We start from the raw sequence: 71,773 nt of genomic DNA, 5'->3' as shown, positions 1-71,773 counted from the left end.
GGTTTGGAAGGGCTTCCAGAAGCTGCCATCCTCCCTGGATGTTTCTCCTGACTGTGGGGGACTGTGGGTAGCAGTAGTGGGTGCAGCCCATGCCCTTCCCACAGAGACGAGTGAAGTAATTTTGATCACTGATCCTCACAACAACTCTTGGAGGGACAGTTTGACCTCTTTTGTAGATGAAAAAGCTGGTTTGCAAGTGATGGAGGGAGAGAACAGATTCTGGTGCCCCTGACTCCAGACCTGGCCCTTGTTGCCAAACCAAAAACGACACAAGACTTGCTTGTATTTCTCCTCAAACAGAGATTCTCAAACTTTACATTCAAAAAACACTGGAAGTCAGCCAGATTTTTCAATCTTTTCTTTTGTAGACAGGAAATTGAAAGAACCACAGGGTGAGCAGAGATTCTTGTATCATTCATTGCAGCTCCATAAGTGAGGGTAAGTGAGGTATTAATCCCTTGTTTTCGAATGGCGAAACCCAGACTGGGCAGAGCAGGTGATTTACCCACAGCTGTGGGTGCCAAGGCAGGCAAAGTGGGGCCCGCATTCTGCCATAGGAGAGGTTCCCGTGGGGGTCCCCCTGGGAGGTGAGGTAGATGGGGATTTGCAGGCAGGGCCCTAAGGACCTTTGATGCTGCCAAACCCTGAACATGATATTATGCCCCTTTCCTATAAGAAAATTCAAAATATAAATCATACTAAACTGAAGTGTGAGGAGTCCCCACAAATTGCTGATTTGCCTCCTGTTCACCTCTTGGATTTGCTTTTTTTTTTTTTTTTAAATTGAAGTACACAATGTGAAGTCATTAAATTAGTTACTGTTTTGTGTGTGGGCTTTGCTGCTGCTCTACTCACAGCCTCAGACACTGAATAACCCCTTGTGTTAATAACCCCCCTCCATCAGGAGCTCCTTACTAATGGAGAAACTGGTGGTCCAAGACCACAAAAGGTGCCTCTTCATCTCTTCGGGAGAACTTCTTCCCAGGGGGGACTCTTTGCAGTCCCTGGTTACCATCCTCCACCTTTGTCATGGGAATTCCTAGAGGAGAGAGTGCCTGCCCAAGAGGCAGCCCATCCTAGGCTCAGGGAATGTAAGGCCAATGGAGAGGGAGTGCCTGTTCTCTTTGGAGGACTTTGACCATGTTTGGGACCCGTCTCACCCTCCAGCTGGCTTCATGCTGTTCATCTTCCTGAAGGTGTCCACCCCAGTGGGGCCACCAGAGACCCTTACACCCTCACAGGCAACATGGAGAGGAACGAGCTGATGTGTCTGGTGGGGTGGATGGGAATGAAGAGGGAAAGCCTGTGGTCAGGGTAACTGGGGAAGCCAGAGGGCAGCTGAGCACAGGGAAAGGTAGTGAGGAATGAGGCCTCAAGTGAGGGGGCCTGTCACTTCTCCTTCACTGGCCCAGCCTTCCGTGGCCTGATCATTCTTGTCCCCATGCCCACATGAAGGTGAGAGCAAGGGCCCACCAGCTTTCCACCCACACTAATGCTCCTACCCTTCGCTTCTGAGGCGCAGAAGACAAGTTCCACTTTTCATGGCCTCAAGGCTGAACGGAGGGAAGGCCCTTAGGTTGACCAGGGAGTCCTACAGGGAGAGGAGCTCTGGAGAGCAACTGCTCCAGGAGATGTGGTGTGCTCAGCAGTGGGCCTGGATGTGGCACAGGTGGGTGCTCCCTGTGAGTAAGCAAGACTTCCCCCCTCCTCTTCCAGGAGTGTATGCTGAGCTCATGACTGGACTGCTGTCTCCTGGTGGAGGTCCACAGAATCCTGGGATCTAGCTCAGAGTCCAACAGAGAAAGCCTCCTCATGGCAAGCTGTTATTTGATGGTACCCACACAGTAGGAGTGAGAGGACCTCCACTCCTGGGGCCGGAGGGAAGCAGCCACGTTGACACTGACTGCAGCCAGACCTTACTCCTGAAACATGTCTTGTCTTAGGTGAGCCCCCTCCATCTCTCCACAGCCTGAAGCCCAGTTTATCTGGCTCCAGTATCCAGATGGGGATAGGCCAGGGAGGGACATGGCAAGGCAGAAACTCTATAGAAGTGTAGGGCAGTAGGTATATCAGTGACAGCCTCTTTTCACTCTTCCTGTGATACCCAAAACAAGCATTCACTCACAAGTTGTTTTTATTTTGAAATAACTTGATACTTTTACAAACTTTATGAGAAGAGCAGTGAACTCTCATGTGCCCTTGATCAAGACGTGCCAGTGGGTACATTTTTATTGCTTTTGCTTTGCCACTTGCTCAGGGGCTCTGCCTCTTATCTCTTTCTCTCAATTACTTTTTCTTCCTTTCCCTCTCCTCTTCTTTTGTTATTTCTCCATCTTCTTCTCTTTATACACACACACACACACACATAATTCCCCTGAACATTAGAGAGCAAGTTGCAGGCAGCATGTCTCTTTGCCCCTAAATATTTCTATGTATTTTTCCTAAGAACAAGGGCAATGTGTTAGAGGATCACAGTACAGTCACCACCAGAAAATTTCACATTGACACAATACTATTATGTGAGACATGGTCCATACTCAGATTTTTCCAGCTATCTCAGCTGTCCTCTGTAGTTGTCCAGCCAGTCTGTCCAGGATCACACTGTGCTTGGTCATCCATCTTTGCAGTGGCCTGTAACTGGGACAGAGCCCTCATGCCATTCACAATTTGGAACGTGCAGAATCCTTCTCAGTTAGGAGTTGTCTGGTGCTTCCTTGAGTTTAGGATTAGGCTGAGCATGTTTAGGATGTGTTGTGGGGCCTCCTCATGGCAGTGTGTGACACAAGTCCATTCCATGGTTAGTGATGCTGACCCTGACCCCTGGGTAAGGTAGGATCCTTTGTTATCAGCTCTCTTGCCCTCTTTGAGATTAGTAAGTGATTTGTGGGGAAATCCTTTTGGGATTATGTGAATATCTTGTTCTTTAATCCAACCTTTGCCCTCTGATTTAACTTTCATTGATGATTTTTGCCTGAATCCATTAATGACAGTGGTGGCTGCCGAAGGATTTTATGACTCCATCACTCCATCTCCATTTATTATTGCCATTTACTGGAAGGAAAAGCTGTCCCTTATTTATTTATTTACGTCAGAATGGGCTCATGAAATTCTATTTTATTTGGTAGATTATAATCCATTAATATCATCTTGAATTTTGATGCTCATATGTTCCCAGTCTTGTTAGGGCTCTCTGAGCTGGCTCTTGTGACCTTCTGAGATGTTCCTTTGGTTTGAGACCAGTTCCTCACCTCCTGGTGGTGGTTTAGGCTCCCTGGGTAATTTCCCTGCTCTCCCTGGAACCAGCCATTTCTCTGAGAAGTCTTGTCCTTTCCTCCCTCCCTCCCTCCTCCCCTTTGAACTCTTTATTCTGAAATGCCTTCAAGCTTGGCTTCTGTTTCAGTAGGGAATGGAATTTAGAAGTCTAACTCTGTGTGTCTTCATTGCTATGTGTGCTCATAACTTACTTATTATTTTATATTTATCCTATGAACATATGAATCTGGATTTATAATGACATTAAAAAGTGCCCATTTAAAATAAAATCTTGATTACCAAAAAAGCAATTTATAAAAATGAGATGTAGTCAGTAGTAAACTCTGGGCATACTAAGCACCTATGTAGATGGATGGAATGAATGAAAACAAAGAATGTGAATAAACCAAATCAGGGAAGCCCTGGGCCATATTGTGCTGGACATAGGTTTCAATACTGATGAGCACTTTGGCAACTTCCCAAAATACTGAATGCCCATATCTTGAGAAAACTGACTTGGTTAAGAGATTAAGCTCATCCACACCATATGAGTTTCATGCTCTCAGTAAGCCTATAAGGTTTATTCTGATATTAATGTTATTGTGTAAGTAGGGAAACTGAGGCATAGAAGGTCACACAGTGGGGCAGAGCTGGTGCTGCAGGAACTCAAGTCCATATCAAAAACAATGACCTCTGGGATTCTGCTTTGGAGTGTGGGATGTTGGACTGCATAAAGGTGAAGGTATTTTGTATTGTTAATATTCATATATAAGATATTTGTTGGGAATTGTTTTTCCACAACAAACATACACTGGCTTGAGAAAGGAAGCAATGTATTGCTCTTTCAGTTTGTCTTAAAGAGAATTGGTAGGTACCAAAGACTTTTGGCTTATCTTTATACATCTTTTTTATATATTTAAATACGTTTAATTGAGACATAAAAATTGTGTTGAAACACAATTTAACACAAAAATTGTGTTAAAATTGTGTTTTGTTTTTAATTGACACAAAAATATATTTATAAGATAGAGTGTGATAATTTGATACATGTATACAATGTACAAGGATCAAATTAGGGTAATTAGCACCTCCATCTCCTTTAACATGTATCATTTATTTGTGTTGAGAAGCTTCAAATTCTTCTAGTTTTTAATAAAAATAAAATAAATAATTGTGAATTATTTATTTTAATTACAAGAATTACAGCCTTTGGTACTGTAGAGCATTAAAACTCATTTCTCCTGTTTAACTGTATTTTGATATCTTTTATCCAGCCTCTCTGGCACCCTTTCCCTCTTCCCTTCCTTGTCTCTCATGACCACTCTTCTACTCTCTATTTTCAAGAAATCAACTTTTTTTAGCTTTCATATATAAATGAGGATATTCAGTATTTATCTTTCTGTGCCTGGCTTATTTCACTTAACATAATGTCCTCTGGTTCCATCCATGTTACTGCAAATAACAGGATTTTATTATTTTCTTGGCTGAATCATATTCCATTGTCTAAGCATCTTATTTCTAAGGGTTCAATACAGAACCTACTTTATGAGGCTATTATGAAAATTGGTTTGAGAAAATGTACTGGAAATATTAAATGCCTGGCACATAGAAAATTCTCAATAAATGTTAACCGTTTTTTAGAGTGTCCCTCAACTAGTCAGAACATGAGTTTGAATCCAGGTGGTGTGGCTGCATGGCCACTCTGTTCAACTCCTACCCATTTGTATTCAGGCCTTTGGCTGTTGTGCCCAGCTGACTGCCTAGATCCAGAGGAAGGTCTCAGCTAGGAGCTTTCTGGTCCTGACCACCAAGAATTTGGGCAACCCAAGTTGCACAGCTATAGCAAGACTGATTGGAAGTAGGATGGGAGGGCATTCAGAAATTCCTTGCTGGTCATCTTCACCACCAACCAGCATCCTCTAAAGTCACGACTCTGCCTAACCCATGGGTGAGCTGACCCCAGGCTTAACCTAAATGAGGGTGACCCTTGGGATGGCGAGAGCTCTGTGACCATGTGGCAGGTGTCACAGGCCTCCCTGTAGGCAGAGGAGGCATTGGATAGAAGGTTGTCTCAGTGGGCTAGGAAGGGAGCCTGGCCAGAGTGGGATTCCTGGGCTCCTGACACAGTGCCAGGCCACAGTCGACAAGCAGGATTCTTCATACATAAGGCTTCTTCTCTGATCATAGGAGCATGAAACCTTGTCAAGCAGATGTGCCATCGGCATTTTACAAGTGAGAAAAAACTAATTGTGTTAGTCAGCTTTGCATCGCTGTAATAAAAATACCCGACCAAAACAACTTAGAGGAGGAAAAGTTTATTTTGAGCCCATGGTTTTAGAGTTTCAGTTCATGATTGCCCAGTTTACTCTGGGCCTGAGGTGAGGGGGAGCAGCGTGGTAGAAGGGTATGGAGGAGGAAACCCACTCATTTCTCAATAGCCAGGAAACAGAGAGAGGGAGGATCCAGAGGCACAGAATATAATCCCCAGGGGTCCACCCCAGTGACCTACCTCCTCCATGTCCTTCCTACCTGTAGTTACCACCCAGTCCAGTCGTTCTTTCAAAGCATCAATCCATCCAATGAACCAATCTAAGAATTAGGCTACAGCTCTCATCATCTAATCATGTCACCTCTGAACATTGCTACATTGAATAACATGAGTTTTTCTGGAGGGACACCCCATATCCAAACCATAACACCAAGGCCTAGCGAGGACAGTTGAAGTCAGTCCCATGTAGTGGTTACCATGCACTTTAAAACCAGACTTCCTAGTTTCAAATCCTGGCCAGTCTGCCATTCAGTGCCGGCTAAATTGATTAATCTACCAACCTCTTCAAGCTTTTGTGTCCTTTTTTGTAAGCTGAGGTCAATTTGTTTTCTCTCTTATAGGGAAATACAAGATGTTCCCAAAGCTCATCTGTGAAACGATGCAAGAAAGTTTAGAGGTGAAATCACTGGGTTATGGAAGCCTTCACCGAATCAGTGCATTAATCCACTGGTTGGGATTAACTGGGTGGTAACCACAGGTGGGTAGGGCATGGCTAGAGGAGATGGGTCACTAGGGGAGTGTCTGTCATGAGGGGAGCTTCTTCCTGGTGTCATGTCCTCAGCTGCTTTCCTCTGCCACATATTTCTGCCATGGTGTTCTACCTCACCTGGGGCCCAGAGCAATGGACACAGTCATCTGTGGACTGAGATCTCTGAAACCAGGAGCGCCTGAAATAAACTTTTCCTTCTCTAAAGTTGTTTTTGAGAGGTCTTTTGGTCACAGCAATGAAAAAACTGACTAAAACAAGGGTTGATGATTTAAGCTCATCAAGTCATCTGAACTGAATATCCTCAGCAAGCCCATGAGGCTTAAACTATTTTCTTGCTGTTTTTATGATTAGGGAAACCAAGGCATAAGAGGCTACTCAGCTAGTAGAGCCCTAGCCAGAGTTCAAATCTAAGCAGTGTGACTGTAGGGCCATCCTGTGTAACTCCTACCAGTTTAGAGAAAGCAGAGACCACTGCCAGCAAATCCTTCAATGTCACGAGTGAGAAATCACTTATTTGAAAATGTTAGAATCCATGTGACCTGAATTTTCCATATAGAGAGAACTTATTGGTGAATGAAGGATCATCTATCCATCCATCCACCCACCTATCCATCCACCCACTCATCCATCCGTCCATTCATCTGTCTTCCATCCAAGTTATGGAGAAGACATGGAAGAAGATTTCATAGCCATATAGGCAACATTATTAGATGAAAAAAAAATGGTCACAGAAGTTTTATATTATGATTGGTTTTTTTTTTGTTGTTGTTGTTGTGGTGGGGATTGAACCCAGGGCCTTGTGCTTGCGAGGCAAGCACTCTACCAACTGAATTATATCCCCAGCCCTCCTGTATTTTTGTTTTTAACAATTAGCATAGAAAACTCCAGAAGGAAATATGTTAAAACCAACACTAATTTTTCTCTGCTTAGTGTGATCACATGTGGTTTTTATTTTCTTCTTACTCAGCTATGTTTCCTACATTTTCTGAAGTGAAGGTATATTAAAAAATACAATTAAAAGCTATTTTCAAAAGAAAATAGATGCATTCTTTGTACTCTTTGGTTTAGGCAGCACAGAACACTGAACAGGAGAGCCATGTGTCTGGGCAGTGGGGAAGCAGGGAGGGCCAGTCAGACATATCTTCAGGATGAAGTTCTAGCAACCTTCAAGGCCTCTTCCAACCTGGGGTTCCCAGACCAACCTCAGATGCCATTCAAACACTGTTCCTTGGGCCCTCCAGACCCAGAATGAAGGCAATCAGGTCCTAGACCTTGTCTAGGATAAAGTCTAGCTCTACCTCTTCCAGCTACCTGGATGACCTCTGGAAAACTTTCTCACCTCTGTGGGTGGCAGTCTCCTGATTTGTAAAGAGTGGGGAATACACTCTTTAGAGCTCTGTGTTGGTTGGGGGGGGGGCGGCGTAGAGCATGAGGATTATGGAAGAGTAAGAGACTAGTAAGTAAGTAGAAAAGAAAAGGACCCTTACCTCTAGTGAGGGAAATGAAGTCAACATTAATTGACAGGAAAGGTGTCCAAAAAGACATGGTGAAGCTGCGGTGAATTTTGCTAGACCTTCTGAAGTGCCCAGGCTTGGCAGAGAGCTGGTGTTTGGAGCGTAGCCACTCCTTGATGAAGTTGTGGGTGAGATAATGGGACCAAGAAGAGAGACCTGTGTGTGCCTGGTCTCTGTCGGGGAGGCAGGCAGCCGAGGAGACACGAGAACTGGTGCTCAGGTGCAGAATGAACAGGTGGCTGAGTGGACAAGCTGGCTCCAGGGCAGGGCTTCTGTCTCAGAACCATCAACATTTGGGACTGATAGGATGATTCCTTTTTGGGGGTGGGGTTGTCCTCTGCATTTGGGGGTGGGTTTGTCACCCCAGCTTCACAACATCTTTTTGGACACCTTTCTGCATAGGATGTCCAACAGTATCCTTGGCTTTGGTGTTTGAGATGCCAATAGCATTCTCCAGCCCCTTCTCCAGTTGTGGCCACAAAACCATCTCCAGAGATTGCCAAAGGCCTACTGAGGATGAAAATTGTGCCGTTTGGGATACTGGTCTAGAAGGGTGAGTTAGCCATCCTCCTAGGTGAGGGACAGGGCAGGGTGGCGCAGGGTGTGTGTGGGTGTGCACCTGTGGGAGCAGGATGGTGGTACGGTTGTGCTAGCCCTGGTCCTGAGTCTTTGTCACTCTTCCCTGGGCTTGGATCTCCCCTCCTTCCCAATCATTTTTACTATCAGGGTCCTGCTGAGCCCTTCTGACAGCACAACTCCTGAGCTGGCAGGATTGGGTTCCAGCTCTATCTCACTGTTCCCATTAGTCCATCGAGGGGTGCTGGGGGAAGGACTGATGTGCCTGACCCCTGACTTTGCCTTGGTTTTTTATGGCTTTGTGGTTTGACCTGCCTCACCTTCTGTGGGGGTCTCTGCAGAGCTGAATGGCAGTCAGAGCCCTGATCTGCAAGTCCCGCAGCTCCCAACCACCATTGTCTCTGAGTCCCACCCCAAAGAGAAGCTTGTTTATTTTGCTGTGAAAACCCAACTTCAAAGGAAGGAGCCCATGGCACTAGCTGTCGACAGCAGTAAAATGAGGAAAGATTCTTCAGTGGACTTGTGTTGCCTGATGCCACTGGCTGTGCGGGTATCCTCACGGCAGGACACCTGGGGCACATCTAGACCTCTCTGGCTTGGCTAGAGCTTGCTGATAGAACAGATGGAAGCACATGCAATAACCACTTTCTTCAAATAATCTGCTGGCCATAATTATGAGCCAGACAATTCCCTCTAAGTTTTCAAGAGCCCAGAGCCAGCTCCAGGCTGAGGTGGAAAATCCCAAAGAGAAAGGAAATTATTACCCTCTCTGGGGACTTGGGCTCTCCAGGGTCATTTGTGAGTGGCTCCGCGTGTCTCTGAGCCTCACAGATGTGTAAGAAGGTCCTTACGCCTTCTTTGAGGCTGATACAGCCTCCCCAAATCCCACCATAGAATACTTCTTGGAGGACAATGGATGTTGAAGGGAAGCCCCACCTATAGACCACCCTACTGACAAAAGGCCCCCCACAGCAGTGTTTAGAAGTCTCTGAGAATGCATGCAAAGGAAGGCAAGCCACCCTACTGGACGCTCTCCAGGATGGTCTGTGACCCCCTCCCCCACCTTCCAATACCGCTATCCCTCCGTTTCTGCCAGGGATTGGTTCCAGGATGCCCCCCCAATACTAAAATCCACAGATGTTGAAGTCCCTTATATAAAATGGTCTAGTATTTACATAGGATCTATATACCTCCTCCTGGATACTTTAACAACATCTCTGGATTCCTTATAATACATAATACAATGTGTTATGTAAATAATTGTTATATGGTATTGTCTTGACAGCTTAGTTGAATCATCTGTTCTTGAACTTGTGATCCTTCTGCCTCAGCCTCTCAAGTTACTAGAATTACAAGAATGTGTAACTGTGCTTGGCTTATAATGTATTTTTAAGAAATAATGAAAAGAAAAAAGTTAGTATGTGTTCATGAAGGATTCAATCCCTCCTCCCCAATGTTTTTCAGTCTGTGGTGGGTCGAATTTGTGGATAGAGAGGACTAATGCTTTCCTTTCCCTTTAGCCCCAGGGTGATTTTATCTTTCTCAAGCTCCTCTTAAGCAAAAGATTCAAGGGAGCCAGGAGCCTAAGTACAAGAGGAGAATGAAGTGAGTTTTTCCAGTTCTTAAGGCTGAAAAAAACAGGGATGCTGGGGGGGGTGGAGAAGGAGAAGGGACAGGGTGAGGCTGGAGAGATCAGGGTCCTCCTGGGGCTGGGCAAGAAGGGATTTTCCTTTTTGGGTAGTCAGAGAACCAGCCTGTGAGCACCACTTCCCACAACTCTTAGATTGTAGCCTAGAGCAGGATTCTTTGGCCAAGGGAACCTTGTGCAGCTCTGAGGGGAACTCATTCAGGGTCCAGGGCCATGGGTTCATAACTTTCCCTGTTACCAAAGAGAAACCATTAAAGATATTGAGATTGTCATATGAGTGGGCACACAGCCACTGCCACCCCATAAACCAGGAAAAACATCTGCATTGCTGACACAAACAGATTAAAATTTAATGGCATGGGAGCGCTGACAAATCATGACCCCTCCAAAAGGAACATAGGCAGAGATAACCCCTTTTCTGAAAAAAACCCTAATAATAACAAAAACCCCAAAGAAATACAAGATAGTCAATAAATACAATAAACTACCTAAATTTGTACAAATGAGAAGAAGATACAAGATAAAGCAAGAAGTCTTTTTGTGTGGCTTGTTGGGCTTTTCAAATTTACTTTCAAAGTTTTTTTGTGGTCTTATTGAGTATGGTAAGCAGGGCCAGGCACCTGGACTGTGGGGAACTTCCACTGTCCCACAGTCCTTGGGTTCCGGATGGCTCTACAGGAGGGAGGACATTCTGTGGGGGTGGCAGGCTCAGAGCCAAAAGCAAAGGCAGATGAATAAGTGATGGGCTTTCTGGGCATAGGGATTACAGTCAATGAAACCTGAGTCTCCAGCCTCCCCCTCACCAGCAACCCTGGCCTTGGCAGATTTTCTAAATGACCTCCTTTTGAGTCTTCTCACTATAGATTCATTGCAATAGCTGTATGACCTATTAAACAGCCATAAGTAAAACCAAAATATATTGGATCTATTTATCCTGAAATATGGTGGGAAGGTAGATGAAGGGGACAGGCTAGGCCAGGTTGGGGGCTGGGTACAGGAAGGAGCTTTCTGCCTCAGAGGATACAGATGCAGCATAAGACATTCCCAGTGACCTACCTCTGGCACAAAGCCTACCATAAATTTGTGCAATAAAGACCTGCTTCTAGCCTGTTCTTGGAGGTTCAGGGTAACGTATCTGACTTCATCTACAGTGTCCACTTAAAGAAGGGGTATTCAGGTCCCTCTGGGGGAAGAATCAAATTCATCCACCTGTCCCTTCATCTATTCATCCACCCCACCATCTATTTTTTCAGTCAACAGACGTTTGCCATATTTTCTGCGTCCCCAGATCCAGGTAGGACCCAGGAACACCCAGAGAAATCATCCATGGCTTTCTCTCTGCCTCTGACACCAATCTGTCTCCACCACGGAATAAGAGCAATTCCCTTTGCAGTTTGGTGCCACCTGGTGGCAGTTAGCTCTGGCTAAAATTGACGGTGATTCTAGATCTGATGCTTCCAGGAGACTTTAGGACATCAGCAGACATCTAAGAAGTTGCTCAGTCGGCTAGGACATCTTGTCAGCCCCATCAGAGGACATTTGGGAGATCACTGGGGCTCCCGAGATCCCCTTCCTGCCTCCACTTCCCTGCTTCCCAAGATGGGTTTGCCTAAGTTACTACTTCCTGTTTCCCCTGTTCTCCCATGAAGTTACTATTCGGAACTGACATTTATGGAGTCTAAAGCATTGTCTAGAGACCCAGAAAGTATTGACCCTCAGGAATCTCTCTGAAGGGTGGTAGGCAGAGCCTCCTTAGGCCCACGGGACGCACTCTGAGTGGGGTCGGGCATTTAACATGTAGATTCCCAAGGACTACCATATACTATATGCTAGATGACATGCTACATAGTCCTGCTTGAGGAAGAAGTCAGCCAGTGGCCTGGGAATCTGACTCTCTTGGTGTGTGACATTGACCTCATGCCTGATGGTTCTAGAATCTGTCTCTATAGCCTTCTTGTCCCTATCCCAGTGTCCTTTGGCATTGAGTTGCTTGTTTGTAATTCCTGCCCCAGTTGACCTCTTGATCCAGGTGTCCACCTGGAGGTTCAGGGTCTTCCATGCAGACCACTGTCCCCAACCTCTGGTCCTTAGCAGCAGTACCTGACACTCTGCTGTCCCTGATGCCCTGGGCTCCAGTTTTGCCAGCCCATGACCAAAGGAGACTGACTTGGAGGCAGTGGGAATCCTGAATGTGGTTTTCGGTGTGGGGGTTGCATTCACCGAGATCGACCTACCTCCCCATCTTAAAGGATGGAGAGCTGAAAGGTGCTCAAAGTGGAAGAGAAGCCAAAGAGAAAAAAATATTTATGTGAATATCATTCACCAATAGGCTTTCCCAGAAAAGGGAAGGGTGCAAGTGATTCTTCAATCAAACCATTTTTATACTGAAAGTCTATCTTAAGGAAACACCCAGGGATATATAAATGTCCCCAGTAGCTCTCAAAATAAAACACAATTGTGACAGATGCTGACAGTTGTCCTCAGTATCTATTCTGTTTTCTCCTGTAATAGCAGACTCTGCTATATTTATATGACACATGAACACCAAGATGAAAACTGTTTCTAAGCCTCCTAACAGCTGGGTGTGGCCATAGTTGTGGCTAGTGGGATACACAAGGAGGTCAATGCAACTTTGGAAGTGGTATGCCCTTTAAGAATGGGTGTGCCCTCCTCCTCCTCCTCCTTCTAACCTCCCTGGTGGGAGCAATGAAGGTTTGGTGAGGAGGCAGTGGGTAAAGACCATGTGGGTAAAGACCACATCTGAGGGATGGTGGAAAAGTCAGATTAAAGGGATCCCCACCATCCTCACAGGGTGGAGGGTGCTCCGGGACACCCACATTAAGGCAAAATAGATCCCATCTTGTTAAAGGCACTGGGATGGGTCTTTGTTACAGCCATGTGGCCTCACTCCTCACAGAGCCATTCAGAACACTGTCCGAGAATATTTAATGAGATAGTAGGATCTATTATTAAGTGAAAAAAAACCCAAACAAACCAATCCTGCAAAACCATGTTGCTATATCCCGTTTTTTTTTCTATAAAAGTTATGCATCTCATAAATTCATATAAAATATTGGAAAGCTATATGATAAAATGGTGGTGGTGGTTATCTTTAGGTTGTGAGGTTATAGATGGTTTTAATTTTTTATTGTATGTGTCTTTTCTAAAACAGCATTTTAACTTTTAATTCATTGATTGATTGGTTTTACCTTTAGAAAACTTTTTTTGAAGAACACAATAAAAGGGAAGTCAGCCATGAACTCACCACTTAAAAAAATCTATTCAAGGATTGTAAGTTCAGATGTCTTCAGACCTCAGACAGGAATCATCATTGTGTGAAGACACAAGACGTCACCATGGGGCTGGGCATGGAACACCGTTTTGTTCTGTGTGCAATTGTTGGAACATTTTAGACACAAAATAAATATAAAACAAGGCCAACACCTATTCTGGCCAAAACAACAACAGCAACAACAACAACAACAAACCCAAAACTTCTTCACTGGCTGGATAGTTAGGCATCAACCTCTGTGTAAAGTAAGAAATGGGGGTCTCCTCCCTGTTGCTCATTCTCAACTCCTATCTCCCTTCTCTCCAAACGATTTCCTGGTTAAAGGGGTGAACCTTCCTAGATTGGAGTCATTTTCTGTTTGCAGATGGGTAAGGAGATTTCTGAGCTAGAAAGTAGCAACTAGGATTTCAGACTTGAAACACCAAACCCGTTGTACTACTTCAATTTACAGAGTTGGGGGAGAGAAGTAACTAAAACGGTTTTGGGTGAAGTTGGGGGAACAGATCAGGGAGAAGGTGCTCCTGTATTTGGCCTTCCTTATAGGACTGGTTAGGGTATCTGCTGGCTCTGCAAATTCAGTGTCCTTTATGACTACTTCAGAGGTGCCTTTCTGTAACTGTCCTAAAGCCCTCAGCAGCGTTCAGCCACAGATATGGGAAAGAAGAGACGATTGATTATCCCTCTTTAATTCATGGGCTTATTTAAGCCCTGACTTATCCCAGAGAGCAGGGAAGGACACAGGCCAGCGCTGCAGGGAGGAACTTGCTTTGTTCTGTGTCTGAGGCACTTAGGCACTTATGGTCAAATGCTTTGTTCACGACTCTGTCCTCTGTGACACAAGGCAATAGATCTTATCTTATTCTTGTCTTATTAATTTATGTAATCCACATATCTTTATTGCATGCCTACTAGGTGCCAGCACTGACAAGCCTGAGCAGACCTGCTCTCTACCCCTACAGCATTTATAGTATAATTGGGACCTAACATTAGTAAACACACACACACACACACACACACACACACACACACACACAATATTAAAGGGTTTAAGCAACATGAAAGAGAATACAGCTCTTTTTTTTCCTCCTGGCCCTTAGCCTAAGGCTGGCACAGACATGGTTCTCAGCAAACATCTGCTGAAAGAAACAGGTCCCAGGACCTCCATCTCCCCAGCTCAGGAAGGCTGGAAAGTGAGGACGCTGGAGCTGTCCTCTTGCTGACACTCCCTGGGCACAAGCTCTGGGGAACATGGGGCAGGCTTAGGCAGCTGAGGTGCTCTATGGGGGTGTGTGCTGCCAACATACTGCCATATATATGTGACACATGAACGCCAAGCTAGAGCCTGTCTCTGACAATATCCCTTAATACGACCATGATGAGATGATCGGAGATGCACACCTGAAATCCCCAGAGTTTTGTTTACTGGAACATACTGGAGGTTACCTGCATAAAACTGATGTTCCCCAGCTCTTCATGGAATAAATGAAGAGATGAATCCATGGATAGGTAAATCAGGAATGCCCTGATGTGTCATGGTAAGTCATGCTGAACTTCCTCCTCACCAGCCTGCCCTGTTGGCATTGCTGACACTAAGAGGTGGAAATTGCTTGGACCTGCCTGGCCCAAACATTGGTCAGTCTCATTCAATAAATATTTATGTTGAGATCCAAATAGAAGAGATACTGCTGTTGGGTGAGGCTGGGGGCACTGGGAGAGGAGGGAGGCAGTGGTCCATGCCTGGGAATGCACTGAGAAGTTCTGCCCTGACCTGGTCATGCTAGGCTTGGCAACATGAACTACATCACCAAGAGAGGCGCACAGTGGGAGCAGAGAGCTGGAGCACTGGGAGAGGACAGCATCTGGGTGAGGTGGAGCCTGATTATTTGTGGGAATGGGCTGGTCAGATGGAAAGAGGGAGGGTCTAGCAGATCCAAGTTTGCAAGAGTTTTGCAGAAAAGTCAATAGCCATGAAGCACCTATTGGGTGTGTGGGGGTGGAGGGAGAGAGACAGACAGAAGGGGTGGAGGAGAATGGAGAATGAAAGAGGGAATGGAAGGAAAAAGGTGGGTGGAGATAATAGATGGGGGATGAAGGAGAGAGGAAAATAGAGAGAGGAGGGGAAAGGGAGAGAATAACCTGCCAATGGACCCATGGACTGTTTAGATACTAGAAGGTAGACATTGTCAATAAAGGAGGTTTAAGAAGCCAGATTCGATCCCAAGTCTGCCCAATTGAAAACCCTTTCTCTCCCTCTGCAGCTGTTCACATAATTTAAGTCTGTTAGAAATGGGAAGGCTTTATTGTGTTTACTAATCATTCATGTAGCAAACTTATTTCATTCATCCAATCGTCATTTCAATTAAATTCTGAACATTTATGGAGCCCTTGGCATGGGCAATCCACTGTGATTCCGTTTCAGGGGAAACATGTCTTATTCAAGAGGGTTCAGTGAGGAGGGGTGGGCTTGCATTTGGGAGGGAGGCTTGAACTTCACCCCTGTCTCTGTTGCTCACTAGTTCGAAAGCCATCATCACCCTGCTACCCCCTCACATTCTACCATGCCATTCTTTTAAGTCTTATGGAGAACTGCTTTGTACCCAGCAGCTGACCTTGAAAGTTAATTTTTTTTTTCTGGAGGTTTATTGGTTGGTTAGATAATTTAGACTTGGAGACTGAAATCTTTCTTCTATTTTTGGCTGCATTGGATTTGGTATTTCCTTGGATTGATTTAGTTTTCTTATTAGCAATTCATTATTGCATCTTAATAATAGCAAGAATTACTGACTAAATGCTTATAATTTTTTTTTTTTTTGCTCCAACTCAGTGACTCCAATAGATCAATCTGAGCAGTCTGGCATGTTGGGATGTTAGAAATCAAATCTTATAGGTGCATCTGTAAGATGCATCCAGATGGATGTGAAGTACAGTCCCTGAAATTCTCCCTGTGAATAAAACTGGGAAGAAAGAGGCTGAGAACAGATGCGGAGCCCAGTTGAGGCCCCTTAACTCTGATGCAAACCCTGGGCCAGGGGAGACTGTGACTGCAGGCTTTTCTCCATCTGAAGTTGCAGGAGGAAATGTGAGAATGGGGAATTCTTCTTCAACCAAGAGCCTCCCTTCTAGAAGTTCCTCCAGGGCGTGGGGTCTAGTGGATCCAGTGTCTTCTGGTGTGATTTCTAAATGGTACTGGTATCCTTTCTTGTTGATTCCTCTTCTTCTTTCCCAGCCAGAACATTCAGGGGCTGACTCCTGAGGCCATGACCTCAGGTCTGTGTCCTCTGCCCCTAGCACCAAGTAGGTGTAGATAAGTGGTGACTGACATGAACTCAGCTGGACCCTGCCCTCCGGGGCTTTCCCTGAACACACCCCTTTTCTATCCTTACACTTGACAAGCAGTGATTATCAGTCTGGGGATGATGATTGGTAAACTCATAAAAAAATTTGTCAGGGATCAGAGAATCAGATTCCTGCAGGGGCCAGGTGGGTTACACAAATGTGAGAGGTGGTCTGGAAGAAAGCAGTGTGGAATAGTGAGACCTGTGGCCAAGTGGAGTTGATGTGCCGAGGTTAATGGCAATTGATTGAAGTTTCTAAAAAATTTCTGTTGATCAAATACAATACCCTGAATCCAGGACCTTGGTTGAAATTTTCTAGTCAAATAGCTGTGCTGAGTGATACTCAACCAACTAGGCCATTGAGTGTGAAAAGTGGAAAAATGTCAGGGAGCAAAGATGTCAGACAGGCAGATGAAGATGAGGAGCCACCATGGATCTCTCCTAAGGGTGGGGTTGGATGAGCTCATGAGGAACACACTGTGGAGGCAACGAAGGAGCAAGTATCCAAAGCAGGTCCTGTAGCATCTCCCTAGGCACAGCTCCCTAATGGGGCCAGGAAAGCCCAGAGAATTATACACCATAGTAGAAGCAAGACAATAAAAATAAGAGCAAGATAGGGATAGTTGGTATTCACTGAGTAGTTGGGTCATGGACATTGTGTTCAGCACTGTCTTTCCAAAACTTTTTTTTTCTTTATTTTTAATAGACTTTATTTCCAAGAGGTATTTTCTACAAATAGCAACACCAAGCAGAAACTACAGAGAGTTTCATACAGTCCCATCTCTCATAGGTATGCATACTCTTCCACAATCAACAGCCAACACCAGAGAAATACATTTATAATAAGGAATGACCCTACTGTGATACATCATTGTCACACGGAGTCCATAGTTTACATTAGGGCTCACTCTTGGTGTTGGACATTCTCTGTGTTTGGATGAAAGTCAAATGGCATGTATTCATAATTACAGAATTATGCAGAATAGTTTGAATGTCCTAAAAATGTTCTTGAATGGTCTTTCAATCCTCTCCCCAGTACTCCATATAGGCATTATTGTCCCACTTCATGGAAAGAGTTACAGATGTCCTGTGAGAGTCAGTGACCTGCTCAAGTTCACCTAGATCCTCTGGACCAGAGCCTGCTTGGATGGATCTAGGGTTGCACACACTCTGTAGGCAGCAGACACTGCCTTTTCTTCTTGTGAAGGTTGGAGGACTGGAGCTCCCTTCTAAGTTTAGGAGCAAACAGAGAGTCAAAAGCTGGAGACCCTAGGGTACCACATGGGAGTCCACGTTGTTCTATGGTCAATAACAAGGTGAGGTTATTGGTTTGCATTTGAGCAGCTGCTATTACTTTTACATGACAATAAAACTAGTGAATTATATAGAATTTGCAAGATAATAAAATGCATATCTATCCCTTTTCCTGTATGTGTATATGTATATATATTTATTTATAAATATATATATATATATATTTCTGTTCATAAGTCTCCTGTTCATGTGGAACTTCAATTAGCTGCTATTTTAAAAAATATATTCTATCATGTTTAGCTAACCCAAGCTTTATTGGCAATCTCCAAAACTACAGAATGACAATAGATTTGCTGATAAGTAGAGAGCATGTTGTATTCACACTGAGCACATGTGTACTGTGCCTTCCATCTCAGGTGAGCTGTGTGGTCACTGGAAATTACATGCGGGAATTTTTAAAATAATTACTATCAAAATAAAGTAAAAATCATCTGGACCCCTCTTTGAAAGGATCTATGTTTTGATGCATAGCAAGTCAATGTGTTTTTTTTTCTCTTCCTGCTAAGTAAAGTATTTAAAAAATTTTTTTAGTTGTAGATGAACACAATACCTTTTTAACTAATTAATTAATTAATTAATTAATTAAAATTCGATGCTGAGGATCGAACCCAGTGCCTCAGGTGTGCTAGGCAAGTGCTCTACCATTGAGCTACCGTCCCAGTCCAAAATGAAGTATTTTTATCTGCTCTACCTTCATTACTATGGATTTAAGTCATGTTTACTGAAATTGTTTTTGCTAAGGAAGTTTTAAAAGGGAGATTGGAAAAAGCTCTTTCCCCCGACTCTTCATATCATTGAGATATGAAATCCAGCTTATATGTATTTGGGCTCAAATATATGTATAGACATGTCTTCAAATATTTCCTCAATTTTCCTAAAACAGAGCAAATGGAAAAAGTTAATACTGTGTGTGGTGTCGGAGATCTCAATCCAGAGTCTCAAATCCCTACATTTCTAAGGATTTAGAATTCTTTTCAGGAATCAATTTAAAATGACTCATAATTCAACTGAAAACAATTGAGGGTTTGCGTGTATAGATGATCCCATTTCCAACATTTTATTGCTGCTCTCAGTGTTTTTGTGATGACAGCTTTCCCTTCATAGAACCAACTTAAAATTAGAAAAATCAAACACACATTAGAGAACACAGATTTGCTCTGCTATTAATTGATATAGAGATGTAAAGATCCCATCACCTGGGCGGGAGTCCAGCACATCCCCTACAGACATTTTCAGGGGCCAGAGCCTGGGTCATCAGCAGCCTACTTGGCCTAAGCTGAGCTGTCTGCCTTTAGGAACTCAGCCTTGAATTTTCAGCGCCAGGGATGTAAGCATTGGGGGAGCTGCCTCTGCACACATCTTGGGGTGTGAGTGTGCTACTTTCTTCCCACTTTATTTTTTAAAAAGTGAAGAACCTTGAAAGTCAAACTCCTTACTCTGTTCTGGCTTTTATTTGCCCTGCTGGACAGGAGGTAAGGTAGCACACCCTATTTAGTAACCAGAAAATGATTCTTAGAGGGGATGCAGCTTCTGCCGCTGCTGTGCATTAAATACATAGAGAAGAAGGCTTGAGGAATACAGTATTATCTCCTTGCAGAGGAAGGAAGTGAAGGCGGGCAATAGGAAAATCTGTTGAAATGTGACCCCATGATTTTAACTTTGAATAAGCATTTCCTTCCTAATAGAAACCCCTTCTAATGTCTCCTACAGCTTTGATTTTGGAACACGTCACATTCCTCATTAAAGCAATCACTGTTAAAACATAAAGCAACACAGGATTTATTTCTTCATTAAACTGATGATCCGTATATGAAGCCAATTAACATTATGAGTCTGGTGAACATCAAGTGTAAAGAGGTTAGAGAAAATTAAAAGCAGTCACCTTGGTCTTTAGATAAAGAAAGTACACTTTTAGGTTGTAAATTATCAGAGTGTCCAAGCGGGACAGATCGGCGAATTTGGTTAATTGGAAAATACATTTTACCGCACAAGAATTAAGAAAAAAATATAACCGTTTCGTTACTAATGCTCTTTTTGGGAAGGAGAAGGGGACCATAGCGAATACCTATTAATCACCTTCTCCAGGGCCCAGAGTATGGAGACGATTTGGGAAATAGGGGGCTTGCGTCATCAAAGTTTACTGTAGCTTTTCGTTTCTGCATTTGTTTGTTTATTCGCTGTTTTGCCAGAAGAAACGAACCCAGACTACTGGCTCTGGGAGAGGGACGGCGGGCGAGGCGAGGCCGAGCTGACTTGAAGCCCTGGGCAAGGTAAGTCTTTTCCCGGAGCTCGGCTGGTGGTCCTTCCAGCGAGGCAACCAGGATCCTGTCGAAGGGCGCGGAGAGGGCGGGGGCCAGGAGGCGAGGGGCCGTGGGATGTTTCCGGGTTGGAACCTCAGAGTAGGATCCTCTCCTGCGACTGGGAATCGGGAGTTCGGACCTTGCTGCGACCGCGCGCGTCCCAAGTAATTTTCGTAGATTGTATTGGGAGAGGATTGAGGTCCGTTAATGCCCGGAATCCGGCTGGGCGGATCTCGCAGCCGCGTAGCGCAGGGCCCCAGACAGGCCCTCGGGACCCGCTTCTTTCCCTGCAGAAGTCCAGGGATGGGGTGGGGAAAAAACAACGTCGCTGTCCAGGGTTCTGATCGGCCGAAATGCGCCAGGAGTGCGCTGCCAAGACAAACTTCATCTAGTCCACCTCTGAGCTTTGATGGGAACCTCTGTCAGTTCATGTCGGGGATGGGGAGCTAAGTCTGTGGGTTGGACCTCATAGGTTTCTGGGGCCAATGCAGCTCCCAGAGCTGGGCTGCTTGTGCTAAGGTTTCCCCCGCACAGATCCGCAAGTGAACCTGGAACATATTGGCGGAGATGGTCGGGACCCCCGCCTCACCTCGCTTCACAGGAGCGCACAGGGCGCACCGGCGGGGAGTTGCTGCGTAGGTCAGAAGGGAATCCGAGGGGGCTTTTAGCAGACTCAGGAGCGCAAAAAGGGCATCCGATCAGGCTCTTTAAGGGGTTGCAGAGTTGGGTGCCTCTGAGGGAGAGAGGGAGAGAGACGGAGACAAGCACTCGTGAGCCAGCCTCTTGGCTTGGGGCTGAGAAAAGGTCTGCTCCCGGGGCTCCAGGCCTCTCCAAGTAGTGGGAAACCGCGCGCTCGGCTCCGGCTGGCCCCTGCCAGCTACCTCACCCGCCTCCCGGACCTGCGGCGTTCTCTCAGGCTGGCCTCCTGGACTCCCGGAATCAGCGCCCTGGCAAATCTGGCGCCGCTGGGTCTCCGTGAACAGAGCCAGAGTTTTCAGCGGTTCCTTGCTAGCGGCTGGGCGGGACTCTGGTGTCCGGATGGCTGAACCCAGGCCACGACTTGCCTCAGTTGAAGCGGTGCGGTGTCTTCCTGGGGGCTGTTTTCGGAGGGATGTCCATCGCGAGCCAGGGCCCTAGCACTCAGCCCTTCAGCTGGACGCTACTCGCCCCGGGCGCATGTCCGTGAGTGGGCCCGCCAGGCCTTTTGTTTCCAACGCGCTGCGTCTTTAAGATCGAGGCAGGATTCCGGCCCGGGCAGGGACTCGACCCACCGCCTCGCCAAAGCTCCCGAACGCAGCATTAGAATGTTTATAAAATATTCAATTTATGTAGTCTGTCCAAGAAGCCATCGTCCCTAAAATAAAATCAGCAGTCTAGACGGAACACAGACACCAGAACTTATCAACAGTTGTCTGACTTGCATCTTCTGATGCATCTTGAGTGGGTCATAATACCAACTTTATTTTCAGTGGTGCATAAATTAATTACACGCATTTAATAACCAAAATATCATTATATTCCCCCTTTAATATCATAAAGGCTTTCCGCCAGGGAAGCACTTAATAGTGCAGGGGGCCGTAACGGGCTATTATCCTGGTGTAATGCTATTACAGAACCAATTATGCGCCATTAGACTTGCTTTTTTTGCAGTTTATGTGATTTGATCCAATCCCGCGCCCCTGACTTGAAAATTTCAGCCCGGTACTTTAGAGTTTAATTTTCACCCAGGCAGAGAGAAGGGCGGTCTCTCTCCGCTGAGTGTCTGCCTCCGATGCATTTTAAAAGTAATTGCGAAGGGTCCCACCGCATATCATTTGCATGGAGAAGCGAACATAAATTCAGGGACCCCTTGCTGAGAACAAAATCAAACTTTCCTTTTGTACGATCGCTTGGAAAGGGAAGCCGTGTGCAGAGTCCCCCCAAAACCCATCCGGCGGCGACAATTAGCAGCGCTTTGTCAATTTGCAGCCCGGGAGTCGCCAGGCCTCTGACAAGGGCGAACCCAAATCCATTCTCTCCTGGAGAAAGAAGGTTTGAGTCTGAGGGGACACGGGGTGAGGTGGGCCGAGTGTTCAAAACACAACCTCTTTTTGGGGGGCTGTTGTTGGTGGCGGTTGTTTCTATCCTCTTTTAAAAGAGGAAAAACATTCCCGATGTTTGCTGAGAAATGACGGATTTTTTTTTTTTACACCACGTGGGCCATTTGTAAGGCCCAATAGACCTATCCAAGTTACTCGCTGTAGACAGCGCTGGAAATAATCAGATTAAGGCCAATTATGCGTGAGATTATAAAGGCGAGTGCTGAGCGGCGGCGCGCGCTGTAGACAGACAGCAAGACATCTGGCCACTTCCCGAGTCACTTCTCTGGTCCTGCGGGCGCCAGCAGCGCCGAGCCCCGCCCGCCGCCAGCCGAACCCCGCGTGCGGACCGGAGGCGGTCACGCTCTGGCCTTCTCGCCAGCCTCCTGCGGAGGTACTCGGGGTTCCCAACCCACTCCCCGGGCCCCTCATACCCGGCCTTGGGGCCGACTGTCTTCCTGGCGGTAGCTGCCCCCGGAGCAGCTGGCCTTGTGCGTTCGCAGGACCGGCTGCGGTGGCCTGGTGCAGGGCTTGCGGCCGGGACCCCTGGCAGCCCGAAACCAGACTGCGGGTTTGGTGTTGGGCCTGGGTGAGGGTTCAGCTCTCCAGGAGGTGGACCCTCCCCACCTTGCGGGTTACTGGCTTGCGACCGGAGGTGCGGCCACCTCCCCTTCGGTCCCCGAAGTGGGCTGAAGGCGCTGGGAGGGGGCTTTTCAAGAGTGGTGCTCTCTGTGCGCCCCTGGGCTGGGTCGGAGCGCAGGCAAGACACTTAGGCTCTGTTGCTGTTTGCTTTGCAGCCAGGCCGGAGCTACGCGCGCCCATCGGTCCCGCCGCCACCCACCCAAGTCCGGCCGCCTAGTCCATCAGACCGTCGGCGATGTTTTATTTCCACTGTCCGCCACAGCTAGAGGGTGAGTAAGCGCCGCACCCGCGGCTGCTTGGCGAGGCCAAAGCAGAAGCCGGCCAGAAAGGGCCAGAGCGACAGCAGTGCTGGCGGGTGGTGGGGTCCCCACCCTGAGAGGGGCAGCAGCCTGGCAGTGAGTAGGGGCGCCCTTAGCATCTTCCCACAGCGTGCTCCATCCCCGTCTCCGGTCCCCCGTAGCCACCAGCCTCCCACCTCCTTCCCCGCCCGGGACCGGCTGCCCCGGGCTATGCTTGCCGCGGGGAGGGCTGGTCCTCCCAGCACAGATGCTGGTGTCACGCCTCTAATCCGGGCTTCTCTGCCCAGGGGGCTGCATCAATCTTTCACAGTGTTTTGCAAACATCCCGGAAAGCCAAGGCGAGTTGGCCCCCCGCGTCCTGGGCCCCACCGCGAGCAAAGAAGGACCCATTGCTGGGCTGCTGTCACTACAGGCGTTTGGGCGGGAGTGCTCCAAGCCCCCCGCTCGGCTATTCTGCGCGACTTAATGTCAGTCCCTGGCGGCCGAGCTGCCCAGCCTACCACCTGCCCCGTGCCCTACCATGGGTCTTACTCTGCGATTCACTGGGTTTCTGACTCCAAACGCCATCCATTCTCCACTTCTCATTCCCCAGGGCCAGGGTGGGGATCTGGTCTTTGAAGATCTCCAGACCTTAGAAAAAATTTCCCTCAAGATCCCTAGTGTCATCTGCACCTGATTGTTGGGTGGAGGTGGGTGGAGAGAAGGGAACACTTTGAACTTCCGGGTGCCTTCATGCAGGGCCTAGCAGTACCCAGGGTGTGTCCTCTGAGGGTAGAGATTAGTATCCATCAGGGCAGTCCCCCACACTGGGCTTGAACAGACACTTCTTTAGAGATATACTCTGGGGATACTAGGGCTTTTGCAATCCTGGAAGCAATTCCAGGACTGGCCTTTTACAACTTACTTCTTTGATTTATTCTTGTTGTGGAGCAAGCTTGGAGGCCAAGACATGAAGGGAGGCCTGGGGCAGGGCAAAATGTGGTTAGACACTGAGAGATCTCACTGAGGAGGCTCCCTCACCTAGCCAGCCTTACCTGGGATATCAGAAAGTTTGTTTTTGTTTCCTTCCCCCAAAGCTCTAGATTGCCCAGCAGGATTTTCTAGAGAAGGCTAATGCAGAACAGGGTTTAAGAACTGTTCTCTCTGTCAGCATTCCTGAAAAGGGAAGGCCATGCATTTGCCTGTATTTCACCTCCTTTTACCACCAATGACTCATGCTGGGTAAGCTTTATGGAAAAGACAGAGAGGTGCATTGCTTGACATTGTACCCCAAGACTGGAGAAGACCCCCCTATACCCATGGTTGGGGCACCTTCTCTGTGCTTGGACTGAATCTTGGACTGTTGACTGATGGTCACTGGCAACCATTTTTCCTGGTCAAAGTGGGAAAGGCAGAGGTTTGGACATTTAGCCAGTGGTGGACATTCTGGGTGACCTAAGGGGAAAACCCTGTCTGTAGGGTGGGCTGCAGAAGTGACTTAGGGATAGGCTGGCTCCAGATTTCTCTGTCCTACTTGCCGTTCTCAACTCGTCTCAGTCAGCTTACCTTTTCTGCTCACACCCTGGGCATACCTCCTGTTGGTACTGATTCTGATGGGTATGACCAGAAGAAAAGGAGATGGGACTTTAAGCTCCTTTCCCTTTGTGGGCGTGTTTCCATGCACATTTTGCAGGAAGGGGAGTTTCCGTTTAGTTTAGATTAGGGTTATTGGTGGAAAGATGATCTGCTTTCAATGGAAAAGCTGAGGACAGACTTTGGGAATGTGGCATCTTATAGCCGATCGACTTTTTAATTTCATTTTTTAAAATTGTTTTTCCAGAGACTTTCAAGAGAGAGCAAAACATGGCCCATAATGTCACTTCTCAGATATTTTTGCTGATATTAAATTTACAAGTACTACATGTACCTACATGAGAAGTACGAATAGAACAGAAACCTACACTTCAGCCAGTGAAATCCTCCTCTATGATTTTTCCTAAAGGCACCTGCTCCTGTGGGTTTTTTTATAATTCCCTCAAGAAAAAACATGCTTTCTTCCTCATTTATGTCTTTTTCTCTCTATATGTTATGCCTTATTTGCGTTGAGATCATACTGTTGCAGCATTTCGCAGTTTGCTTTTTTTTTTTTTTAACCTCATAACGTATGTTGGGGATTTTTCCATGCCAATGAATGTGGATCTACTGATTTATTTTAGACAGCTGTATAATATTCCATTATATCTTGTGAACAAAATGTTTACCGATGGACGCTTTGGCTGTTTCTTTTTTCTTTTTTTTTTTTCCTCAGTTACAGTGTTTCCAGGCACATTCTTGTCTGTCCTTTTTTGGCACACTTTTAAAGTACATTAATAGATTAATACCTGTATATACTCTTAAACTTTTGATGGCTCTTGTCAAATTACCTTCGAATAAGGCCAAAACAATTGATATTTCTAAATGATGAGTGAGTGTAACCAACTTATTACTTTTTGTCTGTATTGGGTATTATTATGTACCTTATTTAAAATTTTTTTTGCCTAAATCATGAAAATAGTATTTCATTATTTTGTTGCATTTTAAGTATATGTGAGGTTTAACATTTTCACAACATTTATCAACCATTCTGTGTATTTTTAAGTAAAAAGCCTGTTCACATCCCTTCTTCTTTTCTAATAGGTTGTCAATTTTTCATTATTAAATTGATGAAGTTGTACTTTTTTAGGATTCAATGCAACATTTCACAATACGATGTTACATGTATAATTGTGAAATAATAGACAACAAGGTATAAATTAGAAGACGGGGAAAGATTCTGATTGGAGACCTCAGAGACTGCATTCTGTCCTCCCCAGTCAAGTGCTTTGTTCCAAAAGGAGACAATTGAGCTTTTTGCAAAGTAATGGGAAAAAGACTGATTTGAGACTGCCCCCTTTCAATTTCCAATGAGCTGGAAAGAAATATTTCTAACTAGGGTTTTGAGGAAGAATGCAGTTAGGGCAGGAAGATTTAGTGGGGGAGAGAAAGGATGTATTCTGGCCAAGGATGTGGCTCTGGAGGGTAAAATAATACCTAGCGGGACCTCCTTTAGTAGATGGAATTTTAAAAAGCCCAGGGGACCTGGCTTCCCCGGGATGGAGGTCCTTCCCCGGATGTTGTCTGGGCTTGGGAGCTCCTGATGCTGAACGTGCAGTGACTCTGAGCACGGGCTCCTGGCAGGTAATGTGTTCACTGGTTAATGGAAACTTGCTCATTTGTTTTCCTAAGAAGCCATTGTGGACTATCAAGTAAATAGCGCACATTTGGAAAATGATCTGAATGCACATTTGGGGCCAAACTCTGTTCTGGCTTTATCATGAGCTTCGGAGGCTTCTGGGCAGGACAATGTCTTTCTTTTCTAGGGAAGTGAGAGCAGTAGGTGCTTTATAAGGCCTGACCGGAGAGTGAGTGTCTTTTGAGAGTGGCCCTGTTTGTGTCTGCTTGGCATTCAAAGCAGTCGCTATTGGTACAGGTCTTTTGTTAACTGACATCTTATATAACAGATCCACTATGGTGCTGATGAGCTGTGACCAACGGTAATTAATATTCATTTATAAACTTCTTACTCCTTGCGTTTTTGCACTTCTAGGAGAAAAGTGCTGTGAAAAGCGCTTGGTGCTTTCTTTCTTCCCTCGGCTTCCCCCATCCTCAGTCCTTAACCCTTGTTGGTAATAGAAACAGGGGAAAATGACTAACAGGCGAGCAAAAGACAGACAGACTGACAGCCTCCTATGAAAGGTTCTGAGGTGGGCGGGTGAGATGAAGGCACATGGGACAAGGTGCAGCTGGGGGCTGGAGGGCAGATAAAGGTTCTGCCTCAAGCCAGTGACCCCTCCTGGATCCGAATCCAGAGTGCACTTGGCCATCTTGGGGATTAAGGTCATTGCTGCCCCATGCAATAGAGACAGCTGGGCCTAAAGTCAAAGGTTTTTTGAAGAGAGAGAGAATAGGAGAGAGTGGAAAAGAGAGCAGAAGGAGATATTATTCTCTTAAGAGAAGAAGAGAAAAACACTTTGGGATAGTTGGACCCTCTCTGGAAGGGGTGGGCGGTGTCCTGTGAGTGAGTGTGCAATGCAGCCCTCTGTAGAGAGAGGGGGCTTTCTGAGGACCCAGGGGCCCTCTGCTCGGGCTGATTCAGTTTGTTCCCAGTAGGCACTGCACCCTTTGGCAACCACTCTACAGGGGATTTTGATGATGGGTTTCTGCGAAGAAAACAGCGAAGGAACCGGACGACCTTCACCCTTCAGCAGGTAACAAGATCCATCCCCAATTCTCAGAATCGGTGACCTCCTGCCTCCGTGAAGTCAGAGCCGAGCAACTTCTTGTCGTTCAAAATAAGGCCAACTGATTGTGTTAATGGATCTTTTTATTTTCTTGAACAATTTATGAATCAAGAGATATGTCCAGGGGAGGGTAGCTGACTTTTGTCTTGTGATTCCAGGAAGCCGCCACAGTGATCTCTACCATTGGCCTTAGTTGATGACGTGGGGCATATCCCAGGTCAACACACAATAACCCTTTGAGAAAGGCAGGTCACACCTTCTGACCCCAAGTAGACAGATGGGAAAACTGGGACCCATGAAGTTGACTGACTCATAGATGGTATTGTTGCCACAGGTGGAAGGGCTACCACCGGAATCTCGGTTTTGTATTTCCCAGGGTTGAGTTTTTCCCCTGAGATGGGTCTCTGTTCTGCTCCTGAACAAAGTGGAGCTGTTGTGAAGGTGACCCACAAACCTCTACGAGGTTTCTGTGGGATTGGCCTGGGGAGGGCTTCTACAAGTAGATTTCATTCTCTGCGTCCCATGGCAAAAGCTACGCAAATTACTCTGTTTGTAAAGCCACCTCTAGATTTTTAATTCCTAGGACAATATTTAAATGTAAATGCAAGAAATATTCCGACTTCTCTCATTTCCACTTCTTGGGAGAACACTGAGGTTGTCATTAAGTCTGAATTCCTAAGTCATCTGGGATTGAAATTCTCATTCTGCGGAATCCATTCAAGGAGCTCTTTTCTCTATCTCCTTCCTTCATGGGATCTGTGAAACTGCTTCCTCACCGCTTGTAGCAGCCTTGAAACGTGCATCTGCTTCCCCTCACCTAGCCGCAGCCTCTCACCAGTAAATATTTTTTCCCTTTTACCAGCTGGAAGCTCTCGAGGCAGTCTTTGCCCAAACACACTACCCAGATGTCTTCACCAGAGAAGAGCTAGCCATGAAAATAAACCTCACAGAAGCCAGAGTGCAGGTAAACCTTCTTTTTAATTATTTAACTCTCTAATATTAAAACTGGCAAACTTTTTTTTTTTTTGACATCATGACTGCAGAGTGCACATTTGGCCAAAGAAAGCAAATGAAGACTATCTGTCATTTTCATGATGCACTTTAATAACATCAACATAATGTGGAATATTAGATTAGGTTGATTAATCGGTCATTCATAATTAACTAGTGATAATGTTCTACACTAATTTGTCCGCGTCTCTAAGGTACTAAATTACATCAATGCACATCCATTTCCTTGCTTTGGAAAAAAAAAAAAAAAAAGCTGAGATGCTATTCTCAAAGCAGATCTGACCGCTCTGGGGTGAGGCCGGTCAATTGCAGAGAACCAGCGTTTTCAGATGGGAAGCAGGATAGGATCTGCTTTCCAGAAATTGCATCATATCCAACTTTTCCCCTGCACGTGGACTCTTTCAGCAAAGTGGATCCGAAGAATGCGTGCAATTTAAAAATCTTTAAACAGTGCAGGGAAAGGGCTGAGCCGAGATGAGCACAGGCTGTGTGAAGCGCCTCTAAGCAGGATTTCTTTTTCGAAGCTACACAGTGATTATGTTTAAGCGCACAAACCCACCGAGCCCAGCAGATGTGCCCGAGTGCGAGAAGAACAGATTCACAGTGCCGCCTCTCCGGGCGAGCTATTCTTTGAGCACAATTATATATTCATTTTATTTATGGGGTTTCCTCCATGCTGTTTCTGTTCTTTTTTATGTAGGGGCTTGGGGTTAAGACTATGCAAAGATCTAATTGTAGGAAATATAATAGTTTGCTTTCGGTTCCCCTGGGTCATGTTAGTATCTCTTAAAAACCAATGGCTGAAGAGAGATAATGGAATTCTGAGCAGTAAATTGGGGGTTGTAAACAAATTATTTCCCCTATAATCAGATTATGTGATCCTGATTATTAAATCTGAACATGAATCATTGGTCATATGCGGGCAAATTAAACTGATTATTATTTGGAAATGAAAATCTTCTTTGGCCAGGATACCGTCTATCGTTTCTTTTTTTAATGCTAGCTTGCCAATAGCTGCCTAAAGACTGAACTGCAAATTGAGATAAATGACACAATTATTGAACATTCAGAAGTGGAAGATCATAACTTCTCCCTGAAAGGTGCAAGGGTAAGATAGGGGTGGTGACAATTAAAGCTGGGAATTGTTGTCCAGGCTGTTGTTGGCTATTATGCAGCCAGACAATGGCTGCGAAGCATTTGTTTAGTGAGCTTCCATGTGGGGACACGGGCTTTGGTGGCGGGAAGGGAGATGTGTTTACATTTATACCCCTTGCTCATTCAAATATGATTAATGTTCTATAAAGCAGGGTCTTAATCGAAGCTGATGTTGTCAAACAATAACTAAATAGGGAAATAAACGACTCCATCATGCTCTTTCCTCAGAAGCAGGCGAACTGTCAGTGCAAAGTCATTAAAATATGATAATGAAAAATAGCTCAATTAAATGTTGTTATAGCTGTGACCTTCATTCAATTAAGACGCAAGAAAGTGTCTGCATTTTGCTTTGCATTTAACTGCCCTAAATTTAGAATATAGATAAAATCATTATTCAATGGTTGCTGATATGTGCAATTAAAAGCCAACTCGATTAAAAAAAGAAAGAAAGAAACCCAGTTAAAGGAGAATGAAAATGAAGAGATAGGGCTCAGCCTCGAGGACCCAGGCTGTCTCCCTGGCCAGTGTGCTGGCCAGGGCAGAAGGAGAGGAGGCTCCCAACCCCAGCCCTGAATCAGAGGGAGGCCTAGCCAATTTATTTTAATTTTTATTTTTTATAAAGTCAAGGATTGTCTCCCAGGAGAGGAGAGGAGAGGAGAGGAGAGGTTTTGCTGGATGCACTAAAGACAGTGGGATTTGGGTACCTTAGGGTATACCTTGAGCTGGATTTACTGGCTTCTATGCAGCCCGTCCTTCTGCAAAAGCAGTTTGGTTTTTAAGGCTTAAAAATCCTAACACCCGCCCCCCCCCTCCAAGAAGGTGCTTAAGTCAAGGTGAATCACAAGCCTCCTGCTGACTCGAGGATAACAGAGATGATGACACTAGCTAATACTCATTGAGTGATCGATTGTTACGTGCCAGGTACTGTGTTCAGTGTTTTACATGCGTGTCAACCTTTCTAACGATGCTTGGGGTTGCTGTTATCATTGTCCCCGAAACAGTTTGAATCATGGTCCTGAGCCAAGTCACTGGGCTTCACATTGTGGATTTGTCATTTGCCATCTGGACAACCTTGGGCATGTTAATTAACCTCTCTGTGTTTGATTCCCTATCTGTAAAATGGGGACAGCAGGACTACTTACCTCATAAGGTTGCAATGGGTCTAAACCGAGGCCCAGAATTCTGAATCATGGCCAACTCCAGAGTCAGGGATTCTATTAGGTGCACTGAGCTGGTCATGAACTTGCCATGATTTCGAAGTTAGACGACAGGTATGAGACCAGATACACCCAGGCCTCAGCCTGTTGGATGACTGAATGAGTCTTTTTGATGAGAAGGCCTGGAGTGGTGTTTTCCAAGCTGCTTTGACCATGATCCCCCAGCAGCAAATAAATGGATTCCGGGCAACGCAGCTCTGAGAATCTCCACCAGGCAATACTTTTTTTTTTTTTTTTTTTTACCCTTCCTGTGGGCAATGCATTTAAATACTTTCTATTATTCAACATTCATTCTTGAAACCTGCCTGTCATAAGCTTGGAAGCTGATCCAACCCATCCATGGGACAGAAGCTCAGTTCAGAGAGTACAAAGTAGGCAGGGGCTGCAGGGTGAGCCGTGGGCACCTGCCGGGGGTCTAGACCTTCACGTAGGGTTCTGGCTCTTCCCTCTTTTCTGATTTTATGCTTCCCTTGGGGTGTGTTTCCCATTCTGACTTAGGTTTGGTTCCAGAACCGAAGAGCCAAGTGGAGGAAAACAGAGAGAGGGGCCTCCGACCAGGAACCAGGTGCCAAGGAGCCCATGGCAGAGGTGACGCCACCACCAGTGAGAAACATCAACTCCCCGCCCCCGGGGGACCAGGGCCGGAACAAGAAAGAGGCGCTGGAGGCCCAGCAGAGGTGAGACCGGCTGCACCTGGGGCCCAGGGGGCTCAGGCAGCTCCACAGACACACGAGGGTACTCAATGAAAATTTCTATCTTTGCCAGCCTGGGGCGAACTGTGGGTCCTGCTGGTCCTTTCTTCCCCTCCTGCTTGCCAGGGACCCTCCTGAACACAGCCACCTACGCCCAGGCCTTGTCCCACGTGGCCTCCCTGAAGGGTGAGTTTGGCTCTGCTTGGTGGGTGTGGTCTCCTGGGGAGGGTGGAGTCTGACTGGCCTGTTGTTTTGGCTCTGCTTATCCTCATATCCAAACCAGCTGGGCTCCCGTCTTCTCCTGTCAATCACAGCTGGGGTGGCAGACACAGGTCCATACTTGCCATCTTGCTTGGTCTCTACATAGAGTTCTACATGCATGTGGATGTTGCTGTTAAGGGTCAATGACAGAGGGCTTGTCCTAGAGGTGATTACTTCAAAAGTGACCATTCCATGTTTATACCTTCCCCATTCCCTGTGGCAGCATTTTTAGGTGCTAGCCTGCAGCTTATGGGGGAACCCTGGGGAGGGAAACCATCTCTATTTCTCAGGACCCTTTCTCATATGTGCAGCTAATTCACTTGCTTTCCCTTGGGACTCCTGAGACCAGAGGTCCAAAGTCTGAGGATTTGTGGCTTTCCAAGATTTGCTCTCTTCTCAGTGACTGTTGTTATACGAAGGCTGAAAATCATTAGGCTTGTTTTTCAGGCCCAGAGAGAGAAATCCCTGCAGGACTGTCCCTTGGGGATTTCTGGGGTACCTTTCCTGATGAAAAGACCCATCAGTGGCTCTTAATTCCTTGTCACAAACTTATTTGTCCAAGGATCAGGCTGGAGAGCTGTACTGGCCAGGAAAATGTTGAACCCCAGTGGCTTTGTGGGGGAGTAAGAGTACCCGCACCCCACCTCCTAAATCCCCAGTGACGAACAAGCCCTGACTCCCTCTAGGTTTTTCCCTGATGGTGGGCAGTGGGAGAGGCCTCCTTAAGGTGTCTGCTGCTTGTCATGTGCTAGAGTTGACTTTTCACTGCCAGACTCCACAGAGTGTGGCACTCTGCACTGCAATATGGAGGCCAAAGGAGAACGTGATGAAATCTCCCTAGGGAGTCTGTGAGAAGGAGAGAAGGGCATTGTAGGTAGAGGGAGCAGCATGTGCAAAGATTACCAGGTGTGGGGAGGAGAACCAGGCTTGACTGAGAATGGCTGCTATCCTGGGTGCCCAGAGATAAGGTGGAGGGTGCCTGGCAAGGGCTAGGGCTCAAAGGCCCTGGATGCCAGTCCTGGGTCTGGGCTTTCCGCTGTTGGAGGTGGAGTGCTGAGGCCTGGAGACACTTTGTAGTGGTGCAGGCAGCTGGGTGAATCCCCTCCCTTAGTTTACTGATGTGGGTGGATGAGGCTCAAATCCAGACCCCTCCCGCCAGCACTTTCTTCAGCTTCAGGGCCCAGTGCTCTTGGGGCTATGCACAACCTCCCTCCCCTGCAGCCTCAGCACGTGTTCACAGGACACAGTAGTCTGCTTTGGAACTATAGGTTAAGATCCCTAATTTAAAAATCTGAAATCCCAAATGCTTTCAAATCCGAAACTCGTTGTCAACACGTCACCACAAGTAGAAAATTCCACACTTGACCTCATGTGAGGGGTTGTGGTAAAAATACAGACACAATAAAAACATTGTGAATGTTTCCCTTAGGCCAAGTGCATGAGGTGTAACATAAATGAATTTTGTGTTTAGACTTGGGTCTTGTCCTGTCCCCAATATATATCATTTATATACATACCTATGTATGTAAATATTCCAAAATCTGAAAAATATCTTAAATCCAAACACTTTTGGTGCCAAGCATTTTAGATAAGGAATACTCAACCTGTGCAGAGGTGGGGTTGACCAATTGGAAGGGAGTCCCAAAAGGAGATTGATTACCAGTGGGATTTGGGAATTATCTGAGGGCTGGTCTTAGCAAGGAGTAATTCTATAGCTGTGCCTCTAACAAACCTTGTCTTCTGAGCTGAGCGTGGTGGCCCATGCCTGGGATTCACCCGGCTGCCTGACCAGCTATTCAGGAGGCTGAAGCAGGAGGATTGCAAGTTTGCGGCCAACCTCAGGAACTTAGTGAGGCCTTGTCTCAAAATAAAAAATAAAATGGGCTGGGGATGCAGCTGAGTGGTAAATAGCCCATGGATTCAATTACCTCTTCACCTCCACTGTCACTGTCCCCAGCTACCCTCCAAACCAAAAATGAAAAAAACAACAAAACCTGTCTGCTTTGGTGAGGGCCAGCTCAGGGCAACACTTTTTAATACATGGTTTTTGCCTGCCCCACTCTAACCCCCAAGTAGGAGGTGATTCACATGTTTGCTTGTCCTGGTATCCCTTGGGGCATCTCTGCGAAGCCAAATTGAGGCCCTGGTAGAAGCCCATAGTGTCTGGAGGTGGGTCTTGAGGGCTAGACTTCAGGGCAGGGAGGCTGGGAGAAGCCAAGGGCAGCAAGTGAGAGGGAGACAGAGTGGGACTTACATCTCCCCTGTCTTGTGGGAGCCCCTGGCTCGGCATCGACACAGGGCAGAAACAAGGTTACTGGGGGCGCTACTGCAGAACTGGACCAGCCGTTTACACATCCATCCATTCTCCCTTCTCCCCAGCTTCCTTCCTGAAGCCCTTTTGTCTGGGCTGTGACCCTGGAACCTGCCCTGTGCCTGCCTTTGGAAATGATCATTCCTTGGCTGCTGCCAGCCTGGGGGTGTGTGGGCCATACAGAGGTGGCAGAAATCACAGAGTGCTCACCAGAATTGGGCACATCTTTGTGCATTTTAAGGGTCCTGTTTGGGTAGCCTGCTGTATCCCAGTGAGGCACACTTCCTGACTATAGTCAGGGGACAGCAAGGTTTGTTGGTGCTGTCAACAGGCTGAGATGTTTCCAGAACCAGGCAAGCCATATGTAAAGTGAGCCATGAGCTGGTAGAGACCTGGACTCATCCATTTATCTCCCAGTTCCCTGTGTAGACATTTTCTCCTGGTTCCTGCCCATGGAGGCAGGTGAGAATTGCGTCAAAAATTTCCTTTTCTTTTTCTTTCTCCCTGCTTCTCTCCTACCCCTTCCTTCCTTCCTCCCTCTCTCTCTCTCTCTCTCTCTCTCTCTTTCTTTCTTTCTTTCCCCAGGCCTTCACACATCCCAGGCATTGTCTTTGTGTGTACGTGTGATCTTTGCCTTCCCCAATACAAAAGAGTTCTTGCTCACTTTTCTGGAAACACAGGGTCCTTTTCTCATTTTTGAGAGGCACAGGGCTGGGCTGGGGGTGGGGGTTTCTTCCATCCCTCCCATCTCTGCTTTCTGAGCTCTTCTCTGTGCACACCTACCTCCTCCTCAGCCTCCTTCCTCCAGCAAAGCATTTCTCTGGGCTCATCCTGACACTCTGGCTCTGTCCCCTTGGCTTTCCAGGACAGCTGGCTTTTCATCTCCAGAGAGCTAAGCCATGATGGAAAGGAGGGAAAAGAACAATCACAGAAAATCCTCTCTTGTTCTGCCAGGCAATCTCGTGTCTTGGACTCACTTGATTCTCATGGTGACATAGTGCTAGGAGGGGACCTGTAGTCAGACGGCTAGAGAATAGAGCTGAGAGTTCTGAGATGATACCTGATATGGGTTGGGGTATCTTTGCTTTCTAAAAGCACCTGACCCCACTGTGGGGGCCCTTCTGGAAATGAGATGTTCTGATCTGGAAATCCTGGAGCTAGGTCTGAGTCAGCTCATTGGCTCTACTTCTCTCTAAGCCAGGTGGTGCTGTAGCCTCAAAAGGTATGTTTGGGGAAAATCACAGGACACAGTCTGAGAGACGTACACCTGCTGCAAGTTGGCTTCTGAACACCCCCGGGATTCGATGCTCAATTGTTTTGAGGGTCACCTGTTAAGGACTTTGGTATCAGAACAGCTTCCTGGCCCTTGCACCTTATGTCCTATGTCCTTTTCTTTTCACCAAGCTCCAGAAATTAAGTGAACAGTCCTATCTGGGCCCAGGAGAGGAGCGAGCCCAACTTTCTAGGGCCTGGCTCAGTCCCGGGAGCTCTGAGCTGAAACCCAGGCTCCAAGCTGAAACCCAGGCTCCCTCACCCTGCCTGTACCCCCAAATGCTGGGCAGAACTATTGACTCAAGCTGTGCTCCTCTTGGGCCTGAACTCTGCTTCTAGGAGCTGCTGACCAGTGAGAAGACTGCTTCAGCTCCCTGGGTGGAGCATCATGCAGGCTGGTGCTCTCCTAAAATATGAGAAATTGAGGTTCAGGGCAGGGAATGTACTTGCTCAGACCTCACTGATTCAGCTAGATCTCCCTGGGGAGATCTAGGCTGCTCTCCTTAACCTCCTGATGTGCCCTTTTTTACAGACACCACTTATTTTTTCGTTCCTCTGAGTGAGCACCTACTGGTAGGGGGAGTAATGAGAAGCTGTGACACTCACCCTGTTTCTGTAGCACATGAGGACAGCGGAGTCCTCTAGAGGAAGGTTGTCTGGACTCAGGCCACTAGAGATCAGGATCAATGAGAGCGGAGCCCCTTGGCCCTTTCTAGTTCAAAGATCCAACCTGCTTCTCCAGGCCTGTGGCAACTGGCGACAGAACCAGAAGCAGTGAATCTAAGCTAATTTCAGCTCCTACACCAAAAACGGTACCTGTGTCTTTCCCTAGGATGTGTCCTACATGGTTCACATAGCCCAGAAAGCCTATGTAACTAGGTAGGCACCTGAATTCTGGCTTAGCAGTAGACACCACTCTGGGTGCTGCTCTCCTGAGATTGAGGATCTGAGCTATGGCTGCCTGGGCTGCATCAGCCCCCTAGTCAAAGTGAGAGCAAACACAGGGCTCTGAACGCCCAGGACAAGATCTGTTCTTCCAGTGAGTACCTGGAGCACCTGGACTAGTAGTCTCAGGGCTAACTGCCCAAAGATCATTGTGTATAGTTATAGAGCCAAGACTCTGGGTTGGGGGTACATCTTTTGGTTCTAGGCATTGTGATGGTATGAGGTCCTTGCCTTATAAACATCAAGAAAGCCCCCTGGAGTGTTTGTGAGATAGCTTAGCGCTTGCTGAGATTGCCGAGTTCCTTTATTAAGTAGTGGTCCCTGAAGTCCTTAGATGTTTTAAGTTAGTTTTGGGGGCCTTCACTTGCCTGGAAGTTCTTTGGCTTTGAAAGTCTTCTGAAAATGAGAATGCTCTTGGATCTTATAGTGGTCCCTTGGTATCTTCAGGGAATTTGTTCCAGAACCCCCTCATATACCAAAATCTGCAGAAGGTCACTTCCCTTATATAGAATGGTTTAGCATTTGTACATAACTGATGCATAGACTTAATCACCTCTAGATTTCTTATGATACCTAATACAATGTAAATTCTGCATAAATAGTTGTTATCGAGAATAATGACAAGACAAAAAGGGTCTGTGCATGTTCAGAACAGATGCAATTTTTGTCCTCAAATGTTTTCCATTCATGCCCAGTTGAATCCATGAATGTGGAACCTGAGGATATGAAGGGCTGATGGTATTGGCTGTCAGTTCCCTGAACAAATGGCACTAGAGTGAGGAAAAGGGGAAGTAGAGGCCATCAATAGTACAGAGAGATGCACTCCGCCCACCCTTCTCAGCCCACTGGACTCTCAGGGCTCAGTACAGGTTGGTGACCACCAAACCCACTTCTAATGTGAGTGGGGTGGACAGGTTAGGCCCCAGCAGCTCAGTGTCTGTGGCCCAGTATTTTCCTGTGAGCTGACTCTTCCATCCAAGATGAATATTTTTGAAAAACTCCATGGAGCATCTAGACTTTGTATTCTTACATTTAGATCACTGGGTGGAAGAGTGTCCCAGAAAATACGAAGGTGATCATGTCTCATGTCTCAGTCACTTGCGGAGCTGTGACACACAGACTGGAAAGTCATCATCAGAAAACTCTGGATGGTGGTTTTCTTAGGAAATTAGGCTGATTTTCATTCCTTGGAAATACCCACTAAAGGCAAGGTCTGGGGTTCAGGGCAGCTTGAGAGCTGGGGAAGCCAAGGTCCAGATGGAGGTCACCTCTTACTCTCTCTGGAAAATCCCCACAGCTCAGCATTGCCATGCACACACAGAGGCTTGACCTCGTGACTCATCCTCAGGTCAGGAGAAGAAGGGCCCAAACCTTCCTGTGCTTTGCCTTCTGCTACAGCACCATAGTCTTGTGCTAGAGGTTCTGCTCTGTGGCTAGCCAGGTTTCTGGGCTTCGTTAGGGTGGCTGAGAGGCAATTTGGGGGCTGTACTCCTGGGGATCCTTACATAGGAGGCTGTTAGAGTGTGCTGGAAGGTGTGTGCTTGGGAAGAATGTGACTCTGCAGGGCAGTTGGGAGCTTAGGTAATGGGGAGCAGGGGATGGATAGAAGGTGGGGGAGTTGCAGCCCTTGATGGACAGGAGATTATGGCCCTTCCAGTGCAGGAGCCAGCTGGAGCATGCACAGGTGCAGGTGTGACAGACCAGCTTCCAGGCTCATTGGGCAGGCCCCTGGACAAGCAGGGGGCTGAGCCCCATCAGGATGGAGGCTGCTGGCTACCTCAGGCTAAGAAATTGCCCACTAGAGCCTGATAATTGGAAATCAGGCATTTGTGGGACTTCCTTCTTTAATTAGCAAGTAGCCTACGAGCCCGGTCGTTCCAGGCCAGAGCTCTGGGACAGCTTGCCTGATGGGAACCTTAGTTTTTCCATTTTCTAACCATGTAAGTCCTGAGTCAAATACTAATACTCCTCTGGGCCTTTACTTGCTCATCTGTCAAATGGGCATCTTGATTCCAGTAGGACTCAATTCATAAGACAGAATGAAAAGAAAATTAGTTAGAACATTTGAAGTGTCTGAGCAGTATTTGGCACATGGATAAGTCAGTGAGTCCTAACGATCAGTATTAACTGGAAGCCTGCTTTAACACTCTGGTGGCAGTCTGTGTCCAACTCCTCTTTTAAGGACCTGTGGAAATGTCTGCTCCTCTCAAACTTCTTCCATTTTCCTGAGCTTTATTTTTCCTGATATTTACTCGTTCCTTGTATACCCCACTATTTCAACTCTTGGCAATGTTTGGGTTCCTTCCTATTTTTTTTTTTTTTTGTAGAATTTCCTTGTTGAGGCTGACTGGGGCTTCACATGGTGATGTGCTTTGCACTGTAAGTCGCTCAGAGAGGACTCACCCTGACCAGGCAGGCTGGCCGGGCTCCCAATTAGCATGTTTCACGATTGAGTGTTTTGTGAGAATTCAAAGGCACAGGGAAGGTTTTTACAACAATAATGGGTGTCCAGAGAAGCAACACAAAGAGTTTTCCCGTGCAGTCTTAATGGCTAGCCTTATGATCACAATTCATTAATGCAGAGGAGGTTATTAATGGCCAAGGAGGTGCTTGGGTTTGTTCTGGGGAAGTGTTGGCCACAGGCCGGCAGGCGTGGCTGGGGACCGGAGAGCCGTGGGTTCATGCACTTAGCCAGGCTGACTCTAACCTGTGATTCTCTGCGCTGGGTGTGAGTTGGAGAATAATTACAGCTGCCAGACGAGAGCTTTTATAACTCACTGCATGCTCATGCCCACTCTGCTGCACTGGGCTGAGCAGCCTTCAGGGTGGAGGGATCACAGCTGACCTTCCCCCAAGGGAGGAAGCTGCCTGCTGGGCAAGGCTGACAGGATGGGGGCCCTCAGTCTCTGGTGTGGTTCCCTAAAGTCAGGCCTGAGGCCAGAGGACTGCAGCAGAGCAATGGGGTTAATCTGACTCCTTCTTGCACCCCTCCCCATGCCTTCCTGGAGAGGTGAAATGCCCTCAGCTGACCCAGCGGAGGCCCACTGGCTGGGAGAAGTCGACTGGCAGACAGGCTGCAGCTGGAATCTGGCCTCACTTCCCGGCTGAGGCTTGGGAGGCAGTGAGGATGGAGGAAGCGCTGTAGATACGGTGTCTCCAACGTGCCTGCTCTAAGCGGTCACTCAATAGATACTAGCAATGGGAGTAACAAGTCTTGGTCCTGATGGAGAATGTGAGGGTGAGAAAGACAGTGGGCCATCCTAGGAAAGGGTCACGTCATGTCCTCCCCAAGGGCAAAGAGCCAAGAACATGACCTCCCTGCCTTTGGCTTCCAGACCAGGCCAAAGCGCCCAGCTTCTGAGATGGAAAGGACTGTATTGTCAGAGAACATTTGCCCAGGAAGGCTGAACTCAGAGTCAGAGGTGGCCTCTTTCTCATCTGAGCCCCTAAAAACATTTCCCCCCATTTATCTTCAGTTGCTTTTCCCTTTGTGTTGTGATTTAAAAAAAAAATCACGAGATTTAAAAAAAAAAAACCCACAATTTCTATAGTAGTTTTCTTTTCTTTTTTTGGTAGCAGGAATTTAACCCAGAGGTATTTAATCACTGAGCCATGTACAATAAAAATCCCAGCCCATTTATTTAGAGATAAGTTCACATCAAGTTGCTTAGGGTTTTGCTAAGTTTCTGAGGCTGGCTTTGAACTTGTGATCCTCCTGCCTTGGCCTCTGGAGCACCTGGGATTACAGGTGTGTGCCAACATGCACTAGTTTTCTTGTGAAATAGAAGATTCACTGGAAAATTCATAAAGCATGCGTCTGGAGTTTAAAGAGAAATTTTACCTACGTTACCACCTTGCTTGCACACCAGAGGCCTGGACTCTATAGGCTTCATTCCACTCAAGTCACCTTGTTGCTATCTAAATGCAACTGCCCTGCTGATTTTCATGGTGAGATGGTTTTGTCACTCACCGTGGGCATTCCGAACCACTAGAGTCTCAACTCTTTTTTTAAAAAGAAAATCTATATTTATATTTATACATTCATGCTTCATATAATGATGTTTTGATCAAAGACTCAATATAGGACTGTGGTTCCATAAGATGATATTTCCTGGTGGCATCTTAGTGACAGTTTATGTAAATACATTCTACGATGTTCACACAAAGACGAACTTGCCTGAGGATGCTTTTCTCAGAACATATCCTGTTGCTAAATGATACATGATTATATACAAGTGGAATCATACAGTGTATATTTATTTTGTGTGTCTGGGTTCTTTGGCCTGGCATTATGTTAGTGAGATTTATCTTTATGGTATGTCATGTATGGGAGCAAGTTATCTGTAAATAAAGACAGTTTGCTCCTTTTTAAAAATCATCTTATCCATTTTTTTTTATTGGCCTTGCTGTGCTGGTTTGAATGCCTAGTAGTCATCTATTCTTACTTTTTTAAAAATTTTATATTTTTGAAACAGGATTTAAAATATATAATGATTGCAGGGCTGTCTCTCTTTATGTTTCTCAGACTGGCCTTGATCTCCTGGGCTCAAAGGATTCTCCTGAGTCAGCCTCCCAACTAGTCTTTAATATAAATGATGATAACAGGCATCTTTGCCTTATTTTGTTTTTCAAAAAGTTTTATTGAGGTATAATTAGTATATCATTTGTAATTCATTCTCAAAATTACACAAATTCAATGGCTCACTGACTTTTGCAAGCATCACTCCAATCAGTTTTAGAATATTTTCATCACCCTGTACCCATCGACAGTCATTTCTCATTACTGTCGACTTCTCCAGTCCCGAGCAACCACATATCATCTCCCTGTCTCTCTAGATGGTGGGCATTTTGCTCTTGCTGTCATGGCCATTTTATATGAATGGAAGCATAGAGTACCCTGTCTTCAGTACACGTGGATCCAACCTGTCCTTGCCTTAAGCTTGCTCCCCTGGGGAAGCTCTCAGGGTATTACAGTTGTATTTATTTTTTCAAGATACCCTTTGTCAAGTGAAGATAGTTTCTTCTTGTCCTGATAAAAATCATGAATATGAATGGATGTTGACTTGCATCACATACTTTTCTCTGCAGCTGTTGAGATGACTGCCTGATTTTTCTTTCTCAACATATTAATATGATGAATTATATTGATTGATTTTTTAAAAAAATGTTAAGCCAGCTGCATGGCCCTAAGATAAACCCAAATTAGATGTGACATGTTATCTTTTTTTATAGGTTTCTGGATTTGGTTGGCTAATATTTTCCTTTAGGATTTTTGCATTTATGATCATGAGGAGATTGGGCTCTGATTTTCTTTTCTTATAACTTCCAATCCTGATTTTGGTGTAGTTTTACTTAATTGAGATTGATCCAAATATTAATACAACTGTCCTTTGGTATCCAAAGGGGATAGATTCCTTTATCCCATCAGAACACCAAACTTCATGATTACTGAAGTCCCTTATATGAAATGGTATAGATTTTTCATATAACCTATGCACAGCCTTCAGTATACTTAGTTTCTTGATTACTTTTAATCCTAATATACTGTACATGTCAGGTAAATATTTGATATACGGTATTGTTTAGGGAATAATAACAAGAAAATATTTGTACATGTTCAGTACAGAAGCAATGTTTTTTTCCCTTGAATGTGTCTCTTAAAAGAGAACCTGGCAGCTGGGCACAGTGGTACATGCCTGCAATCCCAGTGGCTCAGGAGACTGAGCAGGAGGATCACGAGTTCAGAGCCAGCTTCAGCAAAAACGAGTTGCTAAGCAACTCAGTGAGACCATCTCTAAATAAAATACAAAGTAGGACTGGGGATGTGGCTCAGTGGTTGAGTGCCCTGGTACCACTCCTTCCCCCACAAAAAAAGAGACCCTGGCCTTGCGACTGCACAGCTGATCATTTGCTGGACCCTGAAGCCTAATCTCTTCTTTTATCATTTAGCATCCACTAAGTATCTGTGGACTGCACCAAGGACTCAGCACCCATTAATGATTAGACACGTTCCTACCCTAAGGAACTGGCAGTCTGGGGGTGGATTTACAGAAACAGGTCAAACATGAATCCTGCCATGGTGACACAATAATGTGCTCTCATGGAGGCAGACAAGGGCATGAGAAGTGTGGGGAAGCCCAGAGGAAGAGGGGATTCTTTCTGCATAAGAATGAGGCAGGCCTTCCAGAGATGCTTGAATTGGGCTAAAAGGAAGCATAGGAGCTGCCCAGTGGGTGGGGCCCTCTGGGGGAGAGAAGGCATGAGAATAGCATGGAGCCTGGTAGTGCTGTCTGCCTTTCATCACCTGGTCACCTAGGGCCCTTTTCCAGACTCCTTGTCTATGAAATGAGGGTCATAATGGCCATGTATAATGGTAGGACATGTACCTCTGCCTGGTCCATCCACATGTCCAGTAAGTGCTGACAGTTATAGTTAGGGTCAAGTCAAGGATGAGAGGTCACTCATTCCTTCTGATTAGGAATTGGGTTTGGCAAGAAGACCAGCATCTTGCAAAACATTTGCTTCCTAAGGGAAGGGCTCTCCAGCATCCAGGACACAGTGACTGAGGTCTGTGGTATGTGGGTCATTCCTAGTGTTCCAGGAAAGCAGCACAACCACACAGGGCCCCCCTGGATTGTTTCTGAGGGTACAGGTGCTTTGGACAGCAGAGAATCAGAGGGACAGAACATGGTCATTCTTCATGGGGAAAGTGGAGGCTCAGCCTCAGCTTCCTCCATGCCTATCTGATATCAGGAAGACAGGGGTTAGGTTAGTCAAGTTTCTGTTATTGTGACAGAATACCTGAGATACTTAACTCAAAAGGAGGGAAGGTTTATTTTGGCTCATGGTTTTAGAAGTCTCAGTCCATGGCCACTTGGCTCGATTGCTTTGGGCCTGTGGCTGCACAATACTTCATGGTGGGAGCATGTGGTGGAGGAGGCCTGTTCACCTCATAGTAGCTAAGAAACAAATAAAGAGGAAGAGGAGGAACTAGGGTTGTAATATCCCTTTCAAGGGCATGCTCCCAATGACCTAACTTCCTCCCAGTAGACCCCACCTCTTAAAGGTTCTAACACCTCCCAACAGCACCAGAATTAGAGACCAAGCCTTAGTACCAGGGCCTCGGGGGACATTCCAAATCTAAACTATGGCAAGGTTGGAGAATCAAACACTTAGGATTCATAAGGAATCTCCTTGATGAATGTCTCTCCAGGGTGCAGTGGGGGACACTGAAGCCTAGAGGAGAGGTAGCAATGTCCAAGGTCACATAGCTTGTCTATCAGAGGCAGGGCAAGTCAAGACCTAGTGGCCCCCTCTGAGCCCCCAATATTGATTGTAGTCCTTTGACAGGCACTGCTGTCATCCTCTGGCTTGAAAACCTATAGTTCATTTTCTGGAAGTCATGTCTTAGGGGTGCTGATGAGTTTGCCCTTCCTGTTAATCAATGGGGCTCTGGAGTACAGGGAGATGAGCAGAAGGCTTTAGGCTAGTGCCAGTGGCACAGGATGCAGTAGGAGAAATACCCTGCCCCATGCATATTCTGGCTGTCACTGGGAGGGAGGGCAATGCTTACTGGCATCTGAATGCTCAGAACATGTGTCACTGCAGCTTCTGTGGCTGTTCCAGGGATCCTTGGATCTGGGGGCTGCCTGATTACTTGTTTGACCCTGCAAAGACATTCAAGCAGAAATAGGACCCTTGTTTGTGTCCTGATACTATGTCATAGCACAAGGCTGTGGCTGGATGGTCAGTGGAATTGGCTCCCAGTCAAGGAGTGGTTGCTGGGTTAATAAGGGAATGTTGAGAAGGTGATCTTATCTGTAGTAGGTGGAATTAAGACAGGGGTCGGAGTTAGGATCGATTCCACCAAAAGAACCTGCAAATTAGCCCAAGGATTTTGGCATTAATCGGATTGGGGAATTCTGTCCTGACATAACTTTTCTTTTTATGGGGTATTGATGAGGCTTGGAACACGCCAGCTTAGTCACAAGGGTCAGATTCTTTCCCCTTCTCTCTTGCTCAAATATTCCATGAGTTTTAACTTTGTACCAAGATGGGACAGACTGGTTCTGGGATCAGGGGCATGAGTATAGTGTTGGGGAAGGGAGCTCATAAGAACAAGAAAAAGCACTTACTTCCAGGGTTCTGTGGTAGAAGACAATGCATCCAGGTATAGATCTGCCCTTGTAGTGCATTTGATTATTATGAGCATGCTTAGTTAGCCACAACCACGAAGAACATGCTTAATTGTGGTGGACATCTGCCAGTAGTTCCACTTAAACTCTCCTTATGAACTGTAAGAAACTGGTATTGTGACTCCCCAAAGAGGTACATTCATTTATTTATTTTATCATAAGGCAAAAAGACATGAACTGCAGTATTGGTGTTCAATGTCCCGTAAATCCATATATTCATGTTCTTGTTCATTTAACCTGAATATTCAACAAGAAAAGTGCTCCAGAGCCCTGCCTGCCACCCACATCAAATCTCACATACCTTTATGATGAAAATGTGCTATTGGCAGAGATGAGACAGAACTAACTTAATTTTTCCTGTCAGTCTCTGTAGTAGATCAATTAAACTGCCAAGGAGATCAAATATTTCAGACTGTATTTATTACATTAAGTATTTATGTTCAAGTCAAGCCTTTAAAGCATGATGTCATAGAGGGATGGAGGCCGATTAGATCAATTCAGCAGAATTTTCTGTAACTTAATGGAAATCTAATTGTGTGTTTTAATTTAGTGTTCAGGAGGTAGTATGATCCCCAAACAAAACAATTCTCAGTCTGTGTTTAAGGATCAGATGGCTCTTGCCTAGAGTTTGGTGATGGCATGAGTTGTCTGGGTGGGAAAATGGAGTGGTGGTCTTTTGCGGGATTCACAAGTGGGGTTGTGTGTTGGGTTCCATTCAAAGGGACTAGTTGGCTTAAGTTCCCACAGAATGGGAGAAGGATGGAATACTCCTGGGTGGATTTCATGGTGGATCTTCAGCTCAGTGTTGGTATTAATACTTCAAGTGCAGCCTGAGGCCTGTAGCTGTCTTAGTCTTTGCTGGGTGCTGAGCATAGAGTCTTTATTTCTAGCATCTGGGTGAGTCTCTGTTCCCAAGGAGAACATCTGTCCCCATTATCTGAAGAGAGACAGGAAATCATACACCTCAAAAAAGGACATACTTTTTGTGAGAGTAAATACCTGGTCATGGGGCTGAGGTTGTGGCTCAGCGGTAGAGCACTCGCCTAGCACGTGCAAGTCCCTGGGTTCGATCCTCAGCACCACATAAAAATAAATAAAAAAATAAAATAAAGGTATTGTGTCCAACTACAACTAAAAAAAAACATTAAAAAAAATACCTGGCCACTTTAGAAAAGGCAGAAAATACAGTAGGATGCAAATGGAAAATCACTTAGAGTCTTACAACCCATAATCACCCAATATATTTTGGCATTGGTACATTTTTAAAAATTCTACTTGTAAATACATGTATTCACGTTTATATTTCTGATAAACATATTTTATAACTTACTGATAAATTAAACAAATTTAAATTTACAAATATTTTCTATTTCTAAAAGATATTTGTATGTGAAATAAATGGATATACAGCTATAATTTTAAATTAACATGGTATATGTGTGTTTGAATCAGGCTTCTGCCTCCATGGATTCAACCAACGGTAGATCAAAAATATTTGAAAAAAATTGTGTATTTACTGAACACGCACAGACTTTTGTTCTTGTCATTACTTCCTAAAAATACAGTATAGTTATTTACATAATATTTACATTATATTAGATATTATAAGTCATGTAGAGAGCATCTAAAGTATATGGTATAATGTGCACATACTATGCCATTTTTATATAAGGCCTTGAGTGTCCACGAATTTGGGTATCCTCAGGGGATCCTAGAACCAATCTGCTCTTTTTCCCCTGCCACACACAAAAATCTTGGGCTACTATAACAAAATACTGTAAATGGAGTGGCTTATAAACAATGAAGCTTTATTTCTCATAGTTCTTGAGTCATTGTTCTCCAGGATCAAGGTGCTGGCAGATTTGGTGTCTGGTGAGGACCTGCTTCCTGGCTCACAGGGAGCCTCTTGCTTGTGTGTTCTCACCTGGTGGAAGAGACAAGGCAACTCTCTATAAGGGCACTAATCCATGAGGACTCTGACCTCACAATCTAACGACCTCCAGAGTCTTCTCTCTCCAGACCATCACCTTGAGATTAGGTACCCAACATATGAATTTTGGAGGTACATACATTTCAGTCCACAGTATGTATGTGTATATGCAGACATATGTATATCAAAATCGGATTATGTTGACTTACCCTGCTTTTTAAACTAGTGTATTATTGGTATCTTTTACATGGCACTAAACATCCTCCACAATATAGTTTTGTTATAGATACAGCATCTTCTATCTAGGTCACTTATTCAATTTCCTATTATTGGGTCATTAGGCTATTTATAGTTTTTATCACTATATGCTACTCTGGGATAACTTCCTTTGTAGTTAATTTAATTTTAGTCCACTCATGATTATAGATTTTTGACATAAACCAAAACCAAACCAAAAACCAAAAACAAAACAAAAACAAATACCGTCCCCCTGCTACTCCCTTCTAGATCCCCGAGTCTGGAAATCTGGTAATCAGGACATGGAAGATTGAATTAGTTGGTTCGCTCCTCAAAATTCTCTGGTGAGCTATTGGTACTGTGAGATTACAGACAAATCAAAGTTAGTTTTAAAAGAATCCTATTTGTGGAAGTCATGTTTTTCTTTGTTAAAAAGTAGTTGTAAGTAAATCTATGAAAAAAAATGTTCAACATCATTAGCAATTTAGGGAAATGCAAATCAAACCTACACTGAGATCTCATCTCACACAAGTCAGAATGATTGCAATCAAGAATACAAACAATAATAAAGGCTGGAGAGGTTATGGAGAACAAGGAACACTTGTACATTGTTGGTGAAATGATAAATTAGTACAACATCTATGGAAATCAGCATGAAGGTTCCTCAAAAGACTACAGATGGAACCACCATATGACCCAGCTACACTACCTCTCGATAAATACTAAAGAATTAAAGTCATCATACTGTGGTGACTATGCATGTTTATAGCAGCACAATTCACAATAGCCAAACTATGTAACCAGCCTAGGTGTCCATGAATAAAGGGATGGACAAAGAAAAGGAGGTATATATACACAATGAATGGAGTTTTATTTAGCCATAAAGAAGATAAAATTATGTCATTTGTAGGAAAATGGATAGAACTAGAGCTACTATGTTAAGTGAAATAAGCCAAACCCAGAAGGTCAGTGGTCCTATGTTTTCTAGAGAAGAAAGAGGAAAAAGAAAGGTGTGTATGGGTGAAGGGGGGGAATTCATGAAAATCTAAGGGAGATTAGTAGAATAGAGGAAAGGGCCCAAGGATGGAGGAGGGGAGAGGGAAGAAGTGCTGGGAGTTATATTGGTCAAATTATACTGTTATATTGTGTGAATGTATTTAATAAAAAATCCTACCATTATCTATAATTATAATGCACCAATAAAAATGTGAAAAATGGTAAAAAATGCTTATAGGATTTAGGGGAGATAGATGTTGCTTGTTGGACAATTGATATTAATATATATATATATATATATATATGTGTGTGTGTGTGTGTCCAGATCACTAGAGTTCACTTTCCCTCCTTTTCCCTAGGATGATGACAGAGGTGTCTGTTGATGGGAGACTTAGGGCATGATCTGAACACCACAGAGAAGTGGAAGACTTTATCTTCCCCTTTCCTGCAGATTCTCTTTCTTTTAAGGCAACCTGTGACTATGTGGGGTCACATCGAGCTTCCTATAAAGTCATATTGACTCCACGTTCACTGCTGAGCCATGTCTCCCTTTGGACAGTGGGTTCTTGGGTGTAGATCATAGACTTTGGACTTCTCTCTATTAAGATCATCTCATTAGATTTGTCTCCTGTTTGCTTTTGCTTTTGTCTGTTACACAGATGGCCTCTCTCAGTCTTGCCCACATCTCCATCTTGGATAGACACATCTTGTGTGCCTTCATCCAGGGCAGCTCAGGGCAGAGGGCTGGCCCCTTGACTCCCTCTAGACCTCCCTTCAGGCTGCCAGTACTTCATTTGTCGGCATTCCTGGCTGTGGCTGTTTAGACATTGGTGAATCCACTTATAAGCCTTCTCCCCAGCTGCCTCCCTAGCACGTAGGCAGAGCATAGGCCCCTTTGAAGGATATGTTAACTGCTGTCCAGACTTGGGGTTCAGGCACTGGCTCCAAGGAGGTGTGAGAAGTATGCAATGCTTCCTCTATCAAAGAGGTGGCTTGGGTTGAGGGTGTCACCCCAGGGATGTGATACTGTGTGTGACTGGGTGAGTATAGGGTGTGTCTGTGGGACTTTAGAGGTCCTCAGTCACTGTAGGACCCAAGAAAGAATCTCAGCAGCCTTACGTGCTCCTCATCTTCCTGAGCCGCTTAGACCTGAATTCCCTTTGGTCCATACAGTTTCCCTTTGCCTTTCTTAAAAAAAATACTTTATTTTCTTTTTAATTATGGCAAAGTAAACCTAACATAAACTTCACCATCTTAGTCATTTTTAAGTGTTCATCTCTATATTATTAGCATATAGCCAGCTCTCCATATCTGTGGGGTTTGCACTTTTGGATTTAACTAACTGCAGATAGAAAATATTAGGAAAAAGTGTATCTGTTCTTAACATGTAGACAATTTTTTCTTATCATGGAATGATAAAAAATTTAATACACAATGATTTGCCCAGCATTTGCATTATATTAGGTATTATATGTAATCTAGAGAAGATTTAAAATATATGGGTGGATGTGTGCAAGTTCTATGTGAATCCTGCACCATTTTATTGCAAGAGACTTGAGCAGCCTTGGATTTTGGTATGCACAGTGGGTCTTGGCACCAATCCACCATGGATACTGAGGGATGACGGTATTCACATTGTGACACATCTCCAGAACTTTTCATCTTGTAACACTGAAGTTCTGTGTCTATTAAGCATCAAAATCCACTTTCTGTCTCTATGGATTTGTTTTTCTAGCTATTTCTTATGAGTGGAGCCACTTGTCTTTTGTGATGGGCTTATTTCATGTCCTGAAGTTTCATCCATATTGAAGTCAACATGCCTTTCTTTTTAAGCCTCAATGTTATTCCATTATGCACATAGCCCTTAGAGCTTTTCTTTTTGGGGGGTGTACCAGGGATTGAACTCAGGGGCACTTGAACACTGAGCCACATCTCCATCCCTATTTTGTATTATTTAGAGACAGGGTCTCACTGAGTTGCTTAGCACCTCACATTTGCTGAGGCTGGCTTTGAACTCACAATCCTCCTGCCTCAGCCTCCTGAGAGGCTGGGATTACAGGCGTGCGCCACTGTGCCACTGCATCACTGAGTTTTAACGACAGAAGCCTTGTTTCTTCTGGTGCTTGTTTTCCCCATCTGTCTAGTGTTAGGGGTAGGAAATGAACCAGGCCGTGTGTAGAGACCTTTCTTTTGGCCACAGCTTTGGTTCTGTGAATTAATTTGTTTATCTTAACCTCCAAATCTGGGTTTTAAGGACCAGGAGTAGAGTTATCAATGACTTTCTTGGTGGCCACCACAGGTATGACCTAGCAGGTGTAGACTGTGGTCCAGGGAAAGGAGCTCTGTCACCTGTGCATCTTGTCACCTCAGTCATTGTCACTACTAAGTCACAGAACGTTTAATTAACCATTTGATGCTTACATTGGAGCAAGACCTAGGCTGAGGGCAAAACCTATCTTGGGCAGCCTGACACCAGGCTGGCTGTCCAGGGCTGAGCCTGAGGCCATGTCCCCTTCCAGGTTCCTATCAAACCTGTCCCTGGCCACACTTCCCTGGGATCTTCAACATGTGTGGTTCTCAGCTCCCAGCCATTGGTAACACCCTTGTCAGACATGTCAGGCACCATCTCCAGTCTTCTTTCTAATTTTCATTTAAAATTAAACTTGCATTTCTGAGTTTAAAAGAAATTCATGTCTATTGTAGAAAAGTGAGAAAAATCTAAAACAGACAGAAAAATACAAATCATTAGCATCCTCCTCCAAAAAAAAGGAACCATCATCCTTAATATTTTGGTCTTGTCACACCTTAGGTTCTCTTTGTCAGTGAGTGCCCTTTGGGAGGAATACTAGGAGGAGGAGAAAAGGTCTTTCCATAAATGTGGGGCAGGGTCCTCAGGAAGACTCTTCGCTCATGGTGCCAGCACAACCATCCTTCCCAGCAAAATTGTGACTCCCCATAGGGGCCTCTCTCTGTGCCTGGTGTCAGTGCATGTCTGTAAAGGAGCCACTAGGAGCAGTGGAACAGTCAGAATTTGGGATTCCACTGAATGCACAGTGGGCTAGAAGACAGACGGTGCACAGGGCAGGGGAAGTGGTTTTCAAAATTCCTTGTACACTTGGCCTTGGTGATGTATCTTACATTCATCTTAGCTCTGCTTACCTGCTGTATCAGCCGCTCGGTCAAAACTGAAGCAGGAAGAGTGGCTGCATTTAAACCTTCCCTTGTACTAAGGCTGGTCTTACTTCTGCAATGAACTGTGCAAACTTGGAGCTCAGTTTCCTGGTGAGGAGGGTGGAGATGAGTCATGCCCACCCCTCAGGGGGGCCATAACGGTAAAGACAGGTGTTGGTGGGTCATGGTCAAGGTGAGCTTCTTTTTGCCTCTGAGAAAGATGGTTAAGGAGGGGAAAGATCCTCAAATGTGCTTGAGAGGTCAAAAAGAGGCCTGACTCTGGCCCTGGGAAGCCTGGCCCTGGGGAGTGAGGGTGGGGACATCATAGCTGGGTGCCAGGTCTGGGGGACTTTGAAGGCCCTGGTGGGCATGGGCCTCGTCTCTCATGATCACTGTCCCCAGGTGGCCCTTGGAAGGATTCTAGACCATTCTCAGAATGGCAGGATGACAGCACATCCTGCTCATCTGCAGCCTGCAGGCATGCCAAAGACAGCAGGGGAGTTGGGGACACAGGGGTCCTCTTCTTGGTGTGGCCCTCAGCTCTTGCTTGAGATCCCTTCAGAAATTCTAGCACAGCATGCCACGTCGGCCACCACCATCAGCCAGGAGGCAACACACGGGTGAGAGGGATGAACCTGGGCCTGGGCCTACACTAGGTGCTCTGCAACCCAGTTGCCTCAGAGACTTTTAAAGCCCAGTTCTCCATATCTTTGAGTGATAAATAACATCTAACAGTTTTGCTGATGGAATCATTAGATCTAAAGACCTCAGTAAGTATTTATGTCCCTAGAACTTTATGCCCATTTAAAAAGTACACTTTTTGAAGGGAAAAAAAAAAAACATTTCCTTTTCATTTCTAAGTAGCTACCATTCCTGTGTAATGGGATTGTGTAGCTGATGGTCTTCATCCAGTGTCTCTAGTCTTGGAGTCATACTGGATGCCACTGCCCTCATTTTATATTCTGCATGGGATTTCATGTGGTGCTTGCAAAAATCCCATTTCATAAAGATATGGCACCCTGAAAAGGAATGCAGTATGGTCTCATGTTGAAGTGTGAGCTGCTTGAATGGCAGCTGACCTATGTGGCTGGTTTCCCTCCAGTATTTAAAACATCCTTGCACTGCCTTAAAGTGAGTTCTTAGGGGTGTCCTGGCACATAGTTTGGGAGTGTGGATCTGCATTGGATCTGATTAATGATCTGTGATGTGGGTATTATCCCATTTTATAGAAGTCAAGGCTCAGAGTAGCCAAGATCTTGGCATAAGGTCGCACAGCTGGATTTTGGGGGAGAGCAGGCCTCTCTGGTACTCTGATAATCCTTGGGAATATTAACTGGATCTCTTGAGTTATGCATCTTGGGGCCTTGAGCACTTGTCCTCCCTGTGATGTCTGAAGCCAAATGGGTTCAACTTGCCTCTTTGAGGCCCCAGACCCTTCCCTCCCTTCCAGCCCCCCAGGAGACAGAGTGTGGACAATGAGCCTGTTGTTTCTCCTTCCTCCAGGGGGTCCGCTGTGTTCTTGCTGTGTCCCAGATCCCATGGGGCTCTCCTTCCTCCCCACCTACGGCTGCCAGAGTAACCGCACAGCCAGTGTGGCTGCCCTGCGCATGAAAGCCCGGGAGCACTCAGAAGCCGTCCTGCAGTCGGCCAACCTCCTGCCGTCCACCAGCAGCAGCCCCAGCCCTGCTGCCAAGCCAGCTCCCTCTGACAGCAGCCAGGACAAGACCCCTCCCACCAAGGAACAGAGCGAGGGAGAGAAGAGTGTATGAGGGTCCAGAGTGCCCCAGCCTGCCGTGTCCTCCTCCCTGCCCTCCCGCTGCTCCCAGCCTCAGCCCTGCAAACTCTGACAGCAAGGAGAAGCCTGCTGCCTGGGGCTCGTGGACCCAGGAAAGGATACCAAGACCCACAGCTCCCTGGGTGCTTGGGGAGTCTGACAGTGGGCCTGGCTTCTTGGGTGACAGTTCCTGATGGCACTTGTAGCATCGGAGTCCCTTCTGTGATGAGACCCCTGAGTTCCCATCCAGACCTACAAGTCTTGGAGGGGAGGCAGATTTGCTGGCCCATCACCTTTCCTGTCCCGTTCCAGGGCCACCGTGGCAGGTCTTCTCGACCCCAAGAACTATGGCAGGGCCCTCCTTGAGAGACATCCAGGGCTGACGTCTTAGGATCTGAAATGGGACTGTCCCCATGGCATGGGTTCAGAACCACAGAACTGGTAGAATCTCAAACGACTCTTGGCTCAGGCTCAACTAGCAGTAAACCCTTTTCTCTTATCGGGGGGGTATGGGTTGTAGGCTTGGTTAGAAGGGGAGAGCACGTGGGGTGGGAAAGGGCTGGTAGGACATAGCCTGCTCCGGGGGTACATGGTGCTCGCTCCTAGCAGACCTCACTTGGGCACATCTGGCTGGGCGAATCAGACTGGCCACGGGTTCCATGAAGTGGGGGCCACCATCTTGACACTGGGGGCCAGTGGGGGTCCCCACAACTGAACCATCCACCTGCAGGTTCTGCCTCTCTTCTGGAAAGACCTGGAGGTTGGTGGAGATGTTGATCAACTGGAAGGCAACTCTCTTGCCCAGGAAAAGGTGAGAGCCCTTGGAGGGGAAGAAGCCCTAGCAACACCTCTGAAACACTACATCTGGATGAACCACCTTCCCCAAATCCCTGGCACCTGGAGGGGATCTCCAGTGGTGGTGCTTTTTTTTGTTTTTTTCTTTTAAACTGGGGAAATCAAATGTAGGAAATGAGACAGCAATGGCACATGTGCTGAGATGAAGCCCGGGGAAGACGGCTTCCTTGTGGTGTGAAGAGAATTAATTCCAAAGGGCCAAATTTCATGGAGATTTCTGTTTCCGTCCAGAGTGGCCATTTCTCTCGTGTGGATGGTAACCTCAAAGAGATTGAAGGGGAATTGTGCAATAGCATGAGCCCCATTCCTTGCCCCATACCTGAAAGGTTATGGGATTCTGGTGGCTTTTGCTGATGGTGTTCCCATGCAAACTGTCATTGTTTTTATGATGATTACTTTCATTTCAGTTGTAATCAAAACGTTATACTTTCAGATCCCCCCTTTTTAGCCTCCCCCGGAACCCCCATACCCTGAGTGTATCGTGCCTGTCTATGATTACTGCAAAGCATTTGATAAAACATGCTGTCTCCTTTAAAGAAAAAAAAATCAAGTCCTTCTTCCTGCTGTACTTTGCTTGTTGAGTACAAAGATGAAACGATTTGCCAAAAAGCGGCAAAGTCGCTTCCGTTTCCCTGTAATTACGAATGTTGGGTTGAGCGATGTAAGCTCAAGCCCTTACGCACACTAACTCTTCAATCTAATTGTTTGATTAAACTCGTATTTCCTCCAGAAAGGTACATAAATAAGTGAACTGTTGGGCAAATTAAGAATACTTAACAGCATTGCATCCGAAAAGTAGTTACGCTGATTAAATTTTGTGTCCTTGAGGACTTTCAGGAAATTACTTTTGATCGTCAATAACACAATTAAGTAAACTACACACACATTAGCATGAATAATTGATAAGAAATTATGTATTACCACGAAACACTGATTTAATAATTCATGACGCGACACTCTAGTGACTGTGCAAAACTGGATAACATCGAAAAGTCTGCCTGACGTTACGGAAAGAAAGGAAAAAAGCAAGCGCCAGACCTCTGCAGAGATATTGAGTACTTAGTTTTGTTGTACAGAGGCAAAAAAAAGTAACCGATGCATGATGTAGTTTCTGTTTGTTTAAATACCCAAATAAATTTAGAAGAGTTAAAAGAAAAACCGAAAAACTCAGGTCCTCTCTTTGTTCCTCCTGGCCCTGGAGCTGCAGGGATGGGTGGAGTCTTTTCTTTCCAATTCTCCACTTTGGTCGTTGCGCAAATGGAAACCTTTTAGAAACTTCCAGGAGAGCTTTGAGGCCTTGGCTGAAAGCTTTAGCAGATGCAGCCACAAGACAGAGGTCTCCGTGCAAGCCAAGAGCCCTCCCCAGGTGCCCAAGCATGCAGAAGCCAGTCCTTCTGTCCCAGGATGGGTGGACGTAGCCTTGCCGGATCCCCTTTATGGTCGTCCTTGGTGAAGTCACCTTTGGGGCAGTCATCTCTGGAGCTCAGAAGTTTCACCCTGTCTGCAGAAGTTCATAATGTGACCATCAAAGGCAGTCAGGCTTCAGTCTGGGAAGGAGGTGCAGGCCCCGGGGATTGATTGATTAATTATTATTATTCATTTATTAGTTGGAGCACTCTGAAGAGCATGCCTTAATGCACTCCAGGTTATGGGAATGGAGCCTAGAAACCACTGAAGTCAGGACAGGGGTAGCAGCTTCCTCCTGCAGGATGATGGCTCTGAGAGGAGGCCCAGAGGTAGGGGTGACAGGGTGCGAGGGTGAGTGGTGGTGACACGGGACACTGCAGGACTCGCGGGATCCCTTCTGCATTCCTTGGTTGGTGCTTTATTTAGGAATAGCCAGCAACTGGCTTCTCTACTGGGTGGAAAGAGCTTCCCTAGACTCTGCTACTGCCTCATGGCCTGGGAACTTTGCCTGGGAGCATCACTAATCTGAAAGTCCAAAGTCCAAAATTCTCCAAAACCTAAGGCTTTTTGGGTACCGACATGACACCATAATTGGAAAATGTCACCACATGAAACTTTGTTTCATGCACAAAATTATTAAAAATATTGTATGAGATTACTTTCAGTCTCTTTGTGTAAAGAGTATATTAAACATATAAATTTTGTGCTTAGACTTGGGTCCCCTCCCCAAGAGATCTGTTATGTTTATGCAAATATTTCAAAATTTGAAGGAAAAAAAAATACCCAAAGCAAAAATCTGAAACACTTCTGGTTCCACGTATTTTGGATAAGATTACTCTTCCCATTTCATAGATACAGAAACCAAGGCACAGGAGGGTTGGGCAACTTCTCCAAAGTGAAATGGGTGGTAGCCTCCAATAAGGAAGAGGGAGAGCTCGGTCCCTTTCCCTGTCACACAGTGAGGGCTTAATTGATGAATTGATGAGGTTAACTAGGTGGAGTCTTTAAGGCTCCAAAGGGTAATGGAAACGTCTGAAGGCCTGTTGAATCAGGCATGTTTGACAGACCGTGAATAGTGGGTAACTTTCTTTGCCTTTGCTTGCTGTTTGTGGGTTCTGTCCTGAGTGGACTTGTGGGAAGGAAGGATGGCCCACCCCAGGGCCTTGTCAGACCCCACTCAGCATCTCTTGGTCTGGCTTGGCAGGGGCAGAGTTCAGCTTCCCCCATTTGATCTGCTTCTGGACCAGCGTACCCGACCTTAGGGTGTGTTTCAGTCTGTCCCAAAGCAGGCCCAGTGGGGATTCCCAGTGTGGATGGTGCCCAGAATTCATGGGCCTCTCCAGTGGTTTTCTAGAGAGGTCACTAAGAAGGGGCGGAGACTCAACCAATCCACATAATGGATACTCTCCTTAAATTTCTAACTTCACCAGAAAAAGTGAAACATTTGTTGTTTGGGGGTTTGTTCTTCTTGCAGTGCTGGGGATGGAACCTAGGTCCTTGCACCTATTTGGTAAGCCCTCTACCACTGAGCTACATATTCAGCCCCCAAAATGAAACTTTGACAAACCCAGAGCTTGGCTGAAGCCGTGAAGGGCACATTCTGCCTGTGTGAAACCCCAGCTCTTCAGGATGTGTGACTCTGGGCAAGTCATGGAACCTGTCTGGGCTTTGATTCTCTTACTAATAATGGCAGCAACCTCCTAGGGTTCTTTGAAGATGAAATGAGTCAGAAGCTCATGGTGCCTGGCACAGAGGAAGTGCAATATGAAGCCTAGCTCTGGTCCCACCAAGTCCCACCCATATCGAAGGCTTGAAGATGTTTTTCTGGTGAAAAACCTTCATGTTCTCAAGAAGGCCACAGGATGGGTGGGCTTCCAGAGGGAACTGGAATGGCCACACCCAGTCCCTGAGCAAATCCCTGGGCCTCAGAAGGGCAAGACTTCCAGGAGGGGATGTGTGTGCCGAGGCTCCAAGGATGCAGATGGCACCTGAGAACTTGAATGGGAACCTGTGGAACACAGAGGCGGGTGAGAGGGTGGAGGGAGGGGTGCTGGCGGGGAAAAGGAAGTAAAGGCTCTTTTAATTGTAAGTAAAATTAAAGCCAGTGTAAGTCAGAAGGATACTGGATGATCCCATGGAGCTCCAGGTAACTGGGGCTTTAGTGGGACAGGCACCAAGAAGGAGGTTGAGACTCTGCCTCCTTCCCAGGGCTCTCTGGCCCTCCCCTCTGTTTGTTCCCCTACAGGGGTGTCCCCTTCCCTTTATCTCTCCAGAGCTTCACTCAGTTTTAGCCCAGACCTTGGTTGGTTCACCGTGGTTTGGAGCCCCTGCCACACTCCTACTACAGTGAATGTGATTGGTCCCACCTTGGGTCGGGGAAACATCTCTGGTCCAATAGGGTGTGTCCAATCATGGCTCTTCTGGCTCTGCCCTGCCTGGGTCCTCCCAGAGTTCATATGTGAAACAATGTACAATTTTTCAGAGGTGAAGTGATTAGATGATGAAAGGTGTAACCACCAATATGGATTAATTGTAGGCAGGTAGGGTGTGGTTGGAGGAAGTAGGTGTGGGGGGGTCGCCTTTGGGGTTTGTATTTTGTCCTCGGTAAGTGGAGCTCTCTCTCTTCTGCCCGGTGGCCATGTCCTGAGCGGCTTTCCTCTGCTTTGCCCTTCCCTAGTGATGCTCGGCCTTACCCCAGGCCCAGAGCTATGGAGTTGGCCAGTCATGGTTGGAGCCTCTGAAACCCTGAGCCAAAATAAACTTTTCCTTCTCCACTTTGTTCTTGTCAGGTATATTGGTCACAGCAATGCAAAAGCTGACGAAAACAGATGTCCTTCTCCAGGATGTGGGCAGACACCCAGAGTATGCCCACTCGTGGAAGGCTGCACCAGAGACAGAGAGGGGCGGAGATGCCGAAGAGCTAGGTCCTGCTGGGGCAGGCCAAGATCAAGGATGCTGTGTTTCTTAAGGACAGAGACTGTAAAGAACTTGTTATGAAAAATGGCAGTACAGCTCTATTCTGAGCTCTATTCCAGGATACAATCTACTTCTGGAAAACTCATCCTTTTTTTTTTTTTGCTCTCCAGACTTAGCCAAACACTTTCTATGGCAACTCCTATGAACCAGTGTACAAACATGAAATGTGGGCAGCCCAGTTGCCTTATGAACCCCAGGGCTGGGTAATACCCCCAAGCTGTCATTCGTTTCCCATTCAATGACAACAAAAAAAGTTCTTGTTGCTGAGTTTGGACTCATGGGGTCCCAGCACTACCAACGCTGTCTGAGGGGGACAATGTACAACGCGCTGGGCCTTCAAACACTGAGGGTCTGCCATCTCTGTCCAAGAGCAGGGGTGGCTGCTGGCTCTCTCAAGTCTCCTGGCAGGAGACAGAATGATGGGTTTGGGTAAACCAGGATCCATCCTTCTCACTCCCAAAGGCCATTAAAAAAGAAGGGGCTGTGCCCTACACAACCATGGATTTTTAAAAAATCTTATTTTATTTTTTTATACAAATGGAGCACAACTTTTCATTTCTCTGGTTGAACATGATGTTGAGTCACACCATTTGTGCAATCATACCCATACAGAGGGCAATCATGTCCCTCTCCTCTGCCCAATCCAATGCCCCCACCCCCCGCCACCTTACCAGAGAAAACATTTGGCCTTGGGTTTTTTGGGATTGGCTTACATTCTCTTAACATGATGTTCTCCAACTCTGTCTCAAACATGGACTCGTAAACCACCTCTTTCAGAGTCACCTCAAGTCAAAGCCAGGCATCTTGGTGGAAAGCAGAATCTACTTACCGGGGCACCCGAGAAACATCCAAGGTCTTCTTTTTTCCTCTGACGGACAGGAGACTGGGCCTGGAAGTTAAGCCTTCTCCCCTCGCTGCCTGCCCTCTGCTCTCAGGCTGCTCAGCTGGGCTCATCGGCTTCATTTTGAGCCTGGCTGTGTGTGGGGACAGGCTATTTCTTAGGACTGGGGCATGGCCCCTCCCTCTGTGCTGGGTGCATGGGGGCTCTGGTGTGGGTCAGGGCCCTGGGAATTTTGTTCAGATCTAGGCGAGGGCTGTGGCTGCCAAGTCCTGACCTGGAGCAGCAGGGTGCCCAGGTGCCACAGTGCCCCATCCCAGGATGGGAGAGACCCCTGTCTTACCACATGGCTGGGAGTGCTGAGCCACCTGAGCAAAGGGACCAGGGAACACAGGGAGGGCTGTAGGAGGAAATGACCCGGCAGTGGCCTGCCAGTTCAAGGATTACCCAGCAGCTGCCAATGAACTCAATGTTTCTTCAGGGGAAGGCTGTAGCTTTTGGTAGCCTCATGCCTTTATTCAGGAGAGAGGAGCTCTGGCTCTTGCCCTTGCTCTGAGGTTGCATTCCCACACATGGGAACACCCCAACATGATTGCATGAGTCTGGGGAAGCAGCACAAATCTGGAAAATCAGAAGTTTGATGGTATTAGCTGTGTGACCTCTAGCAAGCCACTTAACCTCTCTGTGTCTCTTCTTTATCTGTATAGTGGATCTAATCATCTTAATTTTGAGGGCATAGGGTTGTTGTGATGAGCAAAGGAGATGGTGCCAGTCAGGGCAGTTTGTGAACAACTCTCAAGAGCAAGGTCATGGCAGCACATCATTGCTGTCTGAAACTGCCTCCTGCTACTTCAGTGTGGCCTTGGAAAATGCAGCCTAAGGTTGGAGAGGAGGCAGCACGGGGAAGTGAGTGGTGTAGGCCCTCCCCCAGGCTTTGTGAGCCTCCTGGACCCTCCCCTCCCAAGGTCTGGACAGGGCAGGGAGCGGGCTAAGTGATTGTGTAATGGCCACATCTGTCAGTACTGGCCAAATGGGTTTTCCAGGAGCCTGTGAGCTAATGGCCCTGCAGCCTGGAGAGAGCTTCCCTAAGTGGAGCACTTTATCTACCGGGAACAGAGGAGTAACACGGCCCCAGGCCACTGGCACTCAGAGAGCAGCTGCTCTGCCTGCCGCCTGGAGTTGGCACCCTGTCCCCATTGGCTTGCCTCACACCTGCTGCCAGGGGCCAGCCTGCAGGTGGCAGCCCACCGTGGCCCACAGGGAAAGAACAGGAGCCCAGCTGGGGCAGCACCAGACCTGGCCTGGATTCTGGGATCCTGTGCCACCCGATGGCTGTAGGACCTTGGCAAGGCCCCTACCCTCTCTGATCCTCAGCTTCAGTAAGGTGGCAACAGTGAGGATTAGGTGGGGTGACATGGTGAGCATCGTTGTGCCCCAAACCATCCCTCAGTCAGGATACAGAATGTCCCACCCCACCCTCTCTGTCCCAGGAGACTCTTATGCTCCCCTGTAGAGTCGTCGTAGCCTACCCTGACCCTAACAGATCTGTTCTCCATCACTATGATCAAAAATGAATTGTCTTAAGACAAGTAGGGATCCCTACATGGGACCATGCAGGGGCTATAGACTTTTTTTTAAGAGTGTTAAACATGATTTGTTATTTGTGATCGTTTAAAACATTAAATACAGCTGGGCGCAATGGTGCACGCCTGTAATCCTAGCGATTTAGGAGGCTGAGGCAGGAGGATCACAAGTTCAAGGCCAGCTTTAGCAACTTCTCCAGCCCCTAAGCAAATTTGGGAAACCCTATCTTAAAATAAACAATAAAAAGGGCTGTGCATGTGGCTCAGTGGTTAAGAATCCCTGGGCTGGGTTCAATTCACAGAACCAAACAACCATACAACCCCCTCCCCCCCAAATTAAATACAGAGAGTAAACACCAACTATGTACAGTGTATATTATTCATCCCAGACTGACATTACAGAATACCAAAGGCTGCATGACTTAAACAAGAGAAATTTATCTTCTCTTGGTTTGGAGTCAGGAAGTTTAAGATTAGTGTGCCGGCAGGGTTGGTTCCTGGTGAGGGCTCTCTTTGTAGCTTGCTGGTAGCTGTCTTCTTTTTATGTCCTCACATAGCCTTTCCTCCTGTGTGCCCAGAGGTGTGGGTGAGGGGAGGGGAGAGTGTGAGAAGGAGAGAGAAATACCTCCACTGTGTCATCTTCTAAGGACACTAATCCTGTCGGATCAGCATCCCACCTTTATGACCTCATTTGATGTTAATTTCTTCTGTAGAGATGTCAGCTTTAAATAGAGCTATTCTGGGGGTTAGGGCTTGCATATGAGAACTTTGGGGGCACACAAACGTAACTTCTGAAGGATTTCACCACAGTCTAAACCTCAACCTCAACATGACGCAATGTAACTTTTTCTTACCCCTGAATCTAGTTCTGTTGGATAACATACAATGACAATTAGGAGACAGAGGAAATTGTTTATTTTTGAATTTTAAACATTGTGGTATAATGCATATAACATAAAATTTGTGATTTTAATTAATTCTGAGTGTACAGTTTAGCAGTGTTCCATATATCCTAGTTGTGCATCTATCACCACTACCCATCTCCAGGACTTTCCATATTATAAAACCGAAACTCTATGCCTATTAATCTATGACCCTCCATTTCTTTCTTTCTCTGTTCTCAGAAACTACCATTCTTACTTTGTTTTTACACATTTGTCTGCTTGAGGTACCTCATGAAAGTGGAAACATATAGTACTTGGCCCTTGTAACTGGCTTATTTCACTTAGTATAATGTCTTTAAGGTAAATTCATGTGGTTGCATGTGTTGGAATTTCCTTCCTTTTAAAGGATGAATAAAATTCAGTTGTACCTATCTACCTCATTTTGTTTATGCACTTACCTTTCAAGGGATATGGGTTGCTTATACCTTTTGGCTACTGTGGACAGTGCTAATATGAGCAGGGGTATGCAAATACCTGTTCAAGTCTCTGCTTCAGTTGTTTGGTATATATACCCAGACGTGGGAATACTAGACCATATGGCAGTTCTATTTTTTATTGTTTTGAGGAATCTTTATACCATTTTCCATATTGGCGACACCATTTTTCATTCTCTCCAGTAGTGCACAATTTCCAATTTCTCTGCATCCTCACCAACGTTTCTGTTTGTTTTTTAAGTGACCGTTCTAATGGGTGTGAGGGGGTATCTCATTGTGGCTCTGATTTGTATTTCCCTAATGATTAGTGATGCCAAGCATCTTTTCATGTGCTTATTAGAGGAAATTATTTTCAATGTGGAAAAAGCTTTGCTGATCGGGATTCTGCCAGAGATGAGAAGGATAATGCAAAATTGACTTTGGTGATGTCTTATTAACTTTTTGAAACAATTTATCAAGAGGCGATGGGATGCCAGCCGGCTTGTCTTGGCAAAGGAATCTGTGGCAAGACATGAGCATAACATATGGGCTCGTCAATGTTCTCCTTACTTGGATCCTTGTACTACAACCTTCCCACATGGTAAGAAAAAACATTGTTGACCTTCCCTCCTCTGGTCTCTCTCTCTCTCTCTCTCTCTCTCTCTCTCTCTCTCTCTCTCTCTCTCTCTCTCTCGTTGTCCACTCATTGCTACAGGGTTCTGTGATGCACACGTAGTCATATCCCTCTCTCAAACAGATGGTAGCAAGCCACGCACGCTGTTTGGTCTTTTCTGTTTTCCTCTTAAATAATATTTTGGGGAGCTTTCCTTCTCAGGGCATATGGATATGCTTCGGTAATGTCCTTTTGAAGCTCATTCTCAATCCTTGTGTCTCCCCTCCCTCTGTCAATGCACCTAGCTTCTAGAAACTTCCTCTTTCCTCCCAGCATTTGACCGGTGCTTTTCAGTTGGTTCATTCCACATATGATGAACACCCAATGCCCAGGCTGTCCGGTGAACATAGAGTGAAAGCAGAGATTCATGGTAGCACTGTACCTAATGATTTTTCATTTTTTTTCTGCTTTAGTTTTAGTTAGGAACTTAACATCGCTCTTTCTACTTTTATTTATTTTTTTCAAAAGATAATGTAAGTTCCATTAGTCTTATATAACACAAGCATTGTTGTATTGATAAATGTAATACTGAAGTACTGATTTTTTTGTTTAAAATGTTCATTCACTGATGTTCCAAAGTTTTACTTTGGTTTGAGAAGTTGATTTAGATATAATGTTTGGAAATTCTGTATTTATGTCAAGAGTCCCTGTATCCCGGTAGGCTTGTTTTACTACCTTTTTTTTTTTTTTTGGAGTTTGGGATTTTAGGCTCTTTCAAAGCTACATAATTTTTTTCCAGACTATTTTGGAACAACTTTTTGAGAGTTCAGCACGTGGCCAATGGACCTCTTGCAAAGGCTTAAGCCAACCTTGACCCTAGAGTCTCTTCTGATGTCTTATGAAGAAAACTTCCCAAAAGATTCAGTGGGCTCTCATTCAGTTTTCTCAGAAATGTTAATTAAGGACTTTTGTAACTTGAGTCTCAACTCTGGTACCAAGTTCCCTTCTCCTCTACCAGAAGGTTTGCACCAACCATGGGGCAGAATAGAAAGATCTTACAGGAGATCAGAGGCTGCTTTCCCCAGAGGTAGAAAGGCCTGTTGACATGGTTATCCCCATGGAAAGAACAGCTTGTCAAACGGAGATATTTTCGGCGGACACAACATCTTTGTTGGTATGTGGTGCTGAGGATTGAACCCAGGCCGCACGCATGCCAGGCGAGCGCACTACCGCTTGAGCCACATCCCCAGCCCCAGGAGATATCTTCTAAGCAATGAATTTTTCTAGCTTGAAAGAGAATAACTAAGAGACATTGGCCATAAGGGAATTAGAGTGAACCAAGAAGTGTACCATTCAGTTATTGTGTATTCCATGGATGGGATCCTTCTGAGAATGCTAGAATAGGAATGAATATGACACAATCAAATTTAGGCATAAATCTTATCCTATTCTCTTTTGCTGGTAACTTTATGCAGGGGGTTGAGAAAGCTACCCTGTGGTAGGATAGACTGTATACCAATGCTTTTTTTTGGGGGGGGTATTGAGTATTGAACTCAGGGGAATTTGACTATTAAGCCATGTCCCCAGCTCTATTTTGTATTTTATTTAGAGACAGGGTCTCACTGAGTTGCTTAGTGCCTCACTTTTGCTGAGGCTGGCTTTGAACTCATGATCCTCCTTCAGCCTCCTGAGATGCTGGGATTACAGGCATGCACCGTACCACCATGCCTGGCTATAACAATAATTTTGAATAACCTATGAAATGGGTTCTATAATATTTTATTTTTCTTGCATCTCTTCCTACCTTAATACTAATAAATTAAAAGGAATCTGTGCAGTTTGAATGTATATAAATGACTTCAACATACTTTAGTTCAACTTTCTGATTTCACCCAAAGAAGTGCCAATAAGTCTCACATTTTCCTGTGTATTTTAAAAGTCTGCAGTTTGTGAGATGAAACCCAAGAACTGGAAGGAATGTCAAGAGAATATTGGATAATTTGGTTAGAATGTAGTAATTAGGGTCAACAGATTTCTTTTTTTAAAAAATTTGTGTTGCAACCGAAGGAAATTTGGATGTGCTATTTTAATTTTCAGTAGTAAACTTTAACATTCACTCTATAAATTTGCATATAGAGAAACATTTAAATTGACCTATTTGAATATTAAAAAAAGAGTTCCTGTATCCACACATAAAGAAATGATAACTGTTTGAGGTGATGGATATGTCAATGACCCTGATCTGATCTTTATACATGGTATTATAGAAATGTTACACAGTACCCATAAATATGTGAAATCATTATGTGTCAATTAAAATTTAAGAAGTGAAAAATAATAAAAAATTTAAAAAAGAATAAAATAAAGAGTTAATGTAGTCCTAAGTGAAAACAGCAAAAATGCCAGGGATTGGAGGATGTGGGTTAGGGGATAGGACTCAGGAACACAGACTGGGGCCAGATGCTGAGAGGCCTTGTGAACCAAGCTGTGGGTGTGAGCATTATACCCTGCAGAGGATGCAGGAAGCATTAGAATACAAATACTTTTTTGTTTCTGAGTTGACTTTATCTTTGATTATAAAATGAAGATTATAAAATAAGAAGCACCTGGCAAAACGCTATGTGCCAAGCATTCTGCTAGGTGCATCTTACCCAGCACTTCTGATGCTTATATCAGTTTTAAAGTCTGGTGTCTTAATCTGTTTGTGCTGCTATAACAAAATACCTGAGACTGAGTAATATATAAAGAACAGAAATTCATTTGATTATTGTTCTGTAGACTGAGAAATCCACTGGGCCACACTGGCACTTCATTAAATGGCAGAAGACATCACATGGTGGGGGAGGGAAGGAGGAGGAGGAGGAGGAAAAGGAAGAGGAAGAAGAGGAGGAGGAGGAGAGGAAGGAGAAAGAAAGAAAAAGAGAAGGCAGACTTAATCTTATAAGAAGCTCATTTAGCCAGCTGTGGGTGTGCAAACCTATAATCCCAGCAGCTTGGGAGGCTGAGGCAGGAGGATCGTGAGTTCAAAGCCAGCCTCAACAATGGCAAAACACTATGCAACTCAGTGAGACCCTGTCTCTAAATAAAGTACAAAATAGGGCTGGGGATGTGGCTCAGTGGTCGAGTGTCCTTCAGTTCAATCCCTGGCATCAAAAAAAAAAAAAAAAAAAAAAGCCCATTCTTACAAGTCCACTCCCTTGTAAGGACATTAATCCACCCATAAGATAAAGGCAGAGCCGTCATCACCTCTTAAAGTCCCCCTGTATCAACACTGTAGTGTTGAGAGTTAAGTTTCTAATACAGAAACTTTGGGGGGCATATTCTAACCATAGAAGCTGTTATTGTATTTGTCCTACTTTTCATGTAAAAAATTTAAGCATTGGGAGGTTGAAGCAGGAAGATTGCAAGTCTGAAGCCAACCTCAGTGACTTATTGAGACCCTATCTCAAAATAAAAAAAAATAAAAAAGGTCTGGGGATATAATACAGTGGTAATATGCCTCTGGGTTCAATCCCCAGTACCAAAAAAAAAAAAAAAAAAAAATTAAGTGACACTCACTTAAGTGTTTCACTTTAAGTGATGTATCGAGTCAGATGGCATTAATTGTTGGAGCCAGAATCTCACCTGGCACTTGGGACACCCAAGCCCTGGCTCCTTGCTTTCCTGGCACTGGTGTTTCACAGTAGAGGAACAATCTTCGTGCACATGAGGCTGCTATGACTCCCCGCCCCTTGGCTGTAGAGAGGCATCCTGTCTGTAGTTCAGGTCAGAGTGGATGCCACAGCTTCCCCAGGGCTTCCAAGCAGAGGGGCCCCTCAGTCCTGCCCACTCCAACACACATGGCTTGATTCCCCTGCTGGTGTGGGGAGCTGGAGATCCCAATTCCTATCTCTAAGGGCTGCTGCAGCGATCATGCCCCTCTCTGTGATCAGACTGGGCCCATGCCTGGTCCCAGTTGGAGCAGGGCTTCAGTGGAGTGTGGGCCACTTTGCATGGGTGGCACTGGAAACACCTAGAACGCTGGAGCAGCAGCATTGCTGTTATGTGGGGAGGTATTAATAGCAGCATGTATTAAGAAATAAATAGCTACACAGTAGACCTTTGAGATGAAGCTTCCTTTTAGAATATTTTATTTGAATGAAAAAGTGAGTTGATATAAAGAAAAAGTACCAATTACACGGTGGTCCTAAGGCTCACCATGAGCAGTGGCCAGATAGTGCTGGTGATGCATGACCCTGCCATGGGGCAGCTATGCAGTAACTCTCCCCTGAAGGGCCCAGTGGGGTGCCAGGGTGCTGTGGTCTGAACTGTGTCCACCAAAGGCCCGTACATTAAGGCTTGGTCCCTAGGATAGTGCTCTGGGGAGGTGCTGAGGTGGGGCCTGGTGGGAGGCCCTGAGGTCACTGAGGGTGTGTTTTGAAGGGGACAGTGGGACCCAGACTCTTAGGCTTTCTCTGCTTCCTGGCTCATAAGGAGCCTGCTTGCTCTGCTGCCTGCTCCTGCCACGGTGTGCTGACCTTGCCAGAGACCCAAGGCAAAGGGGCTGCTGGATCTTGGACTTGAATTTTCAGAACCATGAGCCCAAATAAACTTCTCTCTACCTCATAAGTAGCCTGTGTCTGGCAGGCATTCATTATAATAATGTAATACTAACACCTAGGACGAGACTCCTTCCTTCTCTCCCTCCCTCCTCTCTCCCTTCCCGCTTCTTCTTTCCCTCAGCCTTCTTCCCTCCCTCTTTCTCTAAATTTCCTTCCTCCCTCCCTCCTTCTTCCCCTCCCTCTCTTTCTCCCTCCTCCCCTTTCTTTCTCTTCCTCTCCTTCCTTCCTATCTTCTCTCCCTTCCTCCCCGCACCCTCCCTTCACCTTCTTTGACTCTGTGACTCACTCTCAGTGGGCAGCTCTACCTGCCTGTAGCTTCAGCTTGTCACAGGGGTCACAAGGCAGCATGCACTGCCCTCCTGCCTAGGCCCCAATACCCCTCAGGCTCTGCTCTGCCTTATCGTCCTCAGGAGGCCTCCCCAGGCAGGTAGCTCCCGAGAGTGGGTGTGGCAGCAACTCCTAAAATGATCCAATGATTCTCGACTCCTCAGTAATCTCCTCCCCTTGACTGTGGACTTGTAACTCAAAAGTTATGGGGTGTTGCTTCTCAAATTAGACTAGGAAAAGATGGCAGCTTCCATCTTGGGTGCTTGCTCTTGCCCTTTCTTGGACAGCTCCCTGAGTGGGGAAGCCAGCAGCCATGTTATGAGACAAGAACTGAGTGGGGGACAGGGTCCCACAGCCCCAGAGGAACACAGGCCCCCCCCACCTGGCTGAGCTTGGAAGGGCTCTGCTTCCTAGTAGTCCTCAGGTTAGCTTGGGACAACAATTTCATGGTAACCTTAGGAGACCTCACAAGCCAGAGGCACCCAGCCAAGTCATGCCCAGCTCCAGACCCACAGCCACTCTGAGATAATCAATGTTAGTTGTTTTAAGCTGCTAAGTTTTAGGATAATTTGTTATGCAGCAGCTGTGGGGGCGGGGGGACACTGCCATTAAGACTTGGAAAAGAGAAGCTGGACCTGGGTGTAAGTTGGCAGTTGGAATCCTCAAGGTCCTGTCTGTGACTCCAGGCATGGGGTAGGGAGCCTGGTGCTTCCCCTTGGTGGGGCGCTGTCAAGTGACCTCTTATCAGAGCTCCATCAGGTAGAAGCCGTGGAGGACCTTATTGGGGTGGGGGGGGGCTGGGGTTCCCTTCCTTTCATTACTGACTGAGCTCAGTATCTCTTTTATTAATAATACATGCCTGATGGTGATGTCTGAATGCAAGTTCATCTCTCAAGTCTAATTGTTCTGTCGGGCATGCCTCCCGTAGATTCATCATTCCGTCTCTGTTCTTTATTTAGCAGTTTTATTGCCAGCAATTAGTAATGGCATCAGTTGGAGTCCCTCTTTATGGGGAAGATTCATCTCTGTTTACTCAGTGGGATGATTTTGGAATGAGGAGGTTTGCAGGGATAGAGACTGGCCCCTTACTGGCCTCCCTTACCAAACAGCTCCAGGCCCTCTAAGGACTCCAAAGTCTTGGGCTGCCTAGGCCAAGCATCAGCCTGTCCTCCTGGCTAGGCCCAAATACCCCTCAGGCTCCTCTCTGCCTTATCACCTCCAGGAGGCCTCACGAGGCAGGCAGCTCCTGAGCAGCTCTGTGCTTTACTCCCCTGGCTCCCATTTGGGGGACTGTTATGACTTGGGTCTGCAATGTCCCCCAAAGGCTCATGTGTTGAAGGCTTGGTCCCCAGTGCAGCCATGTCCAGAGGTGGGGCTTTGGGAAGTGATGTATCACGAGGGCGCTGACCTTATCAATGCATTCATCTCTTGTTGGAGTCATAGCTGAATGGACTCTTGGAACGTGGTGGATACTTTAGGTGGTGGAAACTAGGAGGTGGGATCTAGATGAAGGGTGTGGATCGTAGGGGGAGATGCTCTTGAGGACTATATCTGGACTTCAGCCCCTTGCTCTCTGGCTTTCTGTTTCTGCTTCCTGAATGTCATTAGGTGAGTAGCTCCCCACCACGACCTCTCTGCCATGATGCTCTCCCTCACCACAGGCCTAACAGCAATGGAGCAAGCCGACTGTGGACTGAAACCTGAAACCATGAGGCAGGATAAATCTTTGCTCTTCCCAAGTTGATTTTCTCAGATATTTGTTAGAGTTATGAAAAATTGTCTAACACAGGGACTTAGACTCTTGATAACCTCTGAATTTCCCTCCCTGCCTCTCCCCAGCACATCTCCTAACAGAAAATTCTCAGGTGTCTTTTACAGCTGCAAGATGTTTCTGTGACAGATTTGGAGAAGAGTGATTTGCTTGTGTCACCACACAGTCTAAAATTCCCCATAGCTTGGCTCACGATTGCTGCCTTTCCAACTCATGACCCAGGAATGGAGCTTTCTAACGTTAGGTGAATCTGCCCTTCAGTTGCCGTGGCCCTCCATGACAGTTAGGCCTCGAGAGTCACCTGAAGCCTGCAGGACCCAAGGCTGGGGTCTGGGGTATGAAATTCTCACCTTCACTCTCACCTGCCTAGGCATAGGGCATCTTCTCTAATGCCCCTGTTCTCCATCTGATGATAAAGGTGTTCTTATGGGGGCAGTGTGTGAACTTCTGCAGGGGTGAGGCAGGTTGGTTGTGGGGAGGAGAAGTCTCCATGGATGGATGTTGTTGTGCCTACTTGTGAGGGTAGTGGAGAATACTGGGCAGAAGTGGCCCAGCCCTCTGTGCAGGACAATGACCTTGCTAAGCTGAGCTCCAGAGTCATTCTTAAGTTGCTCCTTTTAGAACCCCACCCCATTTGCTCCTGTACTGATGCAGTCTGCCCAGTGTGGCTGGGCTCTGCCTCGAGGAGTTACAGGGCTGTGATGTAGCTCATGCTTTGCGGATGAACCACCTGGGGTTGGGATCCCAGTTCCATTCTGTGTGAGCCAATGACCTGGACCTCAGGTTTTTCTTCAGCACAATGAAGACAATAATCACTTATCTGTCAGGGGATTATCAGTCCCCTAAAAATGGGAGCTAACCCTTTGAGGCAATGAGGCCTGGCCTGTCAGAACTGATAGATTCAACTCCTACCCTCAGTTGCTCTCTTACAAAACAGAAGCCTCCTCCACACTGGCCCTAAGGGATGAGGGATGCTTCTCCTTGAACATCAGCACAGACACTCCATTATTTCCTTGCTCCTGATAGCACAGTGGAACCTAGTGGAGACTGCTGGAATATTTTTCGTTATCTATTGCTGAGTGACAGATTACCTCAGAATTAGTGGCTTAAGACAATACTAAGGTCCAGTGTTAATCATGGGTCTGTGAGTCAGAAATGACTAGCTAGGTGGCTCTGGTTCTAGATTTTTTTTTTTTTTTTATGTCATTTCCCTGAGATAGTAACTGGAGTTGGGAGGGCGAGGGCTGGGAAGCTGGGAGGTGGCCAGGCATCTCTCTCCTCACATGTATCAGGGCTTCTCCACGTGCTCTGCCCAAATGAGCCAGCTGCGCTCCCTTACAGCATGGTGGCCTCAGCTTACTCGGCAGCCCTGGGATTCAGAGAGAGAGACAGCTGGGTGGAAGCTGATTACCTTTGGTAACCCAGACTCGGGTCAGCTAGGATTCCTTCTATACCCTGTAAGTGGACTGTCACAAGAGCGTACTCAGGGGTAAGAAAAGGGTCGGATTCCTCCTTTTAATGGGAGAATGGAAAGTTTTCAGAAGAGCATACAGGATGGGAAATACTTTTCAGCGTTTTAGACAATTCCATTTGCCACATTCGTCCTATGGGAAAATGGACTGCAAAGAGACCTATGTCTGGGGGTCCCCAGAGCCAGGGTACAGCACCTTCTTCAGCTGGGGGACCACCATGGCTCCATCCCCCTCCCTCTGCCTAGCTCCATAACCTCCACCAAGACAGTATCTCAGTTATTTCCACTGGAGTCAGTCCACGTCCCCCACTGAGGCCCCAGGGAGTGAGGTCTGAGAGCCAGGCAGGCCTTGTCTCGGCCCCTCCTTTCAGGATCCACTTCCTGTTTAAGAACCACCCCTTTCCCCATGATTGACACGGGGGATAGGCCCTGCCCCCAGCTCAGGAGGAAGGCCTCTCCTACAGGTCTGTGGCCTGACGTGGTGATCTACACTTCTCCAGGGAGTTTTGGGTCAGCAGGAGACTCTCCTTCATCCTAGGCCTACAGACAGGGGACCCTGTCCTCTGCTATATCCTCAGGCAGCAAATGACGAGACGAGAAGAGGCTCTGATTCCTCTGTGGCTCTGGCAGTTCCCCACGGAGCTCCCCAGCCTCCCCTTGCCCACCCAGCTCAGATCCTGACTTTCCACCTAGCCCAGGACCCTGTTGGGTAAGTGTCCTGCTGGCCTGCGAGTAGCCCCTGGTCTCATCCAGGGCTTCAAAGGGCCTTGGATTCCGCTTTGGGGCTGGAGGTATATCTGATGCTATTCCATGCTCCTGCTTCTCTGCCTCCCTCCTCCTCCCCTTCCCTTCTTTCCTCCCCGTCTCCTTCTTGGTCTAACATAACAAGGACAGAGGGACTCTTCAAACACAATGATTTTATTCAGGAGTGAGTGAGTAAAAGGTTACAGCCTGGACTATGCAGGCCATGATGGGTCACAGACGTATTTTGGGGAAGCAAAGGGAGAACACGGTTTTCCAAGGTAAAGTGAGGAGGGTCACAGGATTGTTTTGAAATAATTATCTTGGCTCCAGCATTAATGGCATGTAACCTTGTCAGGCAGCTGAACAGTCAACGGCTGGGAAGATGTCCTTGCAGAAGTACTTTTTTGTACAAGGTTGTGGTTTTGGCAGAGTCTCTTGTGATAATTCTTGTTACCCGGTAAATCATGCATGAGGGGC

The 71,773-nt window shown here is 46.1% G+C and overlaps 1 protein-coding gene across 1 annotated transcript; it reads left to right on the top strand.

The window, feature by feature from the left end:
* Positions 1-23,224: 23,224 nt before the first annotated feature.
* On the top strand, positions 23,225-52,748 carry Drgx (dorsal root ganglia homeobox). The gene is made up of 6 exons (XM_026410840.2): positions 23,225-23,258; positions 27,456-27,553; positions 28,449-28,550; positions 31,468-31,646; positions 31,735-31,847; positions 52,483-52,748. The coding sequence occupies exons 1-6, from the start codon at positions 23,225-23,227 to the stop codon at positions 52,746-52,748; spliced, it is 792 nt and encodes a 263-aa protein (XP_026266625.1).
* Positions 52,749-71,773: the final 19,025 nt, after the last annotated feature.

This window comes from Urocitellus parryii, chromosome 5 (assembly GCF_045843805.1).
Source record: "Urocitellus parryii isolate mUroPar1 chromosome 5, mUroPar1.hap1, whole genome shotgun sequence".
Lineage (NCBI taxonomy): Eukaryota > Metazoa > Chordata > Mammalia > Rodentia > Sciuridae > Urocitellus > Urocitellus parryii.
The sequence above is the reverse complement of the archived record's forward strand: the minus strand, read 5'-3'. Positions and strand labels throughout refer to the sequence as shown.

Coding starts and splice junctions, on each gene's coding strand:
- Drgx (XM_026410840.2), top strand. CDS start 23,225: ATGTTTTATTTCCACTGTCCGCCACAGCTAGAGG. Junction 23,259..27,455: donor CTGTCCGCCACAGCTAGAGG/GTGAGTAAGCGC, acceptor TGTTCCCAGTAG/GCACTGCACCCTTTGGCAAC. Junction 27,554..28,448: donor CGACCTTCACCCTTCAGCAG/GTAACAAGATCC, acceptor CCCTTTTACCAG/CTGGAAGCTCTCGAGGCAGT.